A 68,670-nucleotide genomic window follows, 5' to 3' on the forward strand; every position below is an offset into this window, starting at 1 on the left:
GACCCTTCAAATTTAGGGAATTTACGAAATCATCGGTTATCTCGGCTAGCTGAGTTGCAGTGGACAGACCGGACCTAAAGCCATGTTGATTGTCATGAAGCAGTTGGTTATTTTCTAGATGTATCATAATCGCCTTAAATATAATATGTTCTAACATCTTACAAATTGTGGATGTTAGGGAAACTGGTCTGTAGTTGTTTAATTCTAATGGTGATCCAGTCTTGTGAATTGGGACTATCCTTGCGGAGCGCCAGTCATCGGGTATCACACAAGATTCTAACGAGACTGTATATATTTTATACAAATACTCTGCTACCCAGGTCGCATATCTGTTAAGAAACACGTTTGATATTTCGTCAGGACCAGGTGATTTTTTTATATCAAGTGTACGCAAAAGGTGAAGAATGCCCTCTTTGCTTAAGTTTACTTCAGGCATCGGTTCAAGAAGTGCATAAGATGGCAAATGTGCGTGTGACGCCGTCAGCGTGAAAACGGACTGGAAGAATGCGTTGAATTTTTCAGAAATTATGGAGGGGTCATCGATGATTACGCCCGATTCTTTTATTTCTGTGATACCGCTTTTATCTTTAGACAAATAACGCCAAAATTTTTTGGGTTGTTCTAACATGAAAGAGGACAGAGTGCAGGAAAAAAATTGGTTTCTTGCTGCGTGCACTTTTTCCTGAAATGTTTGTACAAGACTTGGAAGCTGTTGTTTGTCACCACGTTTGCGACAGCGTTTAATCTTGCGTTTTAGATGAATCAAATCACGATTCATCCATGGGTAGTCCCTGTTGACACGTTTCTTTTTTAAAGGCACATAACTGCGCTCACAATGAAATATCATTTCTTTAAAACATGACCATAGCTCCTTGACATCTCTTATTTCATTAAAATATGGGAACATGGATTCCATATAGCCGACTACTGCATTGTCATCCGCGTGCGTGTAGTCCCTGATAAAAATGTCAGAAGGCTTGACGGGTGATCGTGAGCCAGAAATAGGACATGTTAACACGAGTAACTTATGATCAGATATCCCATCTCTGATACTAACAGAGCAGTTTGGGAGCGAACTGCTTGCAAACGCAAGGTCAAGAATAGAAGAAGAATTGGAAATCCTGGTAGTTTCGGAAACAAGTTGGTTTAAGGAAAAGGTAAACGCAGTTAGTAGTAGAGGCTCAGCATTTTTAGAATCCTTGCCGTCGTGGGAAAGACTGGACCAATTAATGCCGGGTAAGTTGAAATCGCCAGTGATAAGGATGTTTGAGCGTGAATTGGTATTTCGCAGCAAGTAATCATATAGTGCTTCTATATACTCAGGGGGAGCATTCGGAGGACGATAGACACCACCCAAAGTTATATTCTTATCGAAAAATTTCAATTTGCACCATATGCTTTCGTGATTGTTGATACCATCTAAGCGAGTAAATTTAATGTTGTTTTTTATCGCAATTGCAACTCCGCCACCACGTGATCCTCTGTCTCTACGGATTAGTGTGTAGGAAGATGGAACTATTTCACTATTTTGCACATCTGAATTATTTGCCTTTAGTGTCCCTTTAACGCTATCGAGTTAAAAGTGCAAGTGACTGTAACCTTTTTATTGAACCTGCATATCGTAAATAATATTTCGATAGGACACTACGTGCAGGAGCACACAAAAAGAGGTGCGACTCGGCTCCGTAGCCTTGGCTGCACTGCCACAGAAAGTTGTCGCCAGGTGTAGTGTGCAGAAACTTAAGCGCGAACAATTTCGAAACAACTTCAACGCCTGGTTGCAACAACGGCTGCTGTTGCTGCTGCAGGCCGGCAGGACGTCACGGCGGTCGGCGTGCAGCCACCGGGCGCTCAGAATCTTCCAAAAATGCAGACATCCGTTAAAAAATATGTGAAACAAACACTGCGTATCGGAACAGTCGCGTCTTCCGAGTCTAATTTCGATGCTTCCCACAATTTCTTTCATACTTTTGTTCAGTGTCCCTTTACGATAAATTGAAGAAGTACTGCAGGTCACGTAAAGCGTAGGCCACACGAGTTTCCTTATTGAAGGCATAATTTCAGGCTTACGAAGGTAATATTGACGAATTGTGCTAGTTAGGTAGATTTTTTAAAATTCGCCCACAATGGCCAAAAAAAAATACTGATAGCCGCCTCCTGCAATGGCGCACCAGTACATTATCTCCTTTCTTTTTTTCTCTTGTTTTTGTCTTCCCTTTTTTTTTGTAACACCTCTTTTCTATTATCTTTTATTCCCCGCACCCCCTTTCCCCAGCACAGGGTAGCCAGCGGGTCTGAGAACTGGCTAACCTCCATCTTTCCGTCCATTTCTGCTCCTCCTTTAAACTTTCGCTAAATCTATCTGGGTCAATTTAGTGCGCTATTGGCTAATCCACGGGAAGCAGATGCGGCAAAAGCAATCTTGAGGGCAAGCCATGGTACGATAGCCACCACTGTGGCTCGTTTAAGCATCCGATCGTAATGAATGGCAGCCTGGTTACGTCATACCTGCAAGCACGCCGGTCCGGCATTATCTGACGCGGGGCTGGCAACAGCCAAAGCTGGCCAAATCATCAAATCTTATATGCATCTGGCTCCCTTATCCCTTCACTTGGCCTCCAGCGGCAACAAATTGCCGAGGTGATCATGGCTAGGTGGCGAGACTATACCTACAGAAATCCGTAGTTGTTGAGTTGTAGGCTACTGGTGGGATCAGCCTTGCAGTCGCTGCCGGCAATTGCTCCACCGTAGTGACACTCAAAATAAATAAATCACATAATCAGACACAGACCTCACAATTACAAATGGTCACTCCTCAGTTCACCACGTGGAGGCCAAATCCGTGTCCTGTAGGTAATTTAAAAGAAGGCGAGAGACCTCCTTCCTACACAACCGGTTCCCGCGCGGGAAAACCATGTCCTGAAGAGAACTGTGGGGAACTCCTGTCTTCTTGAGGGACCCGAATAACACACTCATTTCCGCGTTATACACAGTACAGCATATTAGGTAATGTTCTATGTCACGTAATCAGAAAGACTCACATTGGCCCTCGTAATCCAGTGGTTGTTTGCCTCGCTGTAGGGGCAGACATGCTCAGAAATATGTTTCCGTATACGCGAACGATGCACCGTTCAGGTATACGGAATATACGCAGTGCCTTGCGCCCCATGTTCGCAGTATAATTTCTCCTCGCAGAATAATTCTCCCAGAATAAGGAGCCTGGCGTTACATCAGGAACACCCTTTCCTGATAAAGTGGACGCTTGGGCGAGTTGGCGATACAAAATCGACATGTCTGCGCAGCGCAAAAAAAAAAAAACGAGTACAGAAGAAAGACCCAACACGGGCGCTGACTTCAACTAAGCTTTATTTGTGAAACCGCCACAACTACCTACTTCAGGCATGAGCAAAAAGTAAATACTTCTTTCCATGATGTCACACATCTCATGAAACCTCATCGCATGACAGCCAGTCACTTTCTCTCGTTTTTGGTGATGGCGATGGACGGCATGCTGGTGCAAAGTTTACCCAGCCGCTGCATCTTGTCAGCATCTGTGATTTCACCGATAAGGTGTTCGCGGTGTTTGGAAACTACAACGCATTTCTCAAATTCAGGGACACAAGGGCATTTCCTGCAGTGAATTCCGAAACGACCTTGAGCGGCTGTGTGAACTTGTAAAAATGCTACTTCAGTCTCTCATTTAGACATCTGCACGTTTGGCCAACGTATTTCTTTCTCCCAGAATAACGGGCAGCGCGAAAAAGAAGTGCTCAGAGCTCACTGGTGCTCGCAGTTTTCTGCGGTTTTGCCATTTTCGTGAGAGTTATTTTATGAAGGATGAGCAAGACGCTCGCAATACCACCTGAACAAGATCAATCGCCAGCTACATCGCTCATTTGGAGGACGTGCCTTTGGAAGCTCGGACCAGCTCGATTCCTGGGAGCTCAACGCTGGAAGTCATGGGCCACCGTATGAAGATGCGCCGTATGTCGACTGTCGACTGAGAAGGCTTCATCGAATTAGAGTGAACAGGAATCCTTCATGATTTCTTACGTGCCGCCCTCGACGTCACACAGCATGAACTCCCTCAGCAGGCAATTTCTAACCGAATATTTTGAAAGTGGCCCCTAAGCAAATCAACGAGATCAGAATCAACGCCTGCAAGAACATTCTGACGACAGATCCGAAAAATTAAGCAATACTGGAGAACTTAAAGACCATTACGCAGTTAAGCGCAATCCCCAGCCGCTCCTTTGTTGATTACGGGAACGAGACAACGACTGGTGCGATTGCCGACGTGGAGCTTTAAATCAAGTATGCCGACCTCAACAGTCTCTTGAGGTCATCAGTGCGGATTCTTGAGATTCAGCGCTTGAGGAACTCCCGGTGCATCAATATTTTTTCATCGACATTACCACCCTCTGTCAAAGTGGGCTACGTGATGCACCGTGTGCGACCATTCGTTCAGAGACCTCTTCAGTACGGGAAATGTCTAAAGATGGGACAAGTGGGTGCTGTTCGCATCGCATCGCAAGTGGTGCTGTTCGCAAGACGCATCACCCATCTTGCTGACAAGATGGGTGATGCGTCTTCACTTAAATGTGCCAACTGTACTGGCTCTCACGAAGCGACTTTGAAGGAATGCCCGAAAAGGCAACAAGAAGCTCGTATCCTTCGAAAAATGGCAAGAGACCAATCTTCACGTAACAAGGCTGCTAAATCTGCTCGCCAAAGTGGCCAACACTCGCGAAAGATGCGCCACCGGGCCATTTCAGAAGAACTGCATAGCGGGGTGCAGGCACACCGACCACCTCTGCCTGTGCGTGCATCGAGGACGGTAACCACGTCTACAGCTAATTCAAGGTCGGCGAGAGCACGCGGCGAATATTCGCCTCTACCGGCTGATACAGACACGGAATGGCCTTTGCTGCCCTCTAGACCCACGGCCATGACAGCGGGTCCTAGTGGTCCTCTGCGCCATGAAGCCAAGAATAATAGGGCCAATGAAACTGGTGACGCTACGGTGTATCTAGGAGATAGCCGGACATAATGAGAAGGAACGCGTTCAGAAAATGCTGAAGCAGCTGGTAGCTAGAATCAAAGCGCATGTTTCTCGGCGGTCTCCATAATCCGGCGGCTAAAAGTGCCCTGCAGGTGCTCTGCGTACTAGAGCTGCTTATCGCAGTTCTTTAGATGCTGTAAAGCTTTCGCTTGGGGCCTGTGCTGCTCACGCAGGAGAGGCCCACACACCGGCTTCGTCTTAGTGCCTTTATCTGAAGGTTTTTTGAACTAGTAACTACACGCAAGAAACCCGGCAATGGCTTCATGGAAGACCTTTGTGAATGTTTGTCATCACATTGTTGAACTTGCTTTCAGCATTGTGCATCCCTCTCTATGTCATCATCCCTCATCACGCCTTTATGTCCCCGTTCGCCCTCCCCCCTGTGCAGAGTAGCAGGCTAGAGAGCGCTAGCTCAGGCAGACTTCTCCGCCGTCTTTCAAATTCTCTTTCTGCAAGTCAGGGGAATCATGTAAACCACACTCAGTGGGCATACTCCAAAACGCCTCCCATGGTTAGTGCTGCAAATATTTGGTCGCGTGGCATGGGCATTCCCACGCCCGCAAACAGACGGACAGACCGACAATGAACTTTATTTACACGCCCGCAGAGCATTAATAATTTTCCCGGAGCAGAAAAACTTTAACATCTACTTTATTACCTATCTTCAATATCTTCAAGCTGCACGGTATCTCGATGTCTTGTGCGAGTAAGGGAACGCTGCGACTCGTTTGTCGTCTCTGGGAGCGCAGTCTGCTGGTGCTCTGTCTCCCAGCTTGATTTTCTTTAATACCTTTTCTGCTGCAAACTAGCAGAAGCTTGTGGCACCCGTCACATGTCATGCGGGAGGCCTGCCCAATTATACTGCGCGTTAAAGAGTGGAAGCAAGACTTGTTTAAAGCATTTGTGAAGCGAAGATTTACAACGCCCCGTTTTACCAGCTTGGAATGGGCCGGCAGATAAGTGGCTGGCACCCTCTGGGCTCGTACACCCCGCAAAAGTGATCTCTAGAGATACGAAGTCGCAAATCAAATTCTTAACGAGGCACCCATCGGTATTTCTCCCCCCAAATACAGGGCCGACAGTTATGCGGAGCCATGCTATTCCCAGTTACTCGCCGAAATACTGGAGGGGCACTAGATGAATTACGGTGTTGCTCGTACTGTTTAAGAGTCCGATGTGCGTTCTGCGCCGATGCAAAAAATTCCAGAGGCGAAGCTGGCACGAGAGCAAACATTCAGGAGCCGAGAGACTTGTCGTACGACCACCCTGGATATTTCATGCACAGGGCGACGCCACACGGGGGGGGGGGGGGGAGGGGGGGTATTCGGTATCCTTCAACTGTCCACTAAAGTGGTGTCCATTTCGTCTGTTGATGTTCCGATTGGCTGGGCTGCTGTCAGAAGGAGACAGGCGCTCCCAGCCAATCAGCACTTTAGTAGCTGATTAACCCTCCCCCCCCCCCCCTGGTGTCATTTCCTCGGAAATGTTACTTCGTAGCCTGCGCGAAAATAAAAGCGCTAGAAGTGTCCAGAACGCTCACCTCGCTCAACGCTCACCTCGCTCAACGCTCACCTCGCTTAACGCTCACCTCGCTTAACGCTCACCTCGCTTAACGCTCACGTCGTTAAGTCAACCTGCCGAAAACGTCCTGTAAGCTATCACTGCACTCGCGTACAACTGCGGCAATGAGCCCTATACGGAGGCAAAGTGCGCACTTTTTATAGCGCTCCTGAAAGAGCGAATCCTACGCACTGATTCGCGTTAGCTTAAACCTGGAGAAGAGAAAATGCTACGTTCGTTCAGTCAATGTACGACTTAAGAAACTGAAAGCGCTGTCAAACACTGCCCGAGTACTTGGCGCCGTAACGCATGGGCAGAGGCTGGGACCTTGTAGTATGGTATACCATACTACAGGGACCCACAAGGAAGGGACCTACAGGGAAGGGAAATATGCCTGCATATTTCCCTTCGCCCTTACAAACAGCTGCCGATGAGTACACAGCCTTGCAGCAGGCATTTGCTCAGTACACCCCAGGTCACGTGACGCAACTGACCCGACTGGCGTCCGCGCAGAAACTTTCTCGTCCTGAAATTATCGCGCTTTATCTTCCCGAGAGGTTGTGCGCAAGCTACCAAAAGGCGTCCGCGGAAAGAAATCCCGAGAAAAACGGTGGAGAGAGTTTATTATATACACAGGTTTTTAGTATATTTACAAAAACAGAACGAACGAATCACGTGAACGCAAGAAACAATGCGAGTGAATTAGATGAAACGGGTCTCCGCGTTCCTCTGGGAAACCAGGCTCGAGCGACGTACGTTCGTAACGCCATCTCTCGTATCCGCCGGCGTCCACGTGGCATTAGATGAAACGATCTGCAAAGTAAAACAAAAACAGGATGCGGCAGGATTTTTAGTCAACGACGACGTCCTTCATGTACCTTTACCAAAATGAGCGAGAAGAATAAGGAGGAATAGGTGGTGTGCAACACCACGCCCAAGTAACGACTCGGGTAACAGAAGCAAATCTCGAAGGCTATGCTTTCGATAACCATGCGCCAGAAGTGATTGCGGAGCCGGAAGAACGTCATCGATGCCATATTTAGAATACCACCTATCCAGGGGGCTCGCTTTTTGTTGGTCCCAAGCAGATGAAGCCAACAAACGATGAAGCCGTGTATAGGGTAAATAGCTGTTATTTTCAATTGAAGTACAGGGTGCTACATATTTCGCTGCGTATGCATGAAAAAAAAAAAAGGTTTCGCGCTCACCGCTGCACTGTTCTTGCTGAAATTTTGTAGAAGGATCGCACGTTGGAGTCCACATCGTTCAGTGCAACGCTTGCCACAGTTGACTGCCTGGATTTTAAGAAATTGCAAGTTTGCCTGCACTTACGGGGCTGCAAGATGCTGCCACGATGGCGCAAAGTTGTTCGCCGCCTGCCGGCAGCAGCATTTTCAATTCGGTCTATTTTTCTCTTCGACAGACAAGGAGACAGGACTAAAAGCTCGTAAGCTTTACAGAGGTCCTGCCCTCTTTATCAACTTGGCAGTGCAGTACACAAGCAGAGAGTTTCAATTTTCCGAATAAACACTGAAACAAGATAACCGAACACTTTGTAAAGAAAGGGCGGTCTTTGTTCAGGGAGGGCGGTCGCATTTCAGGAGCGGGCAACACAGGGCAAACTTCCCTAGCCGGCTGCTTCCCGTGCGGCTACACAGCCGTGCGATTGCTCCGCCGCAGGAAAATTGTCGCTTTTATTTTCTTAAAAAATGAGGCAATCGAGTGTCGCATGTGTTGCATTAAACGACGTGGACACCGACCTGCGATGCTTCTGCAAAATTTCAGCACTAACAGTGCAGCGGTGAACGCAAGACTTTTTTTCGGATATATACGCAGCGAAATACGCAGCACCCTGTACCAAGAATAAGGACAACGAAAGTGGACAAAGACAACTTGCCGCAGGTGGGAGTAGATCCGCGTCTTCCACATTTATGTGCACGATCCTATACCATTGAGCTACCACGGGGTGGCCGCCATCACGTATACTTTCCTCCCATATCTGTCGAAAACATGGCGGGCCAAGACGCGTTTCTCGCTCCACAACTACTTCTGGTCCACGCAGTTTTTTCACGCGTGTTCGAATATTCGTTCGAACATGCGCAACTTAATAAATCCAATTAAAATGCGCACTTGTAACACGATCCAGCAGCGAACTGCTTCACGACCAGACTAATATGCAGTACACTGCGAAACAATCTTGGTCCGGCAGGCACAACAGCGGTTTTGCCAATATATTTTAGTGACTCGTGGGTAAACGAAGTTGTGCTCAACTCACGGAAAATGGCTCGAGTAATTCACATAACTCAAACATGCCTAAACTTTGGCAAAACTTAATTATTTTTTTTACAATAAGGTATTCAGAAGCTTCAGAACGTACATAGCAACAGTTAATTCATCAAAACTTTTGTTGTAACTGCCGGTCTGAAGTTGTCACTTATGGACACTATGCAAACGCGATCCTAATTAGGCGTGATAAAATATAACACCTTTCGTGCGAATTCCTTTGTCAAATGCTTTTTGCAATGCATGGTAGTTTTCTTAGAGCAGTGTAAATAAATAGTTCGTTTGTCCTGAAGAGTCAATGCTTTCACACGGGTTAAATAAATTTCCTGTTTTCAACAAATACTGCTGGCCCTTTCCCTGCGATTATCGACAGCATTAAGTCTTCTGGTATGAGACTGCTTGATGCCTATGAAATGTGACCGGCCTTGTACAGCTGGAACGCATTGTTGACACACATCGAAAAGATTAAGTAGCGAAGAATAGCACTTCTTTGCCCATATTATAGTGCAGTGTTCTGGTCCGTTTTCTCCACTTTGCCTTTGTCGGCCCTACATCTGGTGGTTGTAATAGATTTTACTTTTCACTACGACATTTCAATAGCTTTCTTTATAGTGTCATTTTCAGTTTACGTTACACACCGTGAGCGTTGTACACGACTAAAGCAGTTTTGTAGAGCTTACAGTGATGAGCTATTACGCCAGAATTAGAACCAACATACACATTATAAAGTTTCAACGTTAATATACGAGTCTCACAAAGGCACACTAAAAAGCGAGTTCCTGAAAACTTTTGCTATGCATAGTAGTTTCTCATATCTACAAGAAAGTTGGCCACCTAATCAGCGAAAAAAATTTCGAAGGCATCTCTGTGGTCATGGTTACTTCATAAAGTTACGTGCCGCAAAACCTACGGGTTATGAAAAAGCGTTCAGCTGTCGCTTGCTTTTACTTTCTACAAAATTCTGAACTTTATGCTGGTGGCTTAATGATAACCTTACCATCACTGCTTTGCAAAGTATTGCCTACTGTTTCAGCCGGAAAAGTGCTGTGCTTTGAACAATACTAGTGGCTTACTCATCACTGATATGCTCATCATTGCTGCCGCTGGATGACTTTCAGGCAGAAGAATGTAAACGGATGAGCCCACCTCATGGGTGCCACTTCGGTTCAACATTCAGCCTTCGAGGAACTGTTTGCAAAAGCCCGAGCAATGGAACCTCTTTGCTTCCAACAAAAAGGGACAAACGAGTTTGTGACAGACAAATTCTTGATTACTTTAGTCTATTGGATAGTATGACTGGCACGCCCATCATTATATGCTCTCGAAATCACACCCTATCTGCCTGGTGTACTACAGATGCAGGACTGCGCCTCTTGAAACGTAATAAGTGACGAAGTTTCATCTGCTGAGCATATATATACTGTCTGATGTGCATTTTGTCCACCATGAATACGTAATCACAATCAATCAGGACAAGAAATTATACTTGGATCAATTGTGTTACCTTTTTTTGCCATGAGATGGCGACCTCTCCGATCTCAGGCTCGCCCGCGCTGTTTCACCTTTTGTCACGCGAAAACGTCTAGATACACACTGAATTTGCACAGACATTTGTCACCTCACGAATACAGGCTTTAGGAGTAAAGCTTTTTCATAACTTGAGTAATGGCGAACAATAGTGTACTACATGTAAAATACAAGGCATATAGGGGTTAAAGCAGGGAAAGACACTCTTGTGTATTGGACTCGTTCGTTATAGCGCTGTACAATGGATGCTGCCTTAGACATAGTAATCGGAGTGGAACATGAACATGGCTGAGGAAATGTAACGATAGCAATCTTTTTAGATGGATTTAGATGAGATGGACGCAGAGAGTACCGCAAGGTATGTCCTTAGCCCTTCTTTAATTGCGCGATGGATAAACTTCGACGATTACCACATGGGTTGCACTGCTCAATCACTGATGACGTGTGCATTTGGGCATCTAACTCGAACGTAAATCACATCCGAAAGGTTTTTCAAGGTTTAGATGACGTTAGCAACATCTTGAAGTAAAAAGGGATGTCCTTGTCCGATAAGAAAACTGCAGTCTTCACTTAAACGCGTAAAAATTTAAACAGCTTCCACCTTTTCTTGGACTTGAACATTGTAAGGTAGCATCGGTTTCTTAGCGCAACACTAGATAAACAATTATTGTGGACTCCGCATACAAAATCGCTTAAAGACCAAGTAAACACTGCAATCAATATAATGCGCAGACTTGCAGGTGCAACATGGCATGTATCAGTGTGATCAATGCTGCAAGTTCACAAAGCTCTCGTAAGACAAAACATAAGCTTTTTTGCCCCCAATTCAATATGTTCTTTCCAGTATCTCAGAGGAGCGACTCCAGGGACCACTACGGAGGAATATGCCAAGGAGACTGCGACCAAAGTGCGGAGTCCTTCATGCAAAATCCAACGCTCTTACTGCGAGACACGGCACCCCCCTTTCCCCTTATGCGAACTACTGAGATGCGCAGGCAAGTGTCCCGCGTAACCACTGAACGCTATAAATATCGTGTAGTGGTAAAATTAAAAAGGTACGAATGCACCACTATTAACATTGTGCAAGAAATATACTGCCGACTCACGAGTATTGCAAGATGGATGCCACGTGTCCCACCTCTGGTACTCACGGTTTCAAAATAAAGTTCACCGACGATTTCGATACTCTCTAATGCAAAGTTTGAGCGCAGCTGCATACGTGTTTTCAATTCGCCACATATTGGCTGGCGTGGGCAATATCTCGTGCGGCACGTTGGAGCGAAGTGTGGTGCGACTGCCTCACTAATCCGGATATGGCTAAAGCCAGAGCGTGGGTGACGCGCGGGCGCGATTCGCAGCAGCCGAAAAATCTAGCAGACGACGCGCGCTACTCTGGCGCCATCTTGTAGGAATCGTCACCGCACCCTACTCTCGGCTTTCCTCCTCGCACCTTTCATCTGCTGCGATCCGCGTTCACTTTCATCTCGCTGGGCTCGTTCGCTCGCTGACGCCGCCGACGCAGGAGCCTGAGAGCTGCGCTGTAATATTGAATGGCGTGTAGAAGGAGAGAGAGAGAGAGAGACAAAGAGGAGGAAAGACGGAGGTTAGCCAGTGTAAGTACCGGCTGGCTACCCTGTGCTGGGGAAAGGGGTAAAGGGAATAAAAGGAGAAGGAAGATTACGTAACACCTTATCAGAACCCAACTTACGCTTGGTTGTAAAATTATATCAAGCGTGAACAGCAGAGGGGAGCCGCTGAATTCGTAAGACAACGCCTCCAGTCGTGCGTCAGTTCTCATTTTAGGAAAACGATGTGCAGCTACGACCGTGTCTTGAGCAGATAATCTGCGTTCGAGGCGACACTCGCACACACATCTGGCCATTCCAAGAGTGGCTTAGCTTCCGTAAGGAAACTCGCATAAGTGGTGGGGCAAGATTTCCTCTTTTTGTAAGTAATGTAAAACGACTATAGTAGAGACATCTTGTGACGCTGTGCATGCGCAGGCAGAATGTTGGAAACGGCACTGCGATGCACATTTACAAATTTCGTAGCTGGCAAAACCACTACGACTATACAAATGAGTAAAACATAGCTGCCAGTTACGGTTAAGGCTCTGTGAAATTCAGTTTAACTAAGCTTCACAAGATGTTTCCGCGAGCGCTGCTCAAATATAGACCATTTACTACGGGCTTCTAAGGGCCCAAGTCGAGTAATTGTTTAATCCAAAAACCTCGCGCCAGAAAAAAAAACAGCAAAATTAGTAATCAATACGATATACCCACTTTGCAAAGAAAACGTGGGGGACTAAACCTTGATTTTGAAGAACTCAACAGAAACAGTATATACTAGACAGGTCAGATTAAAGAAGAGACAATAGTAACAATTCAGATATTGTAACTTGAGCTCACCGCATTATGAGGAGCGAAACAGTCAGGGACACGTATTGAAAGTGTACTTGAAGTCGTCGATGGCAACCCAGCCCGGCTTTCCGTTCGTGTAGGCTTCGATGAAGAACTGCAAGCGAGAGAGTGCACCAGCGTTAAAAACCACTCGGATGGAGCCAGATGGGACCATCCCGAAAGCAAAGGCACCATCAGGTGTGTTCGAAAGCCACGGTGCCGATTCTGGACCCCAGCCCTATCGGCTCGGCCCTCAGAGCCAATAATTTTCCAACGGCGGTTCGTTTCGCCGACTTCGTTTGCCAACATCGGCTTACGGACCAAAAGCTATGCGCCTTAACACCTGCTGGATACGTGGGTACGACGCGGCCCGAACAGTCGCTCCCATTCGGATTTCCCAGCGTCTGCTGTAACGAGCTTTTGCTCCAACTATGAACGCAAGTATGGAGGCGAGCATCTTGCCTCCATTCGGGCGACATACCTGCGCGCACACATATTTCCTGCAGAAGGGTTGAAATCTGGGTCAGTTGGTACATACTTGAAGGAAAAACCAGTCAAAAAACACGAAGGACAAGAGGAGAGGTTCACACCAGAACGACTGGACTATTAACTGAGCTTTATTAGAATCGGTGAAGTCCCAGCAAGGCCAGCAGAGCATGCGCAACCGCATCATCGCTAATCACAGAGCACGAAAAGACAAGAATCGCTTCTATCGTGACCGACCTAGAAATGCAAATTCTTTTTCAAGTAAGCGCACCGAGGTCGTACTAACGCAGTTGTCACCTAATAAACTGATGTAGTACGCTTCCAGGATTTCTCGCTCTTCTGATGCTTTCCTGATGCAGATCAGTTAGCCAAGTGTGAAGTTGTCGCCGTGCTGAAGGAGAGATGCGAGCGAAGTCGCAAGGTTCGTTCGCAAGCTTTTCTAAGTGCTGTGCACTGCGCTGTTTGTGATGCACACATGATCTTATATGAATTACTATATGCGTGATACATATACATAAACAGCCTTGAACGAATCCAACGAAGGGCTGTCCGGTTTGTGCACAACAAGTTCTCTCCCTTTTGGATTTTACTGCACGAACGAGATCTTACGACATTCCGTTGCTTGGGTGGCACAGGAGAAAAATTCATAATCATCAGCCTATCATGATTTTTGGCTTCTAGCGCGAAGTGAAACACGGACACAGAAAGGATCAGACAGGACGAGCGCTAACTCTCAACTAAATTTTTATTGAAGCGGTGAAGTCCCAGCAAGGCCAGCAGAGCATGCGCTAGGTTTCACGCTAGAAATTATCCAGGGCAACAAATTACAATTTCTAGATCTGTGCTTAACGTTCCAGGATGAGCATGTCTGTTGGCATTATTCGCCTAGGGCCAAGAAGCCACTGCTAGAATTTTCTTCTTGCCATTCTAAACTTGTTAAACAGGGGATAGCTTATTCAACTCTTAGGTCTGCCATTAATAAATCATGTCCGCACAATATGCAACGAAGTTTCTCACAACAGATAGAAAGGCTTGGAAAGGCTAGCTATCCCGTGCATCTATTATCACTAACCTGCGAAAAACTTGTAAAATGGGTTAAAAGCCCTGGTAAGAAACAAGAAAAACAGAAAAAAGATACAAAGTTTGCTGTAGTACCCTACGTACATAGATTATCCCATGGTTTAAGGAATGTGGCCAATAGGTATGACGTCAGTACCGTTTTCTCGGCCCCACGAAAGTTGGCTAACATGTGTCCTTTGATAAATAGGAGACTTGAACAGGAAGGCAAAAAAAGAAAACATGATTGCGGAGTTAAACATGTGTCCCCTTTAGTGCCTTGCAACACGGGCATAGTTTATCAGATTTCACTCGAATGTGGGAAAGCTTACATTGGACAGAGTGGTAGATGCATTAACATTAGACTAAAAGAACACAAACATTCTCTAAACAACCCTAACGCATCACATTTAGCCGCACATTGTTTCGATTGTGGATGCAAACCTTTCTTTAAAGACACAAAAATTCTTTCTAGACACAGATGCCAAACCACGAGGGAAATTATCGAGGCTTTCCACATAAAAAGATTAGGAGACACTTGCGTCAGTCATGCTTCGTTGTCTCTGTTAGATTGCGAATTTCAGTACCTTCGCAGTACGTGTACTAATCTGAAATAATTTTTGTTCTTTGACTTCCATACCCACTGACATGTTTAACTGATGCTTTTACATTGTCATGTTCTGATGCTACGGTTTTTGCAATCACCTATATATATATGTTCTTCGCTTCAATAAAAATTTAGTTGAGAGTTAGCGCTCGTCCTGTCTGCTCCTTTCTGTGTCCGTGTTTCACTTCGCGCTAGAAGCCAAAAATCATGTTACCGTACCAACTCGCCCAACTGTCTATCCTTTTGCATCAGCCTATCTTATGTGCACTGCAGAACGAAGGCCTCTCCCTGCGATCTCCAATTACCCCTGCCTTGCGCCAACGGTTGGGAAAAAATATGAAATTTATTTCCCGACTACTCAGTAAAACTCACTAATGATGGGACCAGCTTCCCACAATAATCAGAATATATTTACCCCCTATTTTGCCCGAACTAACATATTTAGGTATTTCTTCCCACGCATCATAGTTGCCTGGAATCTCTTAGCTTCCCGACAATTGCATTAGCGCTTCTAAATACTCCTTGCGTTCACAAATTGTGCACATTGTGCTCTTTGTGCTTGCCCTCCCTGCACGGGCCGTGTGTCCGCAGTACAAACAAACAAACCACGAGCTTTAACGCGCCAAAGCCTTGCAACACGCGGAATATTAGAGATGTCGTATTAGGGGGCTCTGGATAAATTTCGACAACTTGTAGTTCTAAAGCGCACACCTCAATCTAAGCGAACGTTCGCTTTTGCATTCCGCCCCCGCCAGAATGCGGCCGTTATTCGAACCCGCCTCCAAGTGCTCAGAAAACCCCCGAGCAAGCGCGGTATAGTAGAGTTAACTTATCTCAGTTCTGGCAAAGTATAAACGAAAAAAGTCTTGTAGTGACTGGAAAAAAAATAATTTTTAGGGAGCAGGTGCTTTAGCAGCAAAGTTGACTATTAGTTAACTAGTAACGGTAAAAAAAAACGCCAAATTCCGCATCGGAATGGGCCGGCAGACCGACATACGACAACCGCGGCCACGAGGAGCCGATTGTGCGTCTCCATTGTGAATCCCGTGGCTTAAGTCCGCCTAGAAAATAACTCGACTACGCAAGACGGACTGGACACAGTCGCCCTTGTCGGAAGAGCGAATCATCGGACTGCGCACTCATCAACTTCTCTATCCCCCTCGCTTTACTCCCGTCTCCCTTCCCCAAAGCCGAGCTGCAGGTCAGAGCATGCATTCTAGGCCGACCTCTCAGATTTTTCCACCATGATAAATGTCCACTCGGACTCTGGTCCAAATAGTCAGCAGCGCATGCAGAAGGTGTTGAATGCGCTGTTGCCCTTCTTGAAGACGTGTGCACAGAGTGCACAAACAAGTTAGGCGCTACATCGCACTTATTGGTATAGTTTTCTTTTTTGTGTGTGTTTCGCTTTATTTCGTCTCTCCTGTCACCTTCAAGGAAAGACTATACATTGAATCAGTTCGGACTCATAAATTGTGCTCTTTCGAAAACCCAATTTGCAATAATTTCGTCGCATGGAGCTGCTTGCTGCAAAGGAAGAATGAAGACAAAAGTCCTAGCTTACTGAACTTAGTTCCGGGACCACGAAACCGCAAGGTCGGTATACTTCCCTGTGACGTCACGAAAAAGAATTCTGTGGGCTCGATTTTTTTTTTATTAGTCACAACTATATGAGGAAAGCAAGCAATGAAGCCGGATAAAGCACCGTGGAAAGTACGTTTAAATTAAATCTGTAAATAATAACGTTAAGTAAAAATAAAAGCTGACGCAGCAGGGAACCGAGCACACAGCTTTTTCATTAAGCATGCCGTGCATTGCTAACTGAGCTTCCACGGCGACCATTCTCTCGTAGTTTCCCGGGTGCGTACGAGATTTCGCGCGTGTGCGTGCACGTGAGCGCATACGCAAGGAGGCGCAACACACCAAGGTCTCGTCTCCAGGAAAGACAAAAAAGAAGGTCTTTTATAAACGGGCTTTTTTAGGCTTGTAGCGCAGCTCAGAAAGAGCGAAAAGGAAGGTGGAAGGGGTAATGAAAAGGAACGGAGAACAGAGTGCTAACTTGTCCGTTCTTTTCATTACCCCCTGCACCTTGCTTTTCGCTCATTCTGAGCTGCGCTACAAGCCTAAAAAAATGTCGTGACATACCAGCTGGCCCAAACTGCCACGCTTTTGACCCGTAAACGGTATACGACAGTCAAAGAGGGCTTCGTCACACAAGACGCAAAAAAAAAAACTGGAGGACGCTTAAGCTTCGCCTTCAAGAGTGGAACGCGACAGCGTTCCCGTCGACCCGCCAAGGGATGTAAGACAATGAGCTACGGCGCAGCGACTACGCGCCCCGCATCGGACGCGGTGAGCGTCGAGCAACGCAGCGTTCGGCGCGGCAACGAAATGTGCGCCTGAGCAAGCGACGCACGCCTGGGCCTTAGAAACAGCTAGTTTCTAAGGCAACACCGCATTCACTAGAGGCGCGTTTGTACCGCTTTGAAGCATCGAACTCGTGGCTCAGTGGTCAATAAAGAAAAAAAAACTCGTGGTTCAGTGGTAGCGCCTCCGTCTCACACTCCGGAGACCCTGGTTCGATTCCCACCCAGCCCATCTTGCAAGTTGTTTTTTATTCATGAAGTGCCTGCTGGGATTTATCGCTCACGGCCAACGTCGCCAACGCCGACACCGACACCGACGACACCGGCTTTTCTGCGACACGGGCTCCTTAACGCTGTCGCGTTAAAAATGAACAAAGAGGAAAAGAAGGAGCGCCTTCCGCATTTTCCAACCGCACGGAGCAGCAGCAGCAGCAGCAGCAGCAGCCTCACCCGCAGGTCCTGGTGAACGGTCATGTTGATGGCGAACGTCCGCCAGGAGGACTGCGGATACCGCTCGAGTGAGAAGAGCGGCCGGTTGCCGACGTCCTGGGCCACCACCTGAATGCGCTCGGCGCCCAGGCCGATCAACGCGTACGTGAGGTTGAGGCACACATGGGAGTTCGGGTATCCCGGCAGGTACGGGGTGATCAGCCGCGACACGCCGGCCGGAACGCGGCCCGCGTCCACCGCCATGTAGAAGCCTGCACGGAAGGGGTAGTCTATAGCGTGGACCACTTTTACCGGCGACAACTGCTAGGCCCACGGGGCCCCTTGAAGGATCTGTTAAGAGCAGCACTCAGAGCTGGTATAGAATGAAGTTGCATACGTATGTACACAGTACGTATATAAGTATACCTACATACACGCCTACATACATACTTATATACCTTCAGAGCCATATGGCATTTATAGGAGTGTCGATTCCAGACTTGTACGTAACGAATAACATGTCTCTAATTACATTAATTTATTACATTCTTCCCGTAATTTAGTAATGTAACTGTTTGCTCGATAGCGCTCACTGTAATTCAATTACTTTTTTTTGCATTAACCGATTACACGTAACTAGGTACATCAATGGCGGAACAAGCTATAACACGCGACGCCGATTCGGAAAGCTCAATACTGCGGCAACTGCAGGGGAAAGACACGAGATCGTGTCACTCTGCAGATTCGCGGTATATTCAGACGGCCCAGCTAGGGTGGGGGGCTCAGTACTCGGTTTCGTTACCAGAACGCTCGCTCCACCGGCTGGCAAACTGAACCGGTGAGGTATACGTCACGCTCAGCGACGGCCACTTATAAAAACCTTAATGCGTGGAAATAAAATACGGAAAATCTTTTTCAACTTTTCATTGAGCGCCCTGCAAGTATCGGCAAAAACGAAGCGCTGCGCTTCATAGAGAACCCAGCCCAGATGGCAGGTACCCGTATAAGTTTGAACACTTCCCTCCCCCCAACCCTACAGAGCGCGCACATCGAGGGAGTTTTCAGTGTCGCTGCCCATTTGTTCACAAGCAAAACGAGGGAAGATGACCGGCAAATTAAGGTGGAAAATAATTGACTGTTTCAGCAAGCCGGTGCTTCGAATACTGGAATGTGCGCAGAATAAAGGATTGAAGGAAAAACCTGATGTAACGGATGATGTCGGTTAATGAGCACACGAATAAATAAATATTCGCGCCTGAGCCACAACGACGTGGATTTAGCTAAAGTGAGGGATTTGAAGATAGGATTGGACAAACTTTTTATTAAAGTCCTGCAGGACGCGCGTCAGCGCGCAGTGGGCGTCTCCCACGCAGGGACCGACAGGGAGAACCTGGCGGCCGCTGCGCGAGCCTGCTGGACGGCCCATAGCTGGTCTTGTAGGAGCGGGCTTCGTATCCTCTATCCCGTCTCCCAGGGTAGGGTGGCCAACCAGACGCATTTCTGGTTAACGTCCCTCTCTTCTTTTTCCTCCTCCTCTGCCGAAGTAATCCTGTGTTTTCCGACACGTTTCATAAAAAATAAAAAAAAATAAACTAGCCCAGTACCCTCTCCTCGAAATTCTAGATGTGCACCTACAGAAAGCCAGTCGGAAGTAATTATTTCTCGACCACTCCGCTGACAGTGCCACAGAGAATGCAGCACCTGAAAAGTTCGCTGGCGCCTCTAGCTGTCGATACTGCAAGAAACAGCGCAACAGTTTCTGCCCATAAAATATTGGCCCGGCGCCGATGCTACGCCAGAGAGAACATGCCCCTGAACTACGATTTGCCGACTCATGATTGGCCGACGCTGATCTGTAAAACAGCACAGAGCAGAAACAATTTAAATGAAGCAAGCGGTAAAAATCGAAAGGTAGGATAGAAAAATAAAGAAACAACTCGGTCTCTCCACTCCAACACCGGGGACAACCAAACACGTGATGCAACAGGAAGACATCCACAGCCTAACACATGTGACCATGTGACGTGCTCGGACAATGACTTCGCGTAAAGTACTGGCAAATAGACACTTAGTGCTTCTACTTGCTTGAAATATTGAAGCGCCCGACCACACCTTAAGTTCCGTACGGTGTATGTTGGGAATAAAGCCCTGCTATGGCACCCTGAAATTATTGAAGGAATGCTTAGAAGGATGTTCAGCTAACGAGTATACTCAATTTCTAAATTGTCAGTAGAAGGATGAGAACAGGGCGCTTCGACATCCAGTCGACCCTCGAAGGTGTTATTCGTAGTGCATAGGCTACTTAGACCAACCATAGGCATCCCTATTAGCGTCTAGCCCAGTGCTACCGTAGATGGGTCCTGTAGAGAGCACATACAGTAACTAACCACAACTATGTAGGGTGCTTCAATGTGCTCCTCCTCCGGAGCATATTGAGGCACCCTTGCCATAACCAAGGGGGCATAGAAGCAAGTCTAAATAGCGCTTGGAAGTAGGTTCCCTAGCCCGGCCGTGAGCCCTAAACGAATCGTGGAGGCAACACGAACATAGTCTTCAAACAAACAAAATATGGGGTTTTACGTGCAAAAACCACGATCTGATTATGAGGCACGCCGTAGTGGGGCACTCCGGAAATTCGGACCAGCTGGGTTTCTTTAACGCGCACTTAAATCTAAGTACACGGGTGCTCTCGCATTTCGCCCACATCGAAATGCGGCCGCCGTGGCAGGGTTTCGATCCCGTGACCTCGTTCTTAGTGGCCCAGCACCATAGCCACTAAGCAACCACGGCGGGTGAACAGTCTTCCAATCCGATAAGCGTAGAATGTAAAAGCGTTTTGCAAGTCTGTTACAGAATCTCCATGAAACGGGCCTGCATGCATATATCAAGCTCCATTATGACGTTGTACCGCTAAGCCATGTGGCAACCCAAACGAACAAAAAATTAAATAAAGCAAGGAGCTGAGTGGGAGCTGCCTGTCAACACGCTGCTGCAATGGGGATGCTCATCCTATATCAGTCCAATCAATTTGCATATGAGAGTTTTACGTCACATAACAGAATTCCATTCACCTCAATTCTGTTATGTTACATAAAACTCGCACATGCAAATGTTCACGACAGGAAGATATCCTCTTCCCCTGTCGTAATCAGCTACCAGCCCTCCTAAGTGTAGTCGAGTACCTCGACTCGCCGGGGCTCTCGGCCAGACTATAGGAAATTTCTTCAAAGACGAATAGCCTAACGGCCATCCCACCACCTCGGGCTTTATGATCCGCCACTACTTCGCTTCAGCTGGGCTACCTCCTATACGGTCTATCACCAGCCTACTCCTCCGGTCGAACCCACTGGGCCCTCCCGGCCGGGCTGCTCTGATGTTGCTAGGACGAGCCTCTACCTTTCTCCCTCCTACCCTCTCTCTCCTTTACTACCATCTCCCCCACCTTGCTAGCGCTGAGCCGTGCTCCCGCATGGGTTGCAGAAGATGCTTTCCTCCTTACCCCGACAAGAACCGCTTCTCTCTCATTCACCTTAACGAAAGTAAACAAGACACGGACTGGGATCTAAGAAACACCGCGATTTAAAAGTCACCGCAGTAAGACATGGCTGGGAGACCACTTTCTTTTCTTGCCCGTCATACTAATGCTTACAAACAGGCAATTCTTTTGCATGAATACGTCCCTTGCTAGCGAAGTATAGCAGGCTTACCTGATCTGCCAGCGATGCTGTTGTTCACGCGCAGGAAGTGCTGTCCGATGTTCCTTTGGTTCCGCATGCCACACGCGTGGTTATCAAAGGTGCACTTGAAGGTCGTCTCTTCAAGCCGGATCGGTGCGCGCACATGTGCAGGAAAAGAGGGCGAGGGGAGAGATTATGGGAGAAATGGGGCTCTTTACATATACACGTGTAAAAAAAACTGCATGCAACAATGCAACTAACGGCTTCTTGAAAACAGCCGAGGCGAATTCGCCAAGCGATCCCGTACGGTTGGAACTAATGGCACGTCGCAAAGCCAGCACGCAATATAGAACGCTGCAGATTGCAAATGCACGATCCATTGCCTCCGGCCGCTTTAAGCGCACCCTCTGGTCGGCAACGCGGCTGCCCTTTCTCTTCGAATGAAGGCTTGGGAATCCCACTGGGGCTCTCACAACACGACATTGTCGGTTGCGTTAGCGTGTTCGCTTACGTTAGAGGCAAGGCAAGAAGGCTGCAGGCGACCGAGTAGCCGCCGTCAATCTCGATAAAAAGAAAAGCAAGAAGCATGCCACTCCGCGCTTATTCCGCGCGTCACTCCCAGTATAAGCAGTCCCACGTTCACCGACCCACTGCGACGCACAAGTGATTGCGAGGTATTACCGGACAACGCCTTTGTGGCCCGCTGACGCCGGCCTCACTCTGTACCGGCATATCTATACTATACCGGCCCATGCACGCGCTTACGGGCCATTTGAATGTACCAAAATGATTGAACGGGCGCGTTCTGCTTCCGAAATGTCCGTTAACAGGACGTCGCCGTAGGATCGAGGGGGTTGTCGATCACCTCCTGGGATACAACTTTCCGTCGGCACCGAATAGCCAAGCCGGCGTAGCTAGAATTTCACGAAGAGTGAATTCAGCACGCCATCCGTGTCGCTAAGCATACCGGTAGCAGGATCCTTAGCTTGTTGAAGGGAAACTATGGTAAGCCGCGTGTTGTGTTTACGGTGTGGCGAACCCCCCTTTACCCTTCGAGATAAAAACGCAACGAGATGAAAATAAATTATAAAACAGTAATGGGCGATTGAGTACAATTACTATCCTTCATTCCCCTTAATCCCTTTCCCCAGCATAGGGTAGCCAGCCGGTCTGAGAACTGGCTAACCTCCCTGCCTTTCTGTCTATTCCTGCTTCCTCCTCCTCAATGTCAACTATAATACTGCCTACCCTCGCCTGCCCTCTAATAAACATAGCTTAATTAAATTACTTCATAGGCGGGCAATAGAGAGGGCATTGAATGTCTCAGCTGAGAGAGAGACAGCAATTATTGATGAGAAATTTCGGGCTCCCTGCTGCATATCGGAATAACATTTGGCTCGCATGTTCACGGCGGCATCTCCTACAGCTCGAGAACGAAAAGGAAGAGATGGCACTGGGAGGGACGTAATAAAGTAGAGCACATAGCCGGCGGTCTATTAGAGTTGCAGAACCGGAAGGCGGAGGAACCAGGTGGCGCAAGCAAATTCGAACGCGGACCCGTCCTCATTCTTCGTCCGTGTTCCAAGTTGCGCTCCTTTACTGAGTACGTACGGGCAAGGCGAACTACAAGTACTGTTAGGAGGTAAAAAAAAAAGTCAGCTAGCGCAAGGCGGCGGTAATGGGAGATCGCTGATAGAGACCTAGCTTTGAGCAGCAGTGCACACTATTATCACGGTCATTAAGCTGTGAATAGGGTGGGATGCCCTACACCAATTTTGACTGAAACACTTCGTTCCGGGTTATTTTAACAGCCCGAGGAGCCTCCCGCTCGCAGAACCAGCGAAATACCATTACTTGCAGATTGCGTAGGTCAAGTCGAAAATTTCGCTTCCTTGTACTTGAAGTGTACCGGCATAAGAGACCGCTTTTGTGCCTGTGCATCCGCCCACGTGCAATCAGTGCTCTCTCTCCCTCTTTCCCTTACCCCAGTCTAGGGTAGCAAACCGGGCGCTCGTCTGTTTAACATCCCTGTTCTTCCTGTCCTTTCTCTCTCGCTTCCTTGTGGAATAACTCCACCATAAGTTTCACCATAGCCATGGTAGGCGGCGATTTTCCTCGTTCAAAGCAACCGGAGCGAAAAATTCGCTATTTGAAATTTCTACTTGTGAAAGGGTAATGATACCCACCGTCTCATCGGCTACCTTAGACGGGACGTGCGACAGGCACCTCTATATGTTTAAACTAGAGCATATAACAGCCAGGTTAAAATCATAACACGGATGCGGCAGATATGAAAGATTAAATTAACCTACGCTGGACACTAGAACTTATCCAGAACCACGCCGTAAGGTCCAGCTACTCCGATGACTGGTTCACCCCCTGCGTCGTACTAAACCTAAGTCGCAAGCTCTTGTTTCATCACCAGGATTAGGCTTTCAGGTTCTACCGACTGTGCTTATTCAAAAAGTCCTACTACCCACGTCGTGAAACCAGTTCACTGACTACCATGGAGAATTGTCCTGCTTCACCCTACCCCCCGTGCAGGGTAGCCAACCGGAACTGCCTCTGGTTAACCTCCCTGCCTTTCTATGCATCCTTTTCTCTCTAGCCATCATAAAGTGGTCTATCCCACTTTGGTGCATGCGGCATGCTGCTCATCTGAAACATTGTTTTGTGCGTGTGTGCGGACACCAAGAGACCGGAATGGCCTTCTGGTCAGTTATGCACTACTCCAGATTACATAATTTTAAGACAGCTATTGAAAATAAATATGAAGTGTAGAAATAGAGAGAAAGAAAGCTCGAATGGAACGCAGGCAACGAAACGCGTGCATGCTGGTGCGCATGGAACGGATGGTGAATTGAAAATACCGGAGAGGGTAGGGTGAAAAAAAGAATGGCGTGAAAAAGGTTCACTAGGTATTTACACGCGAAATAAAGTACGTTGCGTTACATTCAAAATGATGGCGATGTGAAATAGAAGTCGTTCGACACGGTGTGTATATTGTCACGTTGTATACAGTGACGGACGGCGAAAAAAATTACCGACGATTACGTTACTTACCAGGCACGTACCCAAGGGGGGGCCCGGGGGGGCCCGGGCCCCCCCCCCCGAAATCAAGTGGCATACCCCCCCCCCCTCCCCACCCACGCCACCGCTCCTCACACATTCCTAAAGCGCCACCAGATCAATGTTGAGACTTGGCAGCTGTTCATCGGTCAGCATTATGCTGCCTTTTTCACTCCTTTTAGATGGCGGTAGTTATCGGCATCTCTTGTAATGTGAAGGACAGTTTTCTCATAGATGCCGCACCCACGCGATTAAATCGAGATGCGTTCAGTTGTCGCCATCTATTCAACCGTCGCGCGCATAGCTGTTGTTTTTGTTAGTACAACCTTCTTTGTTTAGGCTGATCCTCGGACCAGGAGAGGGATGCGGCTGTTACTCAGCTGTTCTGTACTCTCATGGAACGAGTTGCGGCCTGCGAAAACGCCAACTGCGTTTAACTTTTCCCTTTGCTTCATTATTTCCTTGAGTTACGGCTCACCGCGACGCTGGCAGATGCCCGGAACCATATACACGTGATATGGGTTAGATAAGGTGGGAAATAAAATAATGTGAAAGAGCGTCCATCATGAATCCCTGCAATAACCCTTAAACCCATAAGCAAGATGACTGTCGCCCGTTACCTCGTCTGTGTTTCCCTAATTGTATAGCGCTTTTCGTGCAAAATTGGCAACTGGAAACAAAAATCGCAAGTTGAGAAATTAAGCGATCTACTACGGGAGAAAGCCAAGGCAACAACCAAACTGCAAGCAAAAGCGAATAATAAAAAAGTTAGCCGTTGTTTATGAGACTGTATATGGATCAACATCTTTTTATTTAAAAAAGGAAGTAGAGAAAAGGCCGCCGGAAGTGGACAGCAATTACTTGTTTTGAATGACGCTTCTACAGTTATCGGTCGAACCGCCTCACGTAGCCACATGTCTGCTGTGCTTATGTGGGTGTTTTTCTAACCTTTCGCGGTGAGCGCAGTACGTCTAGAATCGCAGAGTCCTGCATGCGCTCTACGCGGTTGTATGGGACTGGCGGCCGCACAGGATTACGCAATTCGCGGAACTGTCAAAACTGTTCAACAAGGCGAAAACAACTGATATTCGAAAATATAACATGAGAAAGACTGAAGAAGCAGTAAAAAATGAACGCATCCTGAAATCAGTAAAAAGGAAACCTGGCATAGGACAAACCATGATGTTTGCACTAAAAGATAAGGACAATATCATCAGCAATCTCGAAGATATAGTAAAAGCAGCGGAAAAGTTCTAAGCTGACCTGTATACAGTACCCAGAGGAGTCACGATAACTCACTTAGAAACAGTAATGAACAGGATACAGAAACTCCTCCTATAACTAGCGATGAAGTCAGAAGGGCCCTGCAAGACATGAAACGATGAAGAGCGGGAGGAGAAGGTGGAATAATAGTCGATTTAATCAAAGATGGAGGAGACATAATGCTTGGAAAACTGGCGGCTTTTTATACGAAGTGTCTATCGACTGCAAGGGTCCCAGAAAACCGGAAGAATGCAGACATTATACTAATCCACAAAAAAGGAGACGTAAGAATTGAAAAATTATAGGACCATTAGCTTGCTCTCAGTATTATATAAAATATTTACCAAACTAATTTCAAATAGAATAACGACAACACTGGATTTTGTCAACGAAGGGAACAGGCTGGCTTCAGGAAGAGATACCTTACAATGGATAACATCCATGTCATCAATCAGGTTATCGCGAAATCTGCAGAGTACAATAAGCCTCTCTATGTGGCTTATATGGATTACGAAAATGCATTTGATTCAGTAGAGATACCAGCAGTCATAGAGGGACTACGTGATCAAGGAGTACAGATGGCTTACGTAAAATACTTGAAAAATATTGCTACATGCGTGTGGTATTTGTTTTTTTGAACGAGGCGCGTGGGCGCCATCACTCCAGAAAAGAGGAGGAAGAACGAACTGGGCTCGCGCTGTGAATCTAACCGGTCAGCGCTGCAACCGTTGTTGTAAAAATAATCTGTAAATAGTTTCTCGTCTTACTGACTCGTCCTTCGCGTAAGAATATCTGCAGAGGTTCTACAGCTACCTTAATTCTACACAAGCAGGGAGATACCTATAGAGAAAGGGGTCAGACAGGGACACAATTTCTCCAAAGTTATTCACTGCGTGCTTAGAAGAATTCAAGCTATTAAACTGGGAAGGCTTAGGAGTAAAGATCGACGGCAAATATCTCAGCAACCTTCGGTTTGCCGATGACATTGTTCTATTCAACAACAATGCAGACGAGTTACAACAAATGGTTGGAGAACTTAACAGAGAGAGTGTAAGAATGGGGTTGAATAATAATATGCAGAATATGAAGATAATAATGAATAGCCGGGCAAAGGAACAAGAGATCAGGATCGCCAGTCGGCCACTAGAGATTGTGAAGGAGTACGTTTACCTAGGTGAATTAATCACAGGGAACCCTGATCATGAAAAGAAAATTCAAAGAAGAATAAAAATAGGTTGGATCGCATACAGCAGACATTGCCAGCTCCTGGCTGGAAGCTTACCATCATTATTGAAAAGTAAGGTGTGCAATCAGTGCATTTTGTCAGTGCTGACATATGGGGCAGAGACTTGAGAGCAAGTTAAGGACCGCGCCAAGAGCGATCGAACGAAGATTGCTAGGCATAACGTTGAGAGAGAGAAAAAGAGCGGTTTGGATCAGAGAGCGAACGGGTATACACGATATTCTAATTGACATCAAGAGGAAAAAATGAAGCTGGGCAGGTCAAGTAATGCACTGGTTAGATAACCGTTGGACCATTAGGGTTACAGAATGGGTGCAAAGAGATGGAAAACACAATCGAGGAAGACAAAACACTAGGTGGAGCGATGAAATTAAGAAATTCGTGGGCGCTAGTTGGAATCGGTTGGCGCAGGAAAGGGGTAATTAGAGATCGCAGGGAGAGGCCTTCGTCCTGCAGTGGACATAAAACATGATGATGATGATGATTATGGAGGTGGTGGGCCCCCCCGGAACAAAAATCCTGGGTACGTGCCTGTTACTTACTAATGCGAAATTTGAGCGCAGCAAATAAGCTGTTTCACCTTTTCGATAGATTGAGGCAAAGAAATCGAGCAACACATGTATGCGCTATCACAGAATTTTTTTTTATTTTTCACACGTATTCCTTTAACAAAGACTCCACTAACAGTTCTTGACAGTCATGAAGGAAGCTTTGTGGTCGATGAGCGTTGCGATGAGCTTCTGCTTCAGCCTCGCTTACTGATAATTGCTCTCGACGGCGGCGATGAGCCTCCGCTTCGGCGGCGCGAACTGCAGGGTCTTCTCGGCGGCGGCGATGAGCTTCTGCTTCAGCCTCGCTTACTGCTGGTTGCTCTCGACGGCGGCGATGAGCCTCCGCTTCGGCGGCGCGAACGGCAGGGTCTTCTCGGCGGCGGCGCTTAGCCTCTGCTTCGGCGACGCGTACTCCTGGATCATCTCGACGGCGGCGACGGTAAGCTTCTGCTTCGGCGGCACGCACCTCTGGATTCTGACGGCGACGGCGCTGGGCCTCTGCTCTGGCAGCTCGTTTAGCAGCAGCAGCAGCAGCAGCAGACGGAGGACTTCCATCGGTCGTCTCGCTCATGGCTCAGAAAGAACTGGCAGATAATTTCGCAGTGGCGAACGGCAGCGGCAATTTCGGCTCGGGCGGTGCACATATACAGATCCGCCGCCACCGATCTGGCTCTCTGATTGCCACCGCACAGGGGTTGCATTGGAGGAGGAGCGAAGAAAGTAATTAAGTTCGAGCCGGCGCTTTGACAACCGGAGACTCGCAGGAAGAGGGGGGAGGGGAGCGGCGTGTACACCCAGCGGCAAACGATGGGGGCAGAAGCGCGCGCAGCAAGCGGACAACACGATAAAGGGAGGAGGGAAGAGATAGCAGCGACTGACTGATGCCGCTGACGCCGATAGTGAGTCAACCCCAGCTGCAGAGTTGGTTTCAGGGACAACGCCGCCGATGCCGACACAAACAATATGATACCCTCGCTTCCGCAGCGCTAAGAACCAGGTCTAGCCGTGGGAAGGTGGTCACGTATTCGTCGAAGTGCCGGGGCCTACGTGAAATAACCGGCGCGTCGGCAACTGAAGAGCACCCTATCCGCCACACAAGAACAGGGGGGGGGGGGGGGGGGACCCTTTCCTCCTCTTTCTGCATGGCGGCGACGGTGTTCTATGCAGTCACGTTATCTTGACTCTCTAGCGGCGTCAGCGGCATCCAGCGGTATCAGTCGGTCGCTGCTAGCGCTGGGGGGATGAAAGGGGGGCGGAGCTGGTTACGACGCCGACGACAACGCCGACGACGACGCGAAACCCAGGAATGGACGCCAAAGAGCTGCGCTCTAAAATGCGGTAACCATTAAGAACCGTGAATCGCGAAACTATATGGGGCGAACCCGTGCCCCAGGAAAGCCGGGTCACACTCGAAGCACAGCGATAGCGGCGAGAGCAGTCGGCGATCGGCGAAATCTGATCAGCGGGCCAAAGCGCGCCGGCTTTTCGTACGCGACTCGTCGAAGGCTAATAATAATAATATATGGGGTTTTACGTGCCAAAACCACTTTCTGATTATGAGGCACGCCGTAGTGGAGGACTCCGGAAATTTTGACCACCTGGGGGTCTTTAACGTGCACCTAAATCTAAGTACACGTGTGTTTTCGCATTTCGCCCCAATCGAAATGCGGCCGCCGCGGCTGGGATTCGATTCCGCGACCTCGTGCTCAGCAGCCTAACACCATAGCCTCTGAGCAACCACGGCGGGTCATCGAAGGCTCCGGCGCTATCGCAGTTGCCCGCGTGCCTTCCAGAAAGTGACAATTCGCTCGGCGCACGCAATCGGACCGCACAGATTTCGGCTGCAACAAAGAACGCATAGAAACATCGGTAACCTTCCAGAAGCCTCCGACACGTCCAGACGTTACCCGTGCCGAGCGATCGCGCCTAATACGTGCAAGCCGGCGAAAAAAAAAACGGCCAGCGGAGAAAGAGAAACAAGTACACGCGTCAATATGGACAGTTTCCTAAACCTTGTCAAGATTGCCGATGTCCCGAAAATATAGGCGAACGACGATTTTAAAAGCACTGCGGTAGTGCTGCTTGCTACACTTTGCCAGGTGGTTCACGCCGCAACTCGAGAAATCCAGCGAAAAAAAAATAATTGAGACGCAAACACGACGGAAAGAAGAGACATCGCACCAGCGTTGTGGCGCCTCCTTCCATAGTGTTTGCGTCTCAGTTGTTTCGCTGGATTTCTCAAGTTTCACACGTTGAATCGTCCCAGCGCCCTGTTATGAAAGGCATATTTAAGGTATAATAACGTGAACCGACAGAGATGCCTGAAAAGTGTACGCCAGGTCTCGCCTGATGGTGCAGAGACTGCCAACATGACTCGCTAATCGCACTCGACAAGGGCATTGCGTCACCGCTGCTTACCGAAGTGGGCGGGTTCCCGGGTGTGCTTGAACGACCGGTGCACCGGGCCGTACTGTATCCGCCGGAACGGCACGCCGGACGGCGGGCTGGTCGTAGACCTGGTAGAGCTCATCACCTTGAGCGATGCGGCAGGCGATCCTTGGATAAAAAACAAAAGGTGGTAGAGAGAACGATCACTTGCGATGTAGCGTTTAGGAACAGTGATATAATTGCACATCTCACAAATGACCGCGCGGGCTGCTAGCTCACATGTTGCAGTTACAATCTGCGCCGGCCTTCGTAACGACGCTACGCAAGTGAACTGTGGAGCTTACCGACCGCCGTAGTGGCCTGCCAACGCAGCATCGCTTGTGGCATTCACTGGGGCCTACAGCGAATGCCACACGTGAACAGCCATACAGTGAACTACAGCTGAATCATCTTTTTTCTCGTCGTGTTCTTAGACGTTTGCGGTGAACTAGTCTTCCTTGCTAGCTTTGGGAAGGACCGGCAAATATTTGCAGGTCTCGCTGCAACGTCCTAGCCATAAGGAGACCTGTCGGCAGTAGCTTCGCCAACCACACAGTGAAGCTCGTCGATATACAGGGTGACCAGCTAATCGTGTGAGCCCCAATAAGCTAACTGCTTGCCTTCTATTAGCTAATACCGCGGCCCTGCAAAGAGTGGGAGTGGCTCGAACAAAAAAAACAAACGAAGGTCAAAATTCTGACCAAAGTGCACGTTGAAAGCAGCCGGAACACTCGATAATGCGATTCATTGCCGACGCTGGAAAAAGAATTCTCGTCAGAGAGTGAAGCCATTTGAGAACGAAAACACGGGTTTAGAGAACGCGTGGCGGCACATGTCCGATTGGACATAAAAATTGGTAGAGCTAGATTTAAAGATTAGGCATATACACGCTTCTGTAATAACCAATGCCTCAACCGTAGTGAGAACACAGCTTTTGTAAGCGAAAAAAATGACAAGGTAGAAAAAAAGTCGAAGCCCCCTTTCTTAAAGAAAGATGGTTGAACGTGAAGCTTTCCTCCAATGCAAACGGAATCGAAGTCTAAAGCTAACGACCACGCAACGATGCGAAGAAATGCTGAGCGACCTGATGCTATGCGTATGTGATTTGACTGCATGTTTAGGATTGTATTTTTTAACGTTAAAGTTGAATGAAGGCATTCTGTTAAGATGCATAGCGTTTATTTTAGAGCACGTATAGCCGTTGATTACACGCACACACTAACACTTTCGCGGACGACTCTACACTTAAAGAGTATCGCCTTGTGATCGCCGTGGTAGACGGTCAGAGGTTCTGCCATCGTAAGGCGACACAGCCTGCTCGCACACGCGGGATGAACGCAGGAACGGTGTTGCGTCGTGGGTGTCTGTAGCGTCTTCAGTTTCAACGAGTAGCGATCTGGCATGAAACTCGATCCATTTGCCGCGCTCTATCTCCAGATCGATGTTAAAGTCACCGCACACCGCCCGTCGTAACGTCTCGGATTTTGACGCCGTCTGTTCAGGTCTAAATTGCCCTTATATTTATTTTTTATTTTTTTAGCGGCAGAAGTAGCCTCAGTGTACATTACATGAGAGCGAAAGACAACTTCAGAAGGTTAAAAAGTTTACTGAACCATAAGGGGACACACACACACAGCGTATTCAACAGCACTAAGCCAAAACATCTAAGAGCGGCAGCTCATATTAGGCCTACCGGAGTTGCCGGGTCCCGGAAGCAGAAGCGGACCAGGTACGCCCAATCCATCCGCAGCGTGGATATCATTGGCCTCGTTGTTGGTTTCTGTGCGCGATGGACGCGGAATCAAGAGAAATGGCTGTCAGGAGCACGAAGCATTCAGTGGTCGCAGGCAGAGAAGATACCAGCTTACAGCTACGGAAGACGCTGCCTCTCCCCGTCAAGTGGTCCTCTATGACAAGCTTTCTTTTTCTTTGTTGGGCCTCCGACACCGCGTAAAGCTACTTGATGCGAATAAAGTCCAAAGTGTCAGTGGGACTAAATGCAGGGAGGCAGGTCAACGAAGCGTATATAGGCACGTGCTTTCGCCATCCGTGCAGGCTTCAACCCCGCTTGTAATACGGCTGGCAAGAGCGCGTGTCGTAAGAGAAAAAAAGAAGAGTAAGAGAAAACTTGAACAAAGTAGGCATACGGAGTTCAGCGCATGCGGCAAGCATTAACCCGGGGAGAGAGTCGTGGGACTGAAAACGGTAGAGCACGTCGCTGCGAGCGACGTCGCGGCGCAAGGCTCCGGGTTAATTTTTTGCCGCCAGACCGGGGTCCTCTTACGTGCACCCAAAGCAAGCTAAACGAGCGTTTTTTGGAACACTACAGTCAGCACACTTTTGACAGCCGGGCCAAGGCGCTATAGCGCCGACAGCTAGACAGATTACGCGAGTTTCCCCACACATAGCTACCGCTTATCCCGCCCCAATGGACTGCCTTCAACGATCTCCTAGAATGTGAGAACACGGGGAAGTTTTGAAGCATCACGCCTTCTAGCGTTTCCGAGCGGCACTGCTTTGCCGGACGTGACGTAACATCGTCCAGTGACGTGGAGAGGCGCTCAGGCGGACCCCGATCGCCAGGCTAAGCACCGGCCGCCTGCAGACCACCGCCAGTGTAGTGTCACCGCGTCTTCATGGATGTCACGACGACCAGCTTTGTTTTGTCGTTTTTCCGACTTCCTAACGAAGACAGTGCATCGCCGCGTATCTCTACGTGTTGCCAGAACTTGATTGCTATTGCGACAATTTATTGGCTACACGGCGGCGATCCATCAGGTTGCGCACCGCTTACGCTGTAAGCAAGAGGTTACACACGCGCTATAGCTAGTTGCCGCATAGAAGAAAAAAAAAGCTGAGATGCCTAATTTCGCTTCCACGAGACGACAAAGCATGCTACGTTTCTACGCCACTCGCTGGGTCAACCAAGTAAACGGTCCCTCGAACGGACTTACGGAGTTCGGTAGTCGAGGCTGGGGTGTCGTCACCATTGATGGGCGATGCCGAGGTGTCGTAATCTGCATGCCGACACAAGACGGTTGCTTACAATTAAAAATTACAATTAAAAAAAGACTGTTTTCGAATGTGTCTTACGATTTGTCTTCTGAGCTGTGCTGCAAGCAATGAAGCGGGAAATGAATCCGCGAGGGAGATCGAAGGAGCAAATGAACGACAGAAAGCGAGCGAGTTAAATATTGCATCGTGCTCCGATATGGTATGATAAGCGGAAGAAATAGACCGGGGCCACGTTTTTCAATAAGGAAACCGAGTTGTACAACTCCTACTCGGCAACAAAAAAAGTTTTTTCGCAATTCTGTAAACGGCGCCTAATATTACATATTAAACGGACTAAATTTATGTGTCGTAAACCGCGCTAAAGCAGGTCGATACCTGCATACGCAAGTTCAAAACACTTGCAAATACTGTGACTGATTCACGTAAGCTATAAATTCACATATCAATTTTGTTCGCTTTGGTGTTGGAACGGATTCAGAGTATACATAACTGCGATATCTGTTCTTGGTTGGTGCATTATGCATTTGTAAACTTGTTTTTTAGTTTCCAATTTTATGCAATCTTAGTCAAGAAATCACAAGCCTTAAACATTCCGTTTCCTACAGTCAACTTCCCAATCAAATGCATTAAATTTCACTCAAATCGGTCCAGGGGTTGCTTCATAAAAGTTTCTACGTTTTACATGCACTCGAATAGGTGGCATAGCGGTTTGCTCGAGCTAGTAAGCCTTCCTGTTAATGCTCTGCTCCTGCGGCAAAACGAAAATAAATCGCGCGCATAAGCTCCTAAGATATCTATGCAATGTATACGTGTAAGATATCTATGGGTATACACATGTACTGCACTCACTACTTATTACTGCTCAAACAATGACGCCAGAAATCACACTGTAGGAGTTAAATCCTTTTCCGACCTTTAGTAGGACGTTCCTGGGGGCTAGTTGTGTTTGCACACAGCCGATATTCAGCAATGTTTCTTTCTTTTAAAGAATCGCCACGGAAAAATGAGAAGCATAATTAAAGCGATAAAAACGCCCGCCTCGATAAGTTACCACATATATACATCAAACTACTGCACAAAGTGCCTATAACGTACGTTATGTTCGGTTTATTATTTTAACCGGTTGCCCAGAGGGATAATTGGATGACACTGTCAATAGTCGAAACTGCAAATAAAATCGTGATTGTTTTCTGGTTACTAGCACAGTAGGATATTTTTTGTGTGTGTATTGCATGACAAATATTTGTTATGCAATAGTATTTGTTAATGGGAGTGGGGTAGTCGCGAGGAGCCATACCGCGCTGAGGACATCTGAACTCTAGAACAACTCAGACGTGTGCAGACACAGAAACTGTTCCACAGCAGCACTGCGAATTACCAGGTGAGGATTGTACGCGAACATGAGAAAGCAATGCTCTAATTGGGATGACATACATGCTGTACAACATGCTCTGCATGCTGTATTCGGCATCGCGGTCGTGCTGTTATAACTAACCCGCAGTCCTGTCGGACTGATTGTGACACTCGGATTCTGTAAACGGGCACCTAAACCTAAGTGCGCGTACAATATAACCTGATCGGGCGTAGGAGCTCTGTGTTTGCCTTAGTGGATAGATACAGCAACTAAATTTACCACGCTCACGGGTGATGCCACACAGTCCAGGTGGAACGCGCCAAGTCCACCCCCCCCCCCCCCAGCACACCCTTCTCCTCGACTCCGTTACTACATCTGGACAACGTAATGCGCAGTTTGCAATTGCCATCGCTTCGTCGTTCTGCGCAATTGCAGACCTGTGCACATCGCATTTATTGGCGGCGCAGTGAGTATTTCAGTAGCAATGCTCGCAGTCGGTGTTCAGAGCTTTACGAGAAAGTGGTAGTCATTTGCGCTTTTCCGTGGATCGGTGTAAATGTACATTCAAAAATCTGGAGGTCAATTGACATGAGATCCGCCTAAGCGCGATGCATTTCCTTCTTAGCTTTAATTTCATTCGTCTAGGTACAAAATTTAACACAGGCTTAGGAATTTCTACGTCCGTCAGACTTGGCGCGAGTCGTGTTAAACCGTTCGTCGTCGAGCCGCTAACACTATATACGTAACTAAATCTTCGACGCGAACGTTTAGTTATCACAAACACGACTTCTGACGTGACACTTCCAAGGGTAAAACAAGTATTTTGTCAACTCATTAAACACCCAGCGCTGTTGCAGAGGTTGCGAAAATATGCAATGGACGACAGTGAGAAGGCATTACTCAAGTTCATCCAGTTACTGCACTTCAGGACAGTACAGCGTTAGAGCACTCGGAGGTCCCAAGATTTAATAGTTGTCGGGGGGGGGGGGGGGGGGGGGGCTGTATATTGTACGCACTGTATTGTAGGCGTGCCTTCGTACCCTCGTCCGTAAAAAAAAAAATTTGCGCATGTAATCGAACAGACCGGGCCTACTGGCAAGTGCTGTCGCTCGAGGGCTATGGGGTGTCCGAAAGCTTCGATTCCGGACGAACGCTCGGGAAAGACGCCCCTCCCGCCGCCCCGTCCCGAATTGGCGACCGCAGCAGAGAGTGCCGGTCTACTGTTGCGCATAAACATGAAGGCACATGCTGCAGCAGGTTCTCAAGACAGAGGGCACTAGGGCGACACCCCGGGAGCTCGCGTTGAAAATGTCTATCATTTTGTAATAGTTTCGCACGAAAGGCGATGCACTGACAGCAAGGTTTTAGCGCCGTGCTTGAGCCTCTCGGACTAAGCATACGCGGGCGCGACCATGCGCGGACGCGACGTACTAGGGTGCGTAGAAATTTCTGGCACCCTCGAACACTTTAGCACTCCGTGCAATGGCAGCGCATAGACCCCCACTACACTGCTTGTAAAGCGCGGCGCCAGTGAAAGCAGATCCTCAGATTGTGGGCATTAAACGGCTGAACATCACGGCAACGGCGATTATTCGCCAGCAGTGTCCATACGACTGCCATCGCAATAAAGAGGCTGGACATTTCGGGCTCGTACAAAGAGCGTACAGGTACCTCGTAAATGCACTCCAATAGCGTCAGCGCCTGCCCTGAACACGAACACGGCGCCGGGCTTTTGCAAAAAAAAAATGGTCCACAAGCGTGCGCGAATTCCAACGTCGTACTTACCGGGGAGCGGTCCGTCGACGGTGTTGTCGGGTTCCGGCGGATCTGAAAATTTAAAAAATAAAGGGTGGGGGGGGCAAAGTCAACCAGCAACGGCTGCGACAGAAGGTACAAACAGAGCACCAAACACGATGATGCAACCCGCAGGACGTCATGCACCAACCACCAAACCGTCACCTCCCGAAGCGAAGGTTAGTATATGGAGCACCACGCCCGTATTAGTTAGAGAAAGCATCCGTGTCATAAGGTCAGTGGGGATGGAAAAGCGGTGCAGACGGAAAGGAAATCCGACTTCGCTAGCTCTCGACATCGCACATGTTTGCAGAGGACCGACAAGGAACAACAACTTAAATGGGCATGCAGCGATATGCTTTGTGCCCCTACAGATACAATAAGTCGACATCTGCCTCTCAGTTTCAGTGCAGTTGCATTTGTCGTTCGGGTCATGCATATCTGAGCGCATAAGGATAAGTTCATTTTCAACTTTGTGGATCAACTCTGAAGGATAACTTAAAACGAACAGATTTTCACTGTCCGTCCGGCTTCATCTTAACCTATAAGTGTAGTGTGCTCGGCGAAGGAGAAAAAAAAATATCGTCTTGCTTAGTATTCACCGGAGCGATTTTCACTGAGCATGGCTACTCTGGCCCGTCTCAACAGCCAATCATTGTCAGAGGACTTTATATTGAGCTCTTGGCGTGACTAACTAGTTTTCAAGCCGCCAAGGCCTTACTTGGCCTTCTTAAATGGTACGGGCCTGGACTCAAGGCTCTGGAGTAGATTTTTCTTGCCATCGTCACACATCTTGTTATTCCGTTTTTTGCCTTTTTCTTGTGCCCAGCATAAAATAACATTTAGATGAACGTACTTTAGGCAGACCTCCCTGCCTTGGTTATTAAACTTTTCTCTCTCTTCATGTACTGGATAGCCGTCTGATAGAAGCATTTCATAGTCTCACGATAGATGTGCTGGATAGCCAGAAAAGAAGGTTCCAGGCGAGTGCTCCAAGAAGCAACTCTGAGCAGAAGGTCATCTTCTTGCTGTCTTATTTCACAATGTCGACGGGCCTATCTCGGTTTATCAGCTCTGCGGCTACCAGTGACGGCCGTACAGTGTGGCGCTCCGGATTAATTTTGAACACCTGGGATTCATTAGGTGCATGATCGTTTTTTTTCTTTTTTGCCAGCGGTGGACCATCGGCGAGTTTTTTACCAGCGGCGAGTTTACCGCGGGCCCACAATGGTGTAAGTAACGCCGCGTACTATCCCTCACCTGAGAGGAGCACTTTACATTGCTAGTGGCTCGATTCCTTTATTCTTTTCGGATACTGTTACCAGCGCTCGTATCCAACAGTTATTTGTTTGCGTACAATAAGCATTGACCGTCACGCCCACATGCACTGCCTGAGGCACACGAAACATTCACATGCGTAACCCCAGCTGCAACCCGCAGGTCGAAGCGGGGTCTTCGCTTCACAAAATGACGAAGTTTCCAGCATACTCGACGACGAAGCATGCTTTCGTGCGGAAGGTAGGTATAGCGCGGGCGTGGTTACGTACGAGCAGATTAACCAGCGAGCGGAATGCTTTTGGACAGTGGTCATACCCCGGATGTACGGAAGTTCGGTGTGGTGCGCTATCTGCGCGGAAATACGACTCGGCCGGGGGTCGACTGAAAAAAAAAAGACGGCATAACAAAACCCTCCTAACGCACAGCATATGCCACTGAACTTAACCCCATCGGGGCGTCAATTCAGTCTATCGATTGAAAGCTTCGTTTCAGCACGCATGCCGCACTGATCAAACAACCTGACTTCTACTTTCAGACTCATTTTACGGAAACTTACACATTCTAACTTGCGACGCCGATGAACTCGGAAGCGCATCAGGATGCTTGCGACAGATTTCAAATATTTTCGTCAGTGCTATCGGCTTCGAACGCACTATATTTAGAGACGTAAAGTAATAGGAGCGGTCGGCGTCATTAGTTGGCACCGGCGCTACACCGTGAAGAAAAATGTTATCCCAAAATGTGTCGCGCTTTCACAGATGTATAACAGAACAGTCACTCAGCATATGCATGAACAAAGTTCTGTGCACAAGTCCAAAAAACCCGACAAAATATCCATGTGGATATATAGGTGCATACGTAAGCCCAAGTACTTCTAATTGTCCAAGAACACATACAAAAGAAAGCAGTTTTGCAGACGAGTCAAAACAAACGACGAGTGCAAACTGCATAATTTCCTAATTTTTTTATATCAGGCTTGATTAAAAATTTTGTTAGCCAGTTACGCATTTTCATTTCTTTTGCATGATGTGCTTTAGAGTGACCCATCTCAAGGAGTACACTTGTCCTATATACCGCAGACAATCTTTTTTTTTAATTTCTGTTAATGTTTAAAAAAAAAGCCCGGTATGTTTAAATTACACACGAGGCTTGTTTGGAGAAGTAGGTAAAGTAAATCGGACAAGTTATGGCTCGCTACCGAAGCACCACGTAGGAGATATTTCGCACAAGAGGGTTGGAAGTTTTAATGTGTTCAACTAAGCCATACGGTTACAAAAGTAAACACTTTTTGGGGCCAAATAGATTGGTTAAAAGCGTCCCTACTGATTGTTAAGAAACAACTTAACTTAATGGGAGTAGCTATTCCTACAGCTTAATTAAACAACACAATCAGCTGAAATATGGAATGCAAAGGTACAGTAGCAGAGATAGCTTTACCCACAAGCTATATTTTCTAACAACATTGTTCTACATTGTCAACGCAAGCTTCAGAGGTGAAATCGAGGTCGTGCAGGTTGCCGACAACGTTAAGCATTGTCAGTGAATGTTTGCCTTAATGTTTTTGAAGGATGCATGTTGTGCTATTCGTATAGTGCTTATTATCAAGGCTGTTCTACACTGAGGCACATGTAAGGTAGTTTGGCCGTAATTTGTAGTTACTGTGGACAATAAAAAGACTGCTCAAAGCGCTATCGACCGCCCGAAGCGAAGGGCAAGACGAGGATGCTGTTAAGGTTAGTCTTCGAATAACAGTGAGATGCACGAGCAAGACGATATTGCACGTTGTCAAATCGGGAGCGCCGAGGGTGTTCAGAGTTCCAAATAAATCTTATAAAAATATATAAAATATATCATAAAATATCTAAATAAAAAATACGCGAAGAGCTTTAAGTGAATTTTGTATGTGCAACCCCAGATCACTGTGCAGCAATTAATGTGACAGATCCAATGCGTAGTAGAGGTGTTTAAGATATGTCGGGAATGAATTATTTTCGACATTTCAATAATGCAACCATAGGCAATTCAAAATGAAGCATTTACCACATGACAGTTGAATGCGTCAGCTATCATGTCATAGTGAACAGCTGACAGCTGTTCACTATGACAGGGCTCGACTACACAGTGTAAATACCTCTTCACACAGCCTCACATGCATGACGCTTGCATTAGGTAGCTCGACTCTAAAAAAGCTTTTAAAAGTGGTACGAACTACTGGAGGGTGCAAGAATGTTTCTCTGTCGAGCTTCCGCCTCAAAGATCGATTTAACACACACAAACACAAAATATGAAGAGCAATCAAGCGTACACATATCGCTCAGAAGTGCTTTCCTGCCCCGCGCTCTACGGGATAGGCAGAGCGAGCAGGAAGTCTGAACAGAGCAGCCGTGCGAAGGTTAATATATGGAGCACCACGCCCGTATTAGTAGAGAAAGCATCCGTGTCATAAGGTCAATGGGGATGGAAAAGCGGTGCAGACGGAAAAGAAATACGACTTCGCTAGCTCTCGAAATCGCACATGTTTGCAGAGGACCGACAAGGAAGAGCAACTTAAATGGGCATGCAGCGATATACTTTGTGCCCCTACAGATACAATAAGGCGACATCTGCCTCTCAATTTCAGTGCAGTTGCATTTGTCGTTTGGGTCATGCATATCTGAGCGCACAAGGATAAGTTCATTTTCAACGTTGTGTATCAACTCTGAAAAATAACTTCCGGCTTCATCTTAACGTGTAAGTGTACTGTGCTCGGGGAGCGAGAAAAAAATATCGTCTTGCTTAGTATTCACCGGAGCGATTTTCACTTAGCATGGCTACTCTAGCACGTCTCGACAGCCAATCGTTATCAGAGCCCTTAGCGTGACTAACTAGTTTTCAAGTGAACAAGGCCTTACTTGGCGTTTGTAAAGGGTACGGGCCTGGACACAAGGCTCTGGGGCAGATTTTTCTTGCTATGGTCGCAGATCTTGTTATTCCTTGTTTTTTGCATTTTTCTTGTCCCGAGCACAGAATAACTTTTGGATGAACGTACTTTAGGCAGGCCTCTCTGCCTTGCTCATTAAATTTTTCTGTCTCTTCATGTACTGGATAGTCGTCTCATAGAAGTACTTCATAGTCTCATGATAGACGTACTGGATAGCCAGAAAAGAAGGTTCCAGGCGAGTGCTCCAAGAAGCAACTCCGCGCAGAAGGCCATCTTCCTGCTGTCTTATTGCACGAGGTCGACGGGCCTATCTCGATTTATTTATCAGCTCTGCGGCTACCAGAGACTTAGTGGAGCGCTCCGGATTAATTTTGAACACCTGAGATTCATTAGGTGCATGACGAGTTTTTTTGTTTTTTGTTTTGTTTTTGCCAGCGGTTCGCCATGGAGAGTATACCGCGGGCCCACAATGGTGTAAGTAACGCCGCGTACTATCCCTCGCCTGTGAGGCGCGCTTTACATTCCTAGTGGCTCGATTCCTTTGTTTCTGCTTTTCGGATACTGTTACCAGCGCTCGTATTGAACGGTTATTCGTTTGCGTACAATACGCATTGACCGTCACGCCAACACGAACTGCCCGATCAGGTGCGACTATGTTCAGACGTGCACGTTCCCACAGCCAAATCAAAACAGGCTGCGGGAGGCGCGGGCACACGAAACATTCACATGCGTAACCCCAGCTGCAACCCGCAGGTCGAAGCGGGGTCTTCGCTTCACAAAGTGACGACGTTTCCAGCATACTCGACGACGACGACGACGACGACGAAGCATGCTTTCGTGCGGAAGGTATAGGTAGTGCGGGCGTGGTGCCGTACGAGCAGATTAACCAGCGAGCGGAATACGTTGGACAGTGGTCATACCCCGGATGTACGGAAGTTCGGTGTGGTGGGCTATCTGCGCGGAAATACGACTCGGCCGGGGGTCGACTGAAAAAAAAAAGAAGAAGACGGCATAACAAAACCCTCGTAACGCACAGCATATGCCACTGAACTTAACCCCTTAGGGGCGTCAATTCAGTCTATCGATTGAAACCTTCGTTTCAGCACGCATGCCGCACTGATCAAACACCCCGACTTCTACTTTCCGACTAATTTTACGGGAACTTACACATATTCGAACTTGCGACGCCGATGAACTCGGAAGCGCTTCAAGATGCTTGCGACACATTTGAAATATTTTCATCAGTGCTATCGGCTTCGAGAGAGAATAATGCAGAGAAATGCAGGGAGGTTAACCAGAGGTAGTTCCGGTTGGCTACCCTGCGCAGGGGGAAGGGTTAAGGGGGATAAAAAGAGAAACAGAGTGGAAGAGGGAGATAGAAAAGGAGACAAGCACGAACAAAGCGCGTACACTACAGAGCGGTAGGGGGCGGCATTCTTAGAGTCTGTCGTGAAGCCCCGTAGACCGCAAGAACCTTACTAGCGCGTGTAAGGCCTTCAACGCGGATGTCCTTTCGGAGCATTGGCCTAAAGCTTTTAGTTCTGAAAGTGGACGATTGTCCAACTGGTCCAGTACACTGCACATCACTTGTCTCTCAGCACTGTATCGCGGGCAGACACAGATAATGTGTGCGAGCGTCTCGTCGATGTTACATGTGTCGCACGTGGGGCTGTTGGCCATTCCTATGAGGAAAGCATAGGCGTTTTTAAAGGCAACGCCTAGCCACAGACGGTAGAGCATGGTCTGTTCACGTCGTGGTAATCCAGGCGGGAGGTGCATCCGTATGTCCGGAGACAATGAACGCAACCGACACATGGTGAAAACATTTGAGTCCCACAGGGGCAAAGTACACTCACGGGGCATCAATCACAACTCAGCCGCAGCGTCTGTTCGCGAAAGCGGAATGACGACTCGTTGACCACTTTCATGTGCAGATCGGGCGGCTTCGTCGGCGTGGTCATTCCCGCTGATGTTACTATGTCCTGGAATCCACTGTAAGATTATGTCGTGTCCCTTGTCATAGCTTTGATGATATATGTGCCGAATTTCTGAGGCCAGTTGTTCATTCGGTCCGTGGCGCATTGGGCTTCGTATGCACTGAAGGGCTGCCTTGGAGTCACTAAAGACTGTCCATTGTTGCGGAGGCTTCTGCTTAATGAAATCAAGTGCAGCACGGAGCGCCGCGAGTTCTGCACCCGTCGATGTGGTCACACATGAAGTTCTTAATTTGATTTCCTCAGATTGTGCCGGGATGATGACTGCAGCAGCAGAGCTGTTGAGTTTTACTGAACCATCTGTGTATACATGTTGCCGGAATCTGTGCACGTTGTGAATGTGCTCCAGTGTTGCTTGTTTCAAAGCTTGCAATGGCGCTCCAGCTTTCTTTCTGATTCCTGGAATTGTCAGTGGAACTTGGGGCTGGTGGAGACACCACAGTGGATCTGACAATCGTGTAGCGGGCGCAAATTCTGATGGCAAGTACGATTGATGTCTTGCAATAGTTTTAGCAAAAGTTGAAAGTGGCCTTTTTGCTGGCAAGCAAGCAAGATGATGTGAGGGGATCCCAGTCAGGTGTCGGATGTGCGCTGGTGGTGGTGGTGGTGGTGGTGCATTGTAGCAACAGGCGGGTTTAGCCTGGCGAACAAGGCCGGCAATTGCTCCGCCCGAGCGTCTCGCACAATACCGCTGAATGGTTTCACCATGTGTCCATCAAACCAGTCTCTCCTAAGAACTCGATGAGGAGACGAAGTTTCTTTTCGGGCTATAACTAATCCCGCGGGAAATATAAGGTGGTGCAGGCGCGCATGCGGAAGGTTCTTGCTTTGCAGATTCTTCAGGAGAGTGTCTCTTTCATCTTGGAATTGCTGGCAGGACCACAAGAAGTGCTCAATGTCTCCTGTCTCGTTGCATGCCGAACAGTTCGGAGAATTGATTCGCCCCGTTTTAAATAACCAGGCCGGTGTATTTGCAGATCCTGTCCTTCTTCGATATAGAAGTGTGGCTTCCTCCCGGTGCAATCGCTTGGTTACGCAGGGCATATGCGGTGGAACCCAAAGCGACGCAGTGATTTCGAATGTCAGATTTTTGCACTTGATTACTCTTTGGGGCCTTGATTTTGGGAGGATGATAGAGCGCTGCGTATGCAAGCGCGTCAGCTTTTTCGTTTCCTGAGATACCAATGTGGGAAGGAATCCATTGAAACTTTACTGTGAAGCCTTTGTTGTTGAGCTCTTTCATGATGGCTAGTGATTTGCGTGGGAACTTGAGGGATGGCAAACCACGGTATATTTGTTGTAATGCGGCCTTTGAGTCCGTAAGGACAACCACATTCTGCGGAGGCAAAGTCTTTAATTTGCGCAGAGCAGAATCTATTGCTGCGCCTTCCACAACTGTCGACGAGGCTATACAGTCCAGACGGCCAGACCACGTATATCTTACAGAGGGAATATAGAATGCAGCTGCACGGCGGTCTTCGTCTGCCTTGACAGAACCATCTGTGTATACTTGTAGGTGACTCGGGTAAATCGTGTTCAGGTGTTCTAGGACTAATGACTTGGCTTCTGCAGATGGAATGCAGCTCTTTGATTGCAGTCGTGGTACACTTAAGTTGCACTTAAGTTGCTTAAGTCCTCGAATGTCCAGGGTGGTTCTATCCTTTCCCTCTGTCTCGAGCAGCGCAATCCTAATACGCGAAGCGTGTTCAATGCTGCATAAAAATGTGAGCGCGGCCTGTTACCTATACGTCGTAAGAGCGCTCTACCGGGCGTAGACTCACGCAGTCGTAGGAGCTGGATCATCAGAGCCTGGGAAGCCTGAAGTCGTAGAGGGCGTGACTCAGCTTCGTAGAGCACTTTCTTGTTTGACGCTGGCTAAGGGACTCCAAGGCAAAGTCGGATACCTTTTCTGTGGATGGCTTCTAGGCGCTCGTATTGGCTGTCTGAGGGTGACATCAGAGGTAGCTGATACAGAATTCGACTTGTAACCAACGCTGTATGTAGCCGTAGCATGGACGTCGGGTGGTTGCCCCAGCGTATGCCAGCGACTCGCTTGAGCACATGTATCCTGGGTGACGATGACGCCACAACGTGGTCAACACCGCGGCGCCAGAGTAGCCTGTGGTCTAAGGTAACGCCCAGAAATCGGACGTTGGTTACTTGTCGAATCTGGTATCCGTCCAAATTCAGCGTCAAACGTGTAGATTTTCTTTTCACTCCAGGAAATAGTACGAATGATTTTTCTGCTGATAGTGATAATCCAATCGCTGCCAAGTGGCCCTGAATGGCTTTTACTGCTCCCTGGGCTATTCGTGCAAGGCGGCGATGCTGGTAGCCGGAGACCCAAATGCAGATATCATCGGCATATATAGATATCTTCACTGGTGTTCGATGGTTTAGTACACTTGGGAGGCTACTCATGGCAGTGTTAAATAATAAGGGAGATAAAACACTCCCCTGTGGCACACCGCGAAATATACGTATTTCATCGCTCAAAGTGTCGCCGAGACGAACTCTGATGCGACGATCATTGAGGAACGTATGTATGAAGTGCAAGAGATGACCCGTGACGCCTATAACTTGCTGGATGTGCGCTCTCAGGACATCTGTATCAATATATACTGTCAAAGGAGCGTCTCTGGCTATGGCCACTGTCGCAATCGATGACGTTTTGGGAAAACCGAGACAAGTCCTGAGTGCTTGGGCTAGCACGCTCTGGAGTTTGCGAATATTCGTAGTGCAAGTATTTCCTATTACAGGTAAGCTGTACCGCAGGAAGCCCAAAAACAGTGCTTTGTATAGCTGCAACATTGACGGTACTGTCGCGCCCCAGGACTTCCCGCCGAGAAACGCAAGAAGGTCCACAATGGCGGCCAAACGCTTTGTCATGTACGAGATGTGAGGGCTCCAAGACAAGTCTCTATCAGTGATGACGCCAAGAAATCGGTGCGTTCGGCTGTATCGTATAATTTGGTCATTAATCCGCAAAGCATAAGGGGCCATCGATTTGCGAGTAAAAGCAACGAGTGCACATTTCTCAGCGGAAAGCTCCAGGCCTTGTTTTCTTAGGTATCTTGACACAGCCGTTGAGGCTTTTTGAAGTCGTGCGCGGACTTGTACACGTGTCACGCCTGAAGCCCGTATGCAGATGTCGTCTGCATATACGGAGAGTTGAACGGTTTGCGGTAACGAATCAGCGAGACCAACGAGCACCAGGTTAAAAAGGGTAGGGCTGAGTACTCCGCCTTGCGGTACACTACGACTGGTATAGCTAGGCTGCGTTGGTCCGTCTTCAGTCAAAATAAAAAGAGATCTCCCATTCAAATAGTTGCATATCCAGCGAAAGGTGCGTCCACCAATACCTACAGCTTCTAAGGCGTCCAGTATTGCATGATCCAGTATTGCATCGGCTTCGAACGCACTATGTTTAGTGACGTAAAGTAATAGGAGTGGTCGGCGTCTTTAGTTGGCACCGGCGCTATACCTTGAAGAAAAACGTTATGCCAAAATGTGTCCAGATGTCACAGATGTATAACAGAACAGTCAGTCAGTCAGCATATGCATTAAGAAAGTCTGTACACAAGTCCAAAAAACCTGACAAAATATGCATGTAGATATGTAGGTGCATATGTAAGCCCAAGTAGTTCTAATTGTCCAAGAATACACATAAAAGCAGTTTTGCAGACGAGTCAAAACAAATGACGAGTGCAAACTGCATAATTTCCTAATTTTTTTTAAATATTAGGCTTGATCAAAAATTTTGTTAGCCAGTTACGCATTTTCATTTCTTGTGCATGATGTGCTTTAGAGTGGCCCATCTCAAGGAGTAGACTTGTCCTATATACCACAGACAATTTTTTTTTTATTTCTGTTAATGTTTAAAAAAAAGAAAGCCTGGTATGTTCAAATTACATACGAGACTTGTTTGGAGAAGTAGGTAAAGTAAATCGGGCTAGTTATGGCTCGCTACCGAAGCTTCACGTAGGAGATATTTCGCACAGGATGGTTGGAAGTTTGAAAGTGTTCAACTAAGCTATACAATTCCAAAAGTAAACACTTTGCCAAACGGATTGGTTAAAGGGTCCCTTCTGATTGTTAAGAAACCACTTTATGGCAGGAGCTATTCCTACAGCTTCATTAAACAAAATCAGCTGAAATATGGAATGCAAAGGTAAAGTAGCAGAGATAGCTTTACCCACAAGCTATATTTTCTAACAATTTTGTTCTACATTGTCAACGCAAGCTTTAGAGGTGAAATCGAGGTCGTGCAGGTTGCCGCACAGCGTTAAGCATTCTCAATGAATGTTTGCCTTAATGTTTTTGAAGAATGCATGCTGTGCTATTCGTATAGTGCTTATTATCAAGGCTGAAGCACTCGCAAATCTATGTCACACATCTCGCCTACGCCTTCTGCAATACTACAACGCCTCATGGATAACTGGGGAGGTTCCTACGGAATGGAAGCTTGCGAAAGTCATTCCTATATTGAAACCATCGAAGCAGCCAACAAATTACGCCTCCTTCAGACCCATATCTCTGCTTAGCTGCGTAGGGAAGCTATTCGAAAAAATGATCTACAAACGACTAAATTGGTTCCTGGAAACTGCAAAAGTTTACCCGGAGGAAATGAATGGCTTCCGGCAAAATAGATCCGCAATTGATAATGTCATTGCCTTGGTCTCATCAATTGAAGAATTGGTCTCTGGCAACATACCTACTGCATTATTTTTAGACATTAAGGCAGCATATGATTCGGTCTATCATACAGCAATACTTGACGCTTTGGAAACCCTTGGTCTTGGAGGACGGCTCTACGCATGGATTGCAGACTATCTTCAAGGACGCCAACTTTTCATGTGTACCCCGGATGGCCCCACGGCGCTTTATGCCGTCGAGAAGGGAGTGCCACAAGGAGCTGTGTTAAGCCCGGTATTATTTAATTTAGTCCTCATCCATCTGAAAAGAAACCTGCCCACTGGCGTCAAAATCACACTGTATGCGGACGCCATCTGCATTTGGAGTGCGGCGCGTTCCCGCAGTACCCCCCAGCAACGCCTCCAGAGAGCGCTAGCAAATATATCGGCCTACCTAAATCCAAGGGGTCTGAAATTGTCCCCCGACAAAAGCGTTGCCATGGCTTTCACGCGGAGGTGTATGGAAAAGTACCCACTAGTGTTGGGTGGTCGCGCCCTTCCATACGTCAAGACGCAAAGGTTTCTTGGAGGAACCTCACATGGTCGCCCCAAGTGAAGAAACTGAGTGAGAAGATTTCCTCGGCGTCCCACGTATTCCGATTTCTAGCCGGATCACAGTGGGGCAGCACCTGTCGATCAATGGTGCTCCTCCATAAGGCCTACGTCGATGGAACACTCCGATATTACCTCCCGATCCTGCACAAAATATCTCCCACAAGCAAGAGAAAACTTGAGGCAGCACGAAACAACTGCATTCGCGTATGTCTTGGCCTTCCGCAGGGGTCGTCCCGCTCAGGGACTGTAGCAGAAGCTGGATGCCTGCCTCTGGAAGTGCTATGTTCGCAGGAGACACTTCGGATACGCCTCCGCCACGTCATTCATACAAAGACTCACTTTTTAAAGGATATTTCCAGAACCCGTGCTACATCTAGCTTTGGGCAGGCCGTCGGAAGCATATCTATTTCGATTCCTGCTCAGGCGTCACAAATTATGCCGCGAAACATTTCACCATGGACACTGTCCCCACTGGAAATCGTGCCATACATACCTGGAATCAGTGCGAAAAAGAAAATGCCTCAAGCAGCGACTTATCAGATAGCTTTAGAATATATGCACAAAGAATACGCAGCCGCAACGCACATTTTCACAGATGGCTCTACAACTCCCCATCGTTCATCATGCGGACTTTTTGTTCCCTCTACAGGACAACGATTCTCGTTTCGTCTTGAGCGAGCGACATCATCTACTTCAGCGGAGCTCTATGGCATTAAGGAGGCCCTTGTGTATATACTTCGACAGCAGCCGACAAAGACATGGGTGATATTCACAGACTCAAAAGCAGCCCTACAAAGTATATGGAACAGGCACAAGCGTTGCAATAATCAACCAGGAGCATTTGACATTGCTTATCTTCACCACAGGGCTAAGATTGCTGGGCATTGCATAAAGTTCCAGTGGATACCTGGCCATGGCCGGCATTTCGGGAAATGAAAGAGCGGACGAAGCTGCCAAAAATGGACTCCAATACCGCAAGTTCAGAAGAACATATTTTACAAAAGCCGACGCTTCAACCATGGCAAAAAAATATGCCTATCAAGAAAAAAACCGCATCTTGAATCTGCCGCTTCACCAAGATAACTTCCTACGTTACATTGACCCAGAAATGAGACCGAAAATTCCACGACCACTTCCTCGACACTTAGAGACATTGTACCATCGTCTTCGACTGAACGTGGCATATACGAACAATTATGTGTACCGCATAGGACTTACCACTAACCCATACTGTGATAACTGTCGCAACTTGGAGACAATTGAGCACATATTACTAGAATGCCCCGTGTACCGCGACGAGAGACAATTTTTTTAGCACCAAATGGACATGATTCGCCACGAACCGTTAACATTACCGAGCATCTTAGGTCCAATGCCCGGCCCTTCAAAACAGTGACGGGTTTTGGATTTATTGTTCAAATACCTGACAGAAATTGGTCAAATAGGAAAACTTTAAAAATTGCATCCTTCCCATACAAAAGCCTAAATTAACCCGCCATGTCACGTGTAAAAATTAGTATCAGGTCCACTCGGACATTTCATATTTATTTTTATCCTTTTTTTTTCTCCCACTCTTTTCTGGAATCTTTTAATCCCATTCCCCATCCCTATACAGAGTAGAATGCCAGCGGTTATATACGCGCCGGCAAAATTCTCTGTTCTAATAAAGAGCCCTCTCTCTCTCTCTCTCTCTCTCTCTCTCTCTCTATCAAGGCTGTTCTACACTGAGGCACATGTAAGGTAGTTTGGCCGTAATTTGTAGTTACTGTGGACAATAAAAAGACGGCTCAAAGCGCTATCGACCGCCCGAAGCTAAGGGCAAGACGAGAATTCTGTTAAGGTTAGTCTTCGATGAACAGTGAGATGCACGAGCAAGACGACATTGCACGTTGTCAAATCGGGAGCGCCGAGGGTGTTCGGAGTTCCAAATAAATATAAAAATATATAAAATATATCATAAAATATCTAAATAAAAAATACGCGAAGAGCTTTAAGTGAATTTTGTATGTGCAACCCCAGATCACTGTGCAGCAATTAATGTGACAGATCAAATGCGTAGTAAAGGTGTTTAAGATATGTCGGGAATGAATTATTTTCGACATTTCGATAATGCAACCATAGGCAATTCAAAATGAAGCATTTACCACATGACAGTTGAATGCGTCAGCTGTCATGTCATAGTTAACAGCTGACAGGGCTCGACTACACTGTAAATCCCTCTTCACACAGCCTCACATGCATGACGCTTGCATTAGGTAGCTCGACTCTAAAAGAAGCTTTTAAAAGTGGTACCAACTACTGGAGGGTGCAAGAATGTTTCTCTGTCAAGCTTCCGCCTCAAAGATTGATTTAACACACACAAACAAGATATGAAGAGCAATCAAGCGTACACATATCGCTCAGAAGTGCTTCCCTGCCCCGCGCCCTACAGCATAGGCAGAGCGAGCAGGAAGTCTGAACAGAGCAGCCGTACGGGTCGAAGTCTGATAACGTATGCAAACTCGCACGTACTACACACAAAAAGAAGCCTTTCGAGTAGCTCTCAACGGTTTATCTCCGAGCACACACCTGTGCTCCAGAGCTCAGAGTCAAAAGGCAATGAAAAAGAAAAATATTTCCGTTCCACAAGATGGAACACGGGTTTAAAAACACCGCGTGGATGCTTGCCTCGGTGGCCCGCGAGACCAGCGAAAATTAGCCAGAAACTACGAGAGGATGATCGTCAAAGTTAAGCGATAATTCTCCGGTAAACTTGCTAAAGTGTGCTGCCACGGACGATCATTGGTTAGTTCAGATGGCCAATGCTAGGAGGCGTTTGGGTGCTGTGACGTCACGCTGCCTCCAGGATGTGCCCGTTAAGCACATCAAAACACTTGCAGTCGAGGACACATTGTGCACTGGTATCAAGATAGGCCGAAAAATTCAATTCTGGGCTCTCACGGGCCAAAAGAAAATCTCATTATGAGGCACTCCAAATTATTTTTTGATCACTCGGCATACTGTCACGCGTACCTAAATCGTAGTGGACCATAGTTTTCTGCATGTCATTCCCATCGAAATGCGGCTGCCGCGAGGAGCAGCCCACCAAGTGACACTTTATTACATCGCCTCGGCACCGGTCCGGCTTACTCTCCAGAACAGGGGTCATTGCAAAGGGTGGAAGGAGAGAAGCCAACGAAAGCATCGCAGGACCATATGCGACCGATTTTTACAGCGCTGTAAAAATATAGTGTCCCGCTGTCGAAATGATTGTGGTGGTATATCCACAGCGCTGCGAATAGCACGACTTGTTTGGACAGTCATGGAAGAACATTTTTAGCCAAAACGACAGCTTTCTTCGGCTACTTCGCCTACTTTGAACGGACGTCGGCCGATCTCGCACGATAAAAACTGGGAGGAGGGAACTTGGAGTCCCTGGGCACGTAATGACTGCGGTCTTGAGTGGACAACAACGGGCCATTGGGTGTCTGCCCGAATAGACGACTCGCTGCTGTCTGGCCTAGCAGACAAATCGGGTCACACTGATACCGAACAGGCAACTTCGGCGTTGTATGCGATTTTGGCATACGTGCTCATTCTTCGCCAATACCACCACAATGAATGTGCCAAGATACGAGGCAAGGGTGCTGTGAATACAATAAAATGGTGGGTCATGGTATCCTTTAGCATTACGGTTGGCAGCGAGATTACCACTTCGCTTGCTGATGCTGCGTGTCTGCTGATGTTCCCATAAGGTGTTGCGATTCACGGACAGCATGTGGATATGCAGGGGATTACAAAAAAAGCCATCGTTGAATTTTTTTTGGACATGAAGGGAGAAAAAAAGCCGGTGCTTTCGCCCATAAGATTTCCTAGAAAAAGACAGCTCATTCGTGCGACCTTGCAGAATGTGACCCCAATTTCCAGCGGAGTTGTTTCGGCTGTTTCGTGCATTTTCAATAAACGTTTTAGCTGCCTGAAATTATGGCAGATGATTTAAAACGATACCCCTGTATGACTGACGTATATAATGCCTCCCAGCACCTGTTAACGATATCTTTTTTTATAGAAGCTGCATATCCCACACTTATGTTGGCCAAAACATTTTCTCTAGTGCCACAATCAACATTTCAAACTTAAAGCACACGTCACCTGTAGTGTGTCCTCCATTTCCTGAAAATATAAAGTTTCTGCCATCTTTAGTTCTCTCAGGCAAGCGAGGAAACTTAAGCGTTTGATATGTAACGCATCCAATTGCCCTAAAACCCTCAGACACACTTCAAAACTTGTTTGCCCTAGATGACTCGCCGCATTGTCTCAACATAAACTTCGCTAGGTGTTAGGCTTTCAACAAACCCGCTTTCAACAAACTCTGTAAACTGACACAGAACGTTTTGGAGAGCTGTGTAGTCGCAGTAACAGCTTTGCTGTAAAAATATTGCAGGGAACTCCGGCACTAGTGTTTACGGAAGCTGAAAGCGCGGCGGTTCAACCAGCGTGTGAACTATGGTTAGGACATGGTTTTGCCTAAACTGCCGGATTCTCGCAGCTTTGAGACTTTGCAAGATGACCTTCAACAAAACATTGCTTTACTGATGCCAAAGTTCAGTTACTACGCATGCGCGACAAGTCGTATTACCGTCCTTGTTTAGACAAAAGCAGGATGGCTTTGAAATTCAGGCCAGCAACAGCAGACAAAGTATAGTAAACAAAAGACGAGGACATTGACGCCGCAATAATGAAGATCGGACAAATCTCTAATACGCATCATTCTCGCGGCAGTTGTTCATAGCGCCAGAGTTTCCCGTAGTGTCTGAGGAAATGCATTGCAGTTCCAGTTACTTTTCTTTGGGAAACCGCTGTTTCATGCATGAAGCACAATAAAGTAACCGGAACACCAATGCATTTCGACGGACACTGAAAATTAGTATCTCGAAACTGGCGCTGTCCAGAGAAATCGTTCGAAGTGGATACACCATGCATGCGAACTCAGGGGCTATGATTCGTAGAGTGAAATATGTGGCAAAATTAATCAAACGTTTCATTGGCTTAATTATGTTAATTATTCAAGTGAACATTGATTTCTCGATGAAGTAATGGCCGTCTCATCGAGTAATTTGGATCAAGGGTTAGAATTGTGCCGTCTGCCATAGGCAATCTTTAAAAAAAATGGTGCAGCTAAAAAAAACGTATATATTGTATGCATATCGAGAGGAAACAAGGCGCGTGCTATAGACAAGTAAATGCAGTGTTTTCGTGACGAAACGTCAAACAATCTTGTAGCGAAGTGCACACTGTCGATGCAGACGAGGAGCAGAAGGCTGGAAAACTCAAGCCATGTGTTAGGCACGTTTCCAAAGGTGCAGTAATACAGTCGAACCCGGTTGCAGCGAACAGGCCAGTCCGCTAACAAAGCTAGTTCAATATACTTGGTAACTACGCCATATTACATTAGGCATGCTAAAACTCGGCTATACCTTAAAATTTTGTTATGAGTTCGTTATACACTGTTACCTTCGGAGGCCCAGAAAAGTAAAGCAAGAGAGGAATCATTTTTCTAACTGCACTGGGAGTTCCATAAAATCTCGTACTAAGCGACAAAAACGTTGCATAATTTCTTTTTCTCTTCATTTTTGACCTGCGAAGCTAGAAGTACAATATAGTGCCCTACACTCCTAAAACGCAGCCCCCGTGAACAGTTGACAGCAACTAAATTGTAGGTAGGGGCACAGCTCTTTACGCTTGGGCTCATGTTACAACGACAGTCATGTATGATGTAGCCAATATGCCAGTTAAAGCATTGTTTGTTTTTTTCATTCAAAGGGAAAGGAGGAGAAATGAACTGCAAAGTACTGCCGGCGTAGAGTGCCGTGGTTGAAGGCGTGACCTGTACGAGAGCTTCTGGGACGATCATAAAGTGCCAGTTAAGTATTTCACGCGTCCCGTTGGTCGAAGGTATCGCGGAACTTTGCTGTTCCAACTGAAGCTCTTCCGTCAACGCACCGCGACTTCGTCGGCCAAAACGTACGAGGAGGCTTTATGGTCTGAACTCCAACAGTCGAACGGGCACTGCTTTCGTTTAAGTTACGTTATGCAAAAGCTACAAATTAGTTGATAAAATTTCAATAAATCGACTTGTTTTATAGTTGTTAGGTTGAGTCATGGGTAGAGTTTGGTGCATATTTCGGCAGTCGGTACAACTAAAACTGGGCAAATCGCAACGACAGACGGCGCAAGCAAACGACCTGGTGCAGGCGTTATATACGAGTACTCTTACCTATTTCAGGACAGTCTCGGAATGTACACCTACAGTTCATCTTCGCTTAGCTTTATCTCATAGCACGGAACTTCGTAGCACGGAACTGTTGCGTCATTTCCTCCGGACGCAACTGCGCACGAGCTTCGCGTATTCTTTTAAGACTGTCCGCAAACAAACAGTTGAGAGCACCGTCTCTCTCTCATATGTACCGTGAGTTTCACCTCGCACGTTTCCTCTAGGGTGTCTGACACTCCTAGGTTGAGAGTCGTCCCGGTTGATGCGCACGGTGGTAAACCTAGGGCGGTCTTGACACCTTTCCTGATGAGGATGTCTACCTTGTCTCTCTCTGCTTTAGTTGTCTTTAAGTACGGGATAGCGTAGGTGATTCGGCTGATGATGAAAGAGTGGACAAGCCTAAGTAGGTTCGGCTCCTCCATCCCCGCGTTTTTGTTTGCTATCCTCTTGAGAAGCCTGCAAGTCAAGCCCAGTTCGCCGCTGGAAGCCAAGTGATTCCGGACGACGTCTAGGGGGAAGGTAGACGGTGAAAGGGGGACCTCCGTCTGACCCCGATCACCCATACTCTCTGACGGGTGGAAATAAAGTGCTCTCTCTCTCTCTCTCTCTCTCTCTCAGATGTGCAATCGGTGTCTTTATGAAACGCATACACGCGAGCCCGTGAAGAGCAGCATCGTAGGCCACGCGTTGCGAGGCCGGTGCCGCGGTGAGAAGCGAAAACGGAAGGAGAGGAGGACACCGTTACCTATAGTCTGCTTGCAACCCGTGCCATTCTTTTTTTTACCCTAATCCTCGTGGCACGCCTGCAGACATACTACTATTTCATTTGAATTTGAAATGGACGGGTTCCATCTATCGCAGCTGCGGAAACTGAGTACGACAGCTAGCACGACTGTCTTGTCAGATTGCGCGTTTCTCCGCTCGCGTGCAGCGACGGTACAGGAAAGGAGGAAACGTGCGACCAGCGGTGCAGGCAGTAGAGGTGAAGTAGAGGTGCCACTCCCTCCTTTCTCGCATCTCGCCGCCCCCTGGCCGCGCGACTTTGTTTACGACCATTACAGATTACAGATTAACAGCTTGGGGCTTGGTTTTAAATGCTGGTGTTCGCAGCGCAAAACGTAGGGGTGACACGAGGCGAGAAGACGACACCACGAGCGCTTGCGGTGTCGCCTTCTCGTGTCCATTTACGTTTGGCGCCGCTAACACTATAGGGTGCCGACGACGAGGCTCTTTGCCACGTGCTCGCGTGCCCATGAAGATGGCATTCGTACTTCCCTAACCTATACGTGTCGTCGCGGTTCTGTTTACTTTGGTTGATAGCTTGTTCCCACAAAGGGCGTTCCCGACGATTAGCGGCGTCCAGTACAAGAACGGTGCGTTTTTTTTTCCGTATACGCCACAACCATGACGTTTATTAACCTTGGCAATATGGCTAAGTTGAGCCAGCTTTATCGACGGACCGCAGAGGCCAACAGAGCGCAGCCCTTTGCCCTCGCGACAAGATAGCGGGAGGACATTCCTCGCCGGTGTCACGAACACGCTCGGTTGCAACTTTCGTGTTTATCGCGGTTAACGCAGAAACCTTGCAGACCATTACGGCTGCCACAAGATAGGGGCGTGTCGCGCGAAACGTTGACGCTTAACGTGGAAAACTGTCCGGAAAGATTGTGGTAGACTGTCGCTCATACGCAGAATGGTTTAGACATTGCTCGCAAGACGTGTGAACCAGAAAAGCATGATGCGCATGAAAAGTGTACGTCAACCATAGTGAATTAAAAGGAAAAGAATATTGCGCGTCATGTTTTCAACTCGGAAAAAACAAGCGCATTCGACGAAACGCTTTGAGCTAATAAAGTTTTAAGCGAAATCAGTCGAAGGGTGGAGGAGAGAACTTTGAAACAACGAAATTTTGAGCACTGCCAAAGCTCAAGCAGAACGACCGTATCTTTTTTTTTTTTTTCGTAGGACGCGTCATAGCTACGAAGCTTAGAGCTAAACGCGTGAATTAATTTAACTGATTGCATTAACTCTGGAAAGTCCTTCATCGCATTTAAACAGGTGCCAGCATTTCCAATGCACCCGCTCCCAGTCCGCAAGCGTTACGGAGACGAAAAAACAAAAAGATCAGAAGGAGACCTGAAAACCGCCATGTGTCGTTACTTCTGAGGCAGAAGTTGCATACAGGCGATACCTAAATAAACATCAAGAGCCGCTTAACCGCATACCCAACTGCCTACGGTAAGCCGTCCTGATATTCGCGAAGTAGATTCCGAAGGTTGCCGTTTCTTCGGCAACACAATTTACCACGTTCTGCCACTCGTCGATACAGCGGGTTTCGTCAGGTCATGAAGCACTGAATGCTTTCTTGACAAAAAGAAAAAAACAATTGAACCGAGATTTCAGCCACGGCATTCCGCAACGACTGCGGTGCCCCATTCGGGCTACTTAAGTACGCTATCTTATCGCCGCCAAGAGTTTACGAGCACGCAGAAGAACATCGTTTTCATTCCGTTGTTCCGTGTGCTCAGGCAACGGCGGATTCTTCGAGCGAACAGAAGCTGAATGCACTTTGACTGCTACGACTGCAACGCTATATTATGTGTACCACTATCGGCAATGAATTCGACTGGCGGGAAATTGCGGTCACAGTGGTAGAAGTGCTACCAGTAGAGAAATTAAGGATCCTGCGCGAGTATAGAACAAGGTGATGCTGCAAGCGCAATGACGCATACAAGAGTCTACACCATTAGCACGTATTACTTTAATGAAATGACGTGTGCTTTAATTTTACGTGTTAGCATCGGTACACGTTCGTTCGATACACTCGATCATGGAGGCGGATTACGTCAGATAACTTTACTTTTTTCCTCTCCCCTAAAAGTGCGTGGAACAAGCACGCCACACATCGAATTAAATTTGCCAAACTTCGGTAAGGCACTCTATGCAGATTGTCTGGTTTGCAAACTTGGGAAGAAAGTTGCGAGGCCACCGCTCGAAGAACAAGTTATGCACGTGATTCCGGTGCAAGTATTTGTGGACCGCAAGGCGTTTACCCACGAGATTTAAGGCTGACTTTCCAATTCTCTGGGTACCCGTGTGTGTGCCGAGGTCATCTTTGAACGGCCGTCGAAAGCGTTAGCCGTTGAACTAGCACGTCCCCGTTCGCGCAGAAGTTCTGAAGCGTTACAGTTTAACAACGAATCATTCTACATTTCACAGCGGTAACACCGTTTCGCTCTGCACCTGGCCTTCCAAAGGTCAACAACGATAACGCTATGGAGAGCGCCAAGATTACATCTGTTGCACTGGCGTTATCGAGAAGGAAAAAAAGCGAAAGGAAAAGAGCGGAGGCTCACCAGCGTTGAGTTGTGCCGATGCGAGATGCGACAGCAGCAAAAGCAGGAACACGTCCTTTCGGGGTCCCGTGGACATCTTCGGCTCAACGGGAGTCGAGGGCTACGCAGACGGCGGGAAATACGAAACTAGGAGCCGTCCCTCAGTGGCTCGGGCGTCGAGACGAACGGCGGGTGAGAGGGTGCAAGCGCAGACGGCGCGGGGTCTCCTTTTGTCTTCGGCGCAGTCGAACACTTCCCCCTGCAAGCGGAGACGACGTCTCGCCGCCACTGCCTGCCAATCAGGAACGAACGGGCCCTTGTTAACGCAGTGGTAAACACCATACTCATCCTATCGAGCCCGGGTTACCGGTTTCGCAAAGAGACGCGGCTTTCTTTTCCTCCGCGCGGCGAGGTTAAAGACGACGGGACAGACGGCGCAGCGTTTTCCGGCACGCGCCCATCCCGTCTGCGGAAACGCCGCCGCGCAACTTTCCTTTACAGGGCGCGTATTCTTTCTAAACAGGATACGCGCGCCGTCAGCACAATGCATCGCGACTGCGTTGTAGAAGATGCATACGAGGAGTTTAGCGAACCTGAGAAGGAACGACGTGGAAGCGGCCGAAGACGATGCCGACGCCGCTCCGAGTCCACCGGGGCGCTGCGACGGCGTTGCTTCCTGGCTCGTGGGCGTGGCCCGGGCCACGGCAACTCTGCAGCACGAGGCTCGTTGCAAGTCACGGTCCGCGCCAACGCTCGGCGGTCTCTCGATTTCCCCAACGTTCGCCCGCTGCTTCTTGCTTCGATGCGATTTGGGGACCGTTCAACGGGACGTGCACGTGGGCGCCGACCAAAGCAGAGTCGGAGGAACGCCCGTTGTCGGCACTGAGTGACAACACGGCTAACAAGCAAATACGACGTTCTCGTGTCTACTGCAACGCCCCCAGACACGGCAGGTTGGCAGCCGAGAGCAGCACCGAGGACAGGATGGGAATAGTAGAGGACGCGGCACTCTCGTCTGCGCTAGGATGGGAAGGGAGAGAGACGTCTGGCCGGGCTATTACAACGATATAGACGACGACGGCCACGTTCCCAGCAATAAACACACGTGGGAAGGCGTGTGAGGCCCTTTCACGGTGTAGTGTGAAGGCGCCCTTTCGACGGACCGAGCCGCGTCTCTTCTTCGGCCGGCTTGCCCGCCGCACACAATGGGTGGATGTTCGATGCCGGCGAACCCGAGAGCGGTCCACCGCGTGCGACCGATGCAGAGCGAGCGTACTACTGACAGAAGATGCGAGACGGGCAAGGGGGGCGAACGAACGCTGCCGGTCGCCGATGGGGGCTCTGACACCGAATCCACTCGGTGGGATGAAGCGCGTGGGGCTTCTTTCTTTCCTCCCCCCCCCCCGCCTCTCCCTTTCGCTTCTTGCCGTTGTCTGCATAGGTGGCGCGCCGTACGCTGGCGCAAATCAGATTACGCGGCACCTATCCTTTATCGCGGACTTTGCTTGGCGACGACGTCCACGCACGCCTCCCCCTCTCCCTCTTTCGCTGCTCACCGTCGCGCCGCAGGTTGTTGCTTGTACGTCACTCCTTTATTTATTTCGTTCCATTGCTTTATCTTTATTTTTCTCTCTTTGGCTTCACTGGCTCTCTCGTATCGACGCGAATGAGTCGGCCCTTGCCTACAGGGCGGGTCGGACAGCGACGTACCTGCTCGCACGAAGAAGGCCGGAAGCCTTCCTCAGCTCACTTGCGGAAACCGAAAGCGAGTCTTGAGGCCAACGCCCGCTGAATGGACGGGGTACTCAAAACGAAGCTGTGGTGGCCTGTATGCCACCTGTAACTGTGGCTGTGCTGTTAAGGGCGAGTTCGACCGTCGACGGTTCGATTACAGGCCGCTGAGGCTGCAGTACAGTGGGAGACGAATGCAAAAACGCCCGCGTGTACGTCGACATCTCTGAAAAATAATGAATCCAATGCGCATAACTGATTGGTACTGCTCTACTGCGTCGTCGCTTGCAGTTCACATTTGGGACGGTCTCACCGAGTGCCCAAATCATGCCCAGCAGCGAGAGACAGGGTGTTAAACCGTAAAATTGTTAGGGTTCGGTCCGGGTTCAGGCTCCTGCGTATTTTCCTGTTCGGTTCAGCTTCAGCTTCGGAGAAAAAATATAATGGTTTGAATCGATTTGAACCGGTTCACACAGGATTCATAACGGATCGAAATTAAAGATAATTAAATGTACAAGGACCACGCAAAATCAGTACTCCCCTCCACCTCGAGAGAAGATGAAAACTTAGATAGTCCGCATTCTTTCACGTTCTGTGACTATCGAATGGCTGTTATAGTTATATCAGAAACAGTTGGTTCGGTAAAGTCGGCTGTTCACCGGATTTTGACTGAAACTTTTGAATTTAAAGAAGTTCCTGCCAACACGGTGACGAAACTGCTGATTCCTGAGAGAAAGCCGCACTGAAAAAATAAAAATTCATTGATTGGAAAATTTCTGACCACAGCGATGAATTCATGCAAGAGGTCGTCGTCACCGGCGGCGAAACATAAATTTACGAATACGACATCGAGCTGAAGTAGCAGAGAAAGTTGTGGGGAAAGAAAGATAAGCCACGACCAAGAAAGGACACCGAAGAACAAACAAACAAAAATTATATGTCATGTTGGCCGCGTCTTTAAATGCCACGAAATTGTGTGCCACGAACCTCAGATCTCCGACAGTTGACCCGAAGGTCCAACTGACAAAGCAGCTTCTATACGTGGAGGTCCTTAAGCGTCTGAGAGATCTCGTGCACCGCGTGCGACCAAACTTGTTAAACGAGAGGCGCTGGTTTCCCTACCCCGACGATGCCCCTGCGCACTCTGCATTGACAGCCCGTGAGCTTTTGGCACACAGTTTCCACCAGTGTGCTGGAACAACCTCCCCTACTCGCCGGACTTGGCCCCCTCCGACTTTTTTTTTAATCCCCAAATGCGAACTGTCGCTCCAGAGGCTACATTTCGAGACTCTGACCGTTCCGAGGGCAACTTAACAGCGGACGACACCGCTGCTGAAGCGCTTAACAGAAGACTTCCAAGGGTGTTTCGAGCAATGAAATAAGTACAGTCAGCGTGCTTAACCTATCGGGGGTAGGGTTTTGAAAGCGACCACACTGATGAACCTGAAAGTTTGTGAAAAAACGTGCGTGGACGAACATTTCGGAAAGAGCTCTTATATCTGTTGTCTTTAATATTGTTACAAGCGTGAAGGTCTTGTATGATTTGGGTATGTGCCACCAGCAGTAGTGGGGCACGGGGAATACAAGAACTATTCCACCACATGCTCACGATATCTCCTGGTGGTCCCGAAAGTCTGCACACTTCCATCTTGCGTGCTATGCATGACGAACCAACCTCTGGTCATTTGGGAGCAGCTAGAACGCTTTGCCCTCTTCAAGAAATATTTTACGGGTCTAATATGCGTCACACAACGCGGCAGTACGTGTCTAGCTGCAACGAATGTCAACGTTGCAAACGTCCCACAAGTAGTCCTCCCGGTAGACTACATCCTGTGCCACCCACAAGGACTCCGTTCGAACAAGTCGGCATCGACCTTCTCGGCCCGTTTCCACGGTCCTCAAACGGAAGTCGTCGGATCATAGTGTGCACTGACCATCTGACACGCTACTGTGAGACGGCTGCAATACCATCGGCTACTGCAGCCGACGTGTGCCTTTTCTTGCTACGTTTCATTCTCCGACACGGGCCTCCTAAAGTCGTTATTAGCGATCGTGGGCGACAGTTTACTGCAGATGTGGTTGAAGGGATGCTTCGTCTACGTTGTTCAAGTTTTCGGCACCTTACGCCGTACCATCCACAAACAAATGGCCTTACGGAACGCACCAACAGCACTCTCACGAACATGTCGTCCATGTGCGTCTAGACGGATCACAAGAACTGGGACAGCGTTCTACCTTTCGTTACTTATGCATTTAACACCATCCAGCAAGAAACTACCGGCTACAGCCCCTTATTTCTCCTTTACGCTCGGCCACCACGTTATACCCGTCATACGATCTTCCCATTTATGAACCACAATGATGCCTGCATATCTGAGACCATCTGTCGTGCAGAAGGAGCCCCCCGCGTTGCTTACTTGCACACTCTTGCTTCACAAGATCGCTCGAATGCACGTCACGACCACCGACACCGCCACGTCACATATGATCCAGGTGACTTAGTGTGTCTGCGGACGCCTACCGGAAAACTTGGGTTGTGCGAAAAGCTACTGGCGCCCTATGTTGGACCTTACGTTGTGTTATATCGTATAAGCGAATTGACGGATCGCATAGCGCGTCTCCTTTCAAATGGTCGACGCTCTTCGAAGACTGAAGTGACTCATGTTGCCCGCTTGAAGCCCTGCACCGCTCGAGATGCTGTTTGACTTGCCCGGTGGGCTTCGTCTGCGCGGGGGGATATGTTACAAGCTTGAAAGTTTTGTATGACTTGGGTATGTGCCGCCAGCAGTAGTGGGACACGGGGAAGAGAGAGAAAAAAAGAAGACGTTCGCCTTGCGATAACGGAACCTCGGCTGGCGCTCAGGACCGTCGGTTGCGTCTCAATAAACCCTCTGCACACAGAGAGTAGCCCGTAACAATATGAAGCAAGTAAGTGAATACAATGTGAACCAAGGCATGGAGACGTACTGCGATGTGTTTTTTGGGGGGCCCCACAGAGGCCCACTGAGTTGAAAACACATTTAATTGCACTTAGTTGCACGTGTAAGCCGCTTTACACCTGCGTGCACATCGCCCTTTGATGGTGAGGGGACCAGCGAGGGACTAATATACGAAAATTTGGCAACGATACATGCCTGCAGTGTGTAGCGGGACGTTAGAAAAGGACGTTCTGTTCTGCACGGCCAGCAACCGAGTACTAAAGACGCAAACGCACGTGCAAATTTCGCTATTTAGGTTGTGCAAAGGCCCGTAGTGTAATATAGGCGCCCATTAATTCAAACGCTTCCGCAAAAAAAATCTGCGGATCCCACGCGCTGTGGGAATCGGCTTGACCAAAGCTTTCATTGGTGTTTGTGTATCGTTCTTCACAAGCGCAGCGCGTGTAATCAGTCGTTTGTTTGTTTGTTTGTTTGTTTGTTTGCTTGCTTGCTTGCTTGCTTGTTTGTTTGTTTGTTTGTTTGTTTGTTTGTTTGTTTGTTTGTTTGTTTGTTTGTTTGTTTGTTTGTTTGTTTGTTTGTTTGTTTGTTTGTTTGTTTGTTTGTTTGTTTGTTTGTTTGTTTGTTTGTTTGTTTGTTTGTTTGTTTGCTTGTTTGTTTGTTTGTTTGTTTGTTTGCCGAAGTGTTTGAATTAATGGGCCTAATACATCACGCGGTTTTGTGCAATGTTGTAGCATGTTGTACAGTTGATGAAGATCACTCATTTTATGGCGATGGCGCACAACCGCCCACAGTGCAGTTACCGAGGTTGTGGTTCAGCTTGTTTAGTTGTCTTATTTCGCACGTTATACATCAACCTGCAGCGATAGCCTGACATCACTGCAGGTACCAGTACCACGTAGAGCAAGCCATCACCACGTTGAAAATGCGCTCTAAATTAACATATTTGCTTCTTTATCACATATGTATGTAGTCGACTCTATATTCAACGGAGCTTTCCTTCGCTGTTTTTTTTTTTTTTTTTGTCAGTGCGACGAACCACCATCGCGTCCCACGTGACTGCCAAGCATACAGCACCGGAAAGAACGCCAGGTGTTTCAACGCTCCATATATTTTTTCGTAAGTCGTTGGATTACAACTGCAGCTCAGCGGACCGCGTATACACAGCAACAAAACAGAATAGAAGAGAACAGAATCGAACGGAATTCTTCCGGTCCCTTTGCTGGAAAAAGATGTACGAGAACTAGTTGTAAAGCGCGCCCACAGATTTCATATATATCACAAAAGCACAACTTTGGTTTGCACAAAAATTGACAACATATATAACGAGTGGTGTCACAACTGAGTTGAAGCTATCTGAAGCTACTCGAGCCTTGCCTGTAGCGTGAGAATCGTTCGTAGACTGGCAGAAGGTTTTAAGCCGTTGTCGAACGTTTTCCCTCTGACGTGGACCTGCCCTAGCGAGCATCCGCAGTGCCTTCTGAACTGTTTGCCGAACCGGTTCCTCCATCAAATTATGGCTTCGGGTTCGGTTCCCAAATGGCGGGAATTAATGGTTCGGTTCAGTTCAAGTTCAGCTGAAAATAACGGTTCAGCTCCAGTTTTCAGTTCAGTCCATGGTTTTATTTTATCCCCACGCGAGTGAGTGAGTGAGTGAGTGAGTGAGTGAGTGAGTGAGTGAGTGAGTGAGTGAGTGAGTGAGTGAGTGAGTGAGTGAGTGAGTGAGTGAGTGAGTGAGTGAGTGAGTGAGTGAGTGAGTGAGTGAGTGAGTGAGTGAGTGAGTGAGTGAGTGAGTGAGTGAGTGAGTGATTAAAACTTTACTGCGCTCTAGTAACTGTTTTTCTGCGGCTAGGACGAATTCTTCAGGGGCGTCTTCCTCCTTGTGTCTTCCCCGGAGATCTTCACCCGCTCCTTTGTCCGTCCTCTATCGCAATGGTCGGCTGCTCTGAGTCCAGGGCTGCGCTGGCCTCTGCTGTCCGTCGTGCACGCCGCACTAGACCTAGCTGGTATTCGCAGAGGTCGCTGGACAGCTGTTCCTCCCATTGCTTCCGCACTTGGGTGTAATATGAGTGAGACGACGTCAGTTTGTTGGCATGCCCATGTTATGTGGTATAACGTGGGTTTCTCATTGCACCATCGACATTTGTCCTTATATAGTGTGGGGTGCATTTTACTTAGCACGTTAAGGTTAGGGTACGACCCTGTTTGTAGTTGTCTCCATGCAATAGCTCCTTCCCTGCTAAGGGACTTGTGCGAAGAGGTGTACCGCTTCCTGCTGCCTCTGTAATTGTCTAAAATGGCCGAGTACTCTCGGGGTACCGGCGTGTGTTCCTCGAGGCTGTCCACGTTGGACGCTCGGTAATATAGTGTACTCTCGCGCTATACTGTCCGCCTCTTGGTTCCCTGCCACCCCCGTGTGTCGCGGTACCCATACGATCTTGTGTGTGATCGCTTCATGCGGTTCTGTGCCTGTTAGTTGTTTTGTTTCGCAGTCTAATGAGCAGAGTATGCGGAGTGCTCGGTCACTGATTCTGCCATGCAAGTAGTTGCGACAGGCTGTTTGCGAGTCCGAGAGTATAGTTAGCGGCTGCCCGATCCGATATCCCTCCGCTGCCGCCAGAGCAACGACCACTTCTTCAGGCTCGACTGCCGTGCACTCTTGTAGCGAAACGATGGTTCTCTCTCGTAGCGCCGAGTCGACCATCGTTGCTAGTACGTTCTTGGTTCCCCTTTGTCTAATGTGTATGGCTGCGTCCACATACATCGTTGTCTTTTGGGGAGCGTAAGTTTTCTGGAGGTATTTGGCCCTTGCCCCCCTGCGACCTTTATGGAGGTTGCAGTCCATGTTCCTTGGAATTGGTGCTATAGAGATCTCTCGCTGTCGTGCGAACGGTTTAGATAAGCGCTCTTTCTCTCTGCAAAAAAAAAAGAAGTGTTTGAACCCTGGCCGTGCCCCGACAAACAGAGGTTAGTTTGCAAGGTTCAAAGGGGATTCTCTCGTAGACAGTGAATTAATAAAATCCCCGTGAAGCGTGGCCAAAGCGCATTTCTAACTACCTCTGTTTTCACATGACCTGTCCATGCTTGTGTTGTTCTCCGTAGTTATTTTGTTCTTTCTTTCTTTACTTGCTCCGTGATTCACGGATTGGCTTTGTTAGTGTTTTGCCAATTTGTTATAGACTTTTGATAGTGTCATGTACTCAGACTATCTTTTTGTTCTTCCTAGCCATGATTCTGGAATAGCCGGCCCTATCTGTAGAAAAACCTCCCATTTCTCACATCTAATAAAGGAGAAGGGAAACCTCGTGAGCTATTAGGGAGTTTTAGACTTTGTGCGCCCTAGCTGGTTTCGGTACTCAAAGCGACCTTTGTTTACGCAAAGCACCGCGCCTAGTTTCCGTTCTTTCGTGATGCTTTTTTTTCGTTATATTGCAAGCCAGGCGGTTTGCGCCTCCAAACTTTGCGTACGCAAAATCTAAAGCTCCTCATTGCTCTGCGGTGCCCTCTCTCTTGCAATTACATTTGTCAAACGTGCGAAACTGTGCGGGGCTCTCCAGAGTACTTGTTCAACACTTTTATTTTTCTTAGTTATTCTACATATTTTTATTTATTTATTATTTATGTTCAATACTGTTGCTCTCCACCGAGAGTATAGTAGGAGGGCAATACAAAAAAGGCATTACAAGAGGATAGGAAAGTGCTACAGAGAGGCAAATATACAGTTAGCACATGCATAATAAATGGAGGAAAAAAGTGGTTACTGCAACAAGAACACAAGAGTGGTTACATAAGTATAGGCAACGCATTTCTGTAATGCATTTCAATACATTTTACAATATTGTAAAACGTAAGAAATAGGGTAAATAACTCTAAAAATAAAAATAAAGGAAATAAAAGAAATAAATACACAGTAAAGTTAAAAATAAGTAATAACAACAGTTCCTCGAAGAGGCAACCAACACTGATTGTGGGAGAGGGGTGGCATACCATGTGGTTATAGTCCTTTAGTACCTTCAATTGAACTAGTGAATTCCGAAAGCGATGCGGTATTTGTGAAGGATGGGTGCAGTTGATTCCATTCACGTATAGCTAGTGGAAAAAAAAAGAATGTTTGAAAGTTTCATTTTTGTATGAATATTCGGTTAGCTTATCTGAGTGGTTTTGACGGGTAGTTCGAGATTCCGAAAATGATATGTACTTCGACGCGCCTATATTAAAGTTGTTATGTAGAAGCTGAAACAAAAAACTTTAAGCGTTTAAGCGTGCTTCTTTCGCTCTCTCCGATAGCGTTTTTAGACGAGATGCAGCTGGAAGATGAGTGGGTGAGTCACTGCGCCTGTATTTATTAAGTGTGAACCTCATGGCTTTCCTTCGCACTCCTTCCAGTTTTGCTAAGTTAGTCATTGCGTGGGGGAGCCAAACCACGCTTGCATATTCCAAGATCGGTCTTATGAATGTCTTGTAGGCAAGCAACTTAAGTGGAGTAGGCGTTGGCTTTAGGCATCTTTTAAGAAAAAAATAATTGACGCAGTGCTGCTGCCGCAATACCGTCAATGTGCAGCACTCCGAGCCAACAGCCACGCACGTCTTAGCGAGAGGTCAATGTGCAAGTTTCATTTAAAGCCAGCAGTAAGCGTGACACCTACGTATTTATGCTCATTAACTTTAGCTAGGGCTGTTCCGTTGATTGCGTGGGCAAAAGGTGAGGGTTCTTTTTTTCTGGCCACGGTGATTGCGGCGGACTTTTTTACGTTAATTGGTACCTGCCACTGCTCACACCATTCGGATATTATGTTAAAGGATGCACTCGGAAAAAGATGGTCTGCATGATTGTTAATTTCTCGGTAAATTGCACAGTCGTAGGCGAAAAAACTTAATGTTATAATCGATGTTCGTTGCAATGTCATTAGTAAAGATTAGGAATAGCAACGGCTCAAGGACTGGTGCTCGTGGTACTCCTGGTGATACAGAAATTGTTTTTGTTGTCGCAGGTTCAAGAAATGCAAATTGTTTCCGATTTAACAAAAAAAAATTAATTCAAAAGGTGACCGGCCCGTACTTAATACGTTTTCCACTTTCGCGATTAACTTGTTATGGCATACACTGCCGAAAGCTTTCGATAGGTCTAGTAGATTTGGCCACGATTATTCAGGCTATAAGCAAAAGGTCATGTACAACCTCAGTCAATTGTGTGATAGTTGATAAACCATTCCGGAATCCGTGCTGGTTAGGGGACAAAAATTTTACTCGTTCGAGGAAATCTGTAATGTGTTTAAAAATAACATGTCCTAGGAGCTTGCACAATGTTCTGGTAAGAGACATGGGCCTACGATACCATACCTTTATCTCCGGATTTATGTATTGGTATAATTTTAGTCTGATGGTAGTTTAGCTGATTGGAAAGATTTCCTGAAAATTAAGCCGCTATATAAAAGGCAGAAGATAAGCACTCATATAGCGACCGCAGCGAGGAACGTTACGAGTTAGAAAAATGAGAAGCCGCTGCTTCAAAGCGAGTGGCAAATGAAGAACGAAGGGCAAAAGACAGCAATCTTGATTTAATTCAGAAGTGAGAAGTTCGGACAGCGTGAAATACATTTGTAACCTCGCTTCTTGTATACCAGCACTGTCTGCGCTGCTTTCACCACTTGGACAAGCCGTTATCAGCTTCGAAAGCGCGCACATGTCTTCTGAGGCTGTTGCCAAAACTTCATGACGTCCACCCTTGTACGATGTCCACCGAAGCAGGGGTTTGCGGAGCCGCATCGGCGTCACCACCTGATCAAACATGGCGGCACCCACAGGATCGCCGTGCGAAAGGTCGGTGAGTTTGTCATTTAGCCTTGGCCGAATTATAGAGTTTCGTCTGGTAACGACGACTGTTGCTCTTTTCTCAGCCGCCACATCGTGATTTACGCACTCTCGCCACATAGCGACCAATGGAATCTGCAAACATTGATAGCGACCGGGCCCGCCCATCTCACGGCGTAGTTTGACAGCAAGTGCACACGTTTGACACAATACGATGCAGTGGGGATAGAATTTGTAAATTTCGGCGTAGATTCCGCATTTTAATCCTGATAACAGTGCGAAGAACGTATGAACAGTTTGGACTGTTTGCAGAATGTTCCATACATCAAGTCGCACAGCTAGAGGCTTATCGTCATCATCATCATCAGCAGCAGCAGCAGCCTGGCTGCGCCCACTGCAGGGCAAAGGCCTCTCCCATACTTCTCCAACTACCCCGGACATGTGCTAATTGCGGCCATGTTGTCCTTGCAAAGTTCTTAATCTCACCCGCCCACCTAACTTTCTGCCGCCCCCTGCTACGCTTCCCTTCCCTTGCAATCCGGTCCTTAACCCTTAATGACCATCGGTTATCTTCCCTCCTCGTTACATGTCCTGCCCATGCCGATTTCTTTTTCTTAATTTCAACTAAGATGCCATGTTTGTTCGCTCACTCAATCTGCTCTTTTCTTATACCTTAACGTTACACCCATCATTCTTTTTTCCATAGCTCGTTGCGTCGTCCTCAATTTAAGTAGAACCCTTTTCGTAAGCCTCCAGGTTTCTGCCCCGTACGTGAGTACTGGTAAGACACAGCTGTTATACACTTTTCTCTTGAGGGATAATGGCCAACTGCTGTTCATGATCTTAGAATGCCGGCCAAACGCACCCCAGCCCATTCTTATTCTTCTGATTATTTCAGTCTCATGATCCGGATCCCCGGTCACTACCTGCCCTAAATAGATGTAATCCCTTACCACTTCAAGTGCCTCGCTATCTATTGTAAACTGCTGTTCTCT

The 68,670-nt window shown here is 47.7% G+C and overlaps 1 protein-coding gene across 8 annotated transcripts; it reads right to left on the minus strand.

Moving 5' to 3' along the window:
- Positions 1 to 7,228: 7,228 nt before the first annotated feature.
- On the minus strand, positions 7,229 to 58,606 carry LOC139061219 (uncharacterized). Of its 8 annotated transcripts, XM_070540885.1 has the most exons (12): positions 57,791 to 58,606; positions 57,219 to 57,489; positions 41,287 to 41,352; positions 37,762 to 37,827; positions 36,160 to 36,201; positions 32,960 to 33,022; positions 31,699 to 31,785; positions 29,997 to 30,134; positions 21,483 to 21,590; positions 17,797 to 18,047; positions 12,841 to 12,946; positions 7,229 to 7,435 (listed from the first exon to the last, which is right to left on the minus strand). In XM_070540885.1, the coding sequence occupies exons 2-11, from the start codon at positions 57,292 to 57,294 to the stop codon at positions 12,863 to 12,865; spliced, it is 981 nt and encodes a 326-aa protein (XP_070396986.1). In that variant the 5' UTR covers positions 57,295 to 57,489; positions 57,791 to 58,606; the 3' UTR covers positions 7,229 to 7,435; positions 12,841 to 12,862. The 8 variants fall into 8 exon arrangements, with proteins under 8 accessions (XP_070396986.1, XP_070396989.1, XP_070396987.1 ...); XM_070540888.1 differs by lacking the exon at positions 37,762 to 37,827; XM_070540886.1 differs by lacking the exon at positions 32,960 to 33,022.
- Between the last annotated feature and the right edge of the window lie 10,064 nt (positions 58,607 to 68,670).

This window comes from Dermacentor albipictus, chromosome 6 (assembly GCF_038994185.2).
Source record: "Dermacentor albipictus isolate Rhodes 1998 colony chromosome 6, USDA_Dalb.pri_finalv2, whole genome shotgun sequence".
In the NCBI taxonomy this organism is placed as follows: Eukaryota; Metazoa; Arthropoda; class Arachnida; order Ixodida; family Ixodidae; genus Dermacentor; species Dermacentor albipictus.

What these genes read in the sequence shown, in the direction of transcription:
- LOC139061219 (XM_070540885.1), bottom strand. Translation starts at nt 57,294, where the DNA reads ATGTCCACGGGACCCCGAAAGGACGTGTTCCTGCTTTTGCTGCTGTCG. An exon ending in ATCGGCACAACTCAACGCTG is followed by an intron (nt 41,353 to 57,218) that starts GTGAGCCTCCGC and finishes TTTTTTTTTCAG; the next exon opens with TCGACCCCCGGCCGAGTCGT. An exon ending in CGTCGACGGACCGCTCCCCG is followed by an intron (nt 33,023 to 36,159) that starts GTAAGTACGACG and finishes GTCGGCATGCAG; the next exon opens with ATTACGACACCTCGGCATCG.